The following is a 71,206-nucleotide window of genomic DNA, read 5'->3' on the forward strand; positions in this document are numbered from 1 at the left end:
TCTTTTCCAATTTGTATTCCTTTTATTTCTTTTTCTTCTCTGATTGACATGGCTAGGACTTCCAAAACTATGTTGAATAATAGTGGTGAGAGTGGACATCCTTGTCTCGTTCCTGATCTTAGAGAAATGCTTTCAGTTTTTCACCATTGAGAATGATGTTTGCTGTGTGTTTTTCGTACATGGCCTTTATTAAAACATTAGCTATTCTTATTTGCTACACTTACAACTAGAAACCTATTGGATTGAATCAGTAATTCTCAACCTTGGCTGCACAATAGACTCTCTGGTGGAATTTTATAAAGTACCAGCAACGTAGCCCCACACCCAAAGGTTCTTACTCAATAGGTCTGAGGTAAGGTCTGGACACCCACATTTTAAAAAAAGATCCCCACATAAATTTAATGCCCAAATATTGAGCACTACAGGTTTAGATTAGAGGCCAATAAACCAGAGGTGCAGGACAAATATAACCCCTTGCTTGTTTTTGAAAATAAAATTTTAATGGAACACAGCCATGCCTATTTGTTTATGTGTTATCTGTGGCTACTTTCACTCTACAAGAGCAGTTGAGTAGTTGTGACAAAGACCGTACGACTCTGAAAGTCTAAAATATTTAACTATTTACAATAAGTTTGCTGACTCGTAGTTTAGGATGAAGTTCCTGGGTAGCCTATACTACATGGGGGCAATATAGCTCCATTACAGCGTCAAGATTTTTGGGATTAATAAAACTTAAAAATTAACTCTGTAAAACTAAACACATCAGGAATGATAGAAATGGTTATATTTTTTCTATCTATAAGGTCCTGTCTCTAGTTTCCAATCATACATAAGTTTGTTCTGTCTTGGAAACATCTATGCCAAACACTGCTTCCTCCTCTATCTACCATTCATGACTAGCAAGTATAATTTTTACCCATGGTCTTTGTTTTTTCAGCACCCATCACTTCTTATGTCTCCAAATTCTAGCTTCAAAACTTACCTGTTCATTGAAACGTCACTCTCCAGGGTTGCCAGTGACCTCCTAACTGCATTTTCAGAGTTCTCTTCCTTCTTGTATTTCTATGGAAATCCTCCTTGAAACCATCTTCTCTGTGACATTTCACTTCCTTAGTTCTCTTGCTATCTCTCTGGCCACTCTCACAGTGAAGAAGCTCTTTGTTCTTCTCCTCTAACCTGTGCTCTCTTAATATGCTCTGTTTAGTATGGGTATAAGTCCAAGTCGGTGCCCTAATTTGCTTTTGTAAATTCCCTATAAAGTTTGGGAATCAGATTGCTAATTTACAAGGGGCATGGCCATGGTTTAGTATGAAATGCGACCGTTAAGAAGGAATTGATGTTAATACAGAGGTTTGATCAAGTATCATGTCCGAAGGGCAGCCTAGAACAAGTTGGGGGGTGTGTGGGGGGGTGGACACAACTTTGCTCAGCCTCATAAGCTCACACACACTTAATGACCCAGTCAACTTTGAGAGCCAGGTTCAAGTCTAACCTTAGAGACTTTTATACTGTATCCTCCATTAGGGAATTCCTGCTCTATTCCTTTCTTCTGAGTAACACTGGAGCCTTGTGCGATGCCAAAAAAAAAAAAAAGCATTGCTATCTGTAAACACTCTACTTGCGGTTTACTATAATTACCTCAGAGCTCTGTGAATTATGCTTAAAAATTCCTGAAGTCATTTCACCCTATAGCTACTGCCTCACCACTGCTACCATACCAGAAAATATTTCCACTAGACTCCCCTTTGGTATTTCTCTTTCTTCCCACATATTGGAAGATGGAACACTGTTCCTGATTTATAAAAGTGTCTTAATAGGTCATTTTTGGGGGTATTGTACTTGGCAGACGTGGAACGAAATAACCATATTGGTCTATGTATGTGGTGGCCTCACCCATTAAAAAATGGCTAACAGCATCATCCATACATTGAGAAGAGGGGAGAGGTGGTTGGTTATCCATTAAGCCAACTAATTGTTTCTCTCTTTGGATGACAGAGTAGAATAAAGTGTCCTTATGGGCCCATTTTCAAGGAAAGCTTGCACTAGAACCAAGCCAAAGCAATTGAGAACCACAGGTTCAGATCAGGGCTCGGCACAGGTAGATGGGAAGTAGAAATTGTATCTATGCAACCTTGCAGAGAGCTAAGAATGGCAAGCTCTGCCTCGCAGTTAATGCTAAGATAAACTGAGCTACATGATATGGTTTTAAAGACCAAGTCTTGACCTACCTTCCATATGGAAAGGATAAGGAATTCCAACTGTGCATGTAGGAGCACTCTGAAATACTGGCCACGTTTCCCCCTCAACACTCAGACTCTTCTGGCTCAAAACCCACAACCACATTATTACCTAAAAGACCCAAACCTTCTACTTTACCTCACACAGCAACTTAACCATCTCTGTAAGTCAAAAACAACCTCCCTATCCTGCCATGTTATCAGAATCCTGGATAAATAAATCACATACCAGGAGGTGTTTTTTAACTTGAAGTAAAGGAAACTGATCCTGACTTCTTAAGTATTATTGAATATAGCTGGTTCTAAGGGATTACACTCCTGTCAAGTGGATAGGCTTGTATAGTATAGAGAAAGCTTATTTGGCAAGAAGGAATGAAGCAAACTCTCCAAGAAACACAGTGCATGAGATAGAGGGACAGTATTTCCTAGATTTCTAAGACTAGGTTTTCTATGTCCCTATTACAATTCCTCTTGAAATCCAAGTGCATTCCTTTCCTTGTTTTCATGAGACACCCCTGCGGTTTTAAATTACTCTGAGTTGGTTCTTTCTATTTGTAACTAAAGAATTTTAGCTAATCTCTTTGCTCTCTAAGCCTGAATCCTACTTGCACCAACTTGCAGTGTGGATTCAGCAAGTCACTGACTCCCCCTGGGGGAGGGAGGGCAGCACACTTTGTGAACAAGAAAAACATATCCATTTTTAAAAGACCGCTACAGCTTCAGCAGGATCACTCAACAGGATGATGGCTAACAAACAGATCACCAACATCGTGGGCCATTTCCATAGACCTGAGATTTGAATGAATTTCCATCTTTTGGCATTAGCCAAAAGAGTATGTTGGATTCTTCTGACGGATTCCCTTGTATTCTTCCTAGGACTAATGAATGGATTTTTCATGGCCTCCTAGAAAAAATAGTTTATCTGTCTAGATGACATTTTTATTTTTATGCCCATTTGACCTCTCATGATTCCCTGCTCTGGCCCACAGCACCTCTGAGATAACCTTGAGCAATTTACATTTGAGAGCCCAAAGGTAGAGTTCCTGGGCAACATCATATCCTTCCAAGATGTCTATATGAAGCTGGACAAGTTATCAGTGGTCCTGGAGTAGCAAGCCTCTGGATAATGAAGGCCGTCCAATAATTTCTAGAGAATACCGGATAAGAACAGCAGTTCAGCACTGATTCTTTGCCTAATGAACCCAAAGACCAATGGACAAGAAAGTGAAGGGATTTATCTGGTATTTGGTGTAACAGGGACTTTCTCATTCCTTGGCTCCAATCTTGACCTAACTTGACCTAGCTCAGCCTAACAAGACACTTCTAAAACAACGTAGGGCCATAAAATGATCTCTGAGCCTGCTTCTCCAATATCTTTGTGCCCAAGGCCAGAACCACAGGTCCTATCTCAGGAGCTGGAACACTGGAGGTCATCAGAGGTAGCTCCACCAAGAAAGAATTCTGTCTATTGCTTCTTGTTTTTTATATTTCAGTGAGTATATTTTTAGTTTTAGTTTTATAATTAGTTCTTTTTCATAGCTACTTGATCATAGCCTCTTTTGTTTTATAACATTTTATTCTAGCTTTAGAATAGCTTTATTACCTCTTTAAGGATCTTAAATATACTTATTTAAAGACTTTTTAAAAATTGTTCAATTGTTTACCTTTTCTCAGGAGTGAATTATTCTATTTGTTGAGCTTGTTGGCTATTTTTGGTCATATTCTTTGCACTTGGAGTTTGCAAGCTCATCTGAAGTAGCTTCCCTCTTTTCTTCTTTCAAACATTAGATTTTTATTAAATACCTGGAGACTACAGCCTAGCCAAGTTCATAATTAAATTAACCATTACCCCAATGACAAGACTTACTATAGGGTTATAGTAATCAAGACAGTGTGAAATTGGCAAAGTTATAGACACATAGATCAATGAAAAGAGAATGTCCTGAAATAGTCTCACACAAATGTAGCCAATTGATTTTTGACAAAGGTACAAAAGCAATTTCAGTGGGGAAAAGATAATCCTGTTAACAAAGATGTTAGAACAACTGAACATCAGTATGCAAAAAAATGAGCCTCCATTAAAACCTCACACCTTATATAAAAATTAACTTTAAAAGTATCTTATATAAATATAAAATATGAAACTATAAAATATTTGGAAGAAAACATGGGAGAAAACCTTTGAGACCTGGAGTTAGGCAAGGAGTTCTTAAACATGACACCAGAACCACAATCCATAAAACAAAAAAATCGATAAGTTGATCTTCATTAAAATGAAATATTTTGTCCTGCAAAAGACACTGTTAAAAGAACGAAAAGATGAGCTATACACTGGGAGAAAATATTTGCAAATCACATATCTGATAGAGGACTTGAAAAAAGTCTTTTAAAGAACTCTCGGGCCTCCCTGGTGGTGCAGTGGATAAGAATCTGCCTGCCAATGCAGGGGACACAGGTTTGATCCCTGGTCCGGGAAGATCCTGCATGCCGTGGAGCAACTAAGCCTGTGTGGCACAACTACTGAGCCTGCACTCTAGAGCCTGCGAGCCACAACTACTGAAGCCTGTATGCCTAGAGCCCATGCTCTGCAACAAGAGAAGCCACCACAATGGGAAACCTGCACACCACAACAAAGAATAGCCCCCGCTCGCCACAACTAGAGAAAGCCCACATGCAACAACGAAGACCCAACACAGCCAAAAATAAAATAAATAAAATAAAAATAAAAAGACATAACTTAAAAAAAAAAAAGGAACTCTCAAGACAACCCAATTTCTAAAATGGGCAAAAGAGCTAGACACTTCCACACACACACACACAAAATATACGGATGGCAGGTAAGCACATGAAAAGGTGTTCAAAAGATACTGTCAAAGAAAAGCAATTTAAAATCACAATAAATACAATTATACAACTATTCGAATGGCTAAAATTTAAAATACTGACAATACCAAGTATTGACAAGGATGCAGAGCAACTGGAACTCTCATACATTGCTAGAAATGGCACAGTTTACCATCAATTTAGTTCCTTATAAACTTAAAAATATACTTACCATATTATCCAGAAGTCATACTACTGGATATTTACTCAGGAGAAGTTAAAAATCCATGTTAACAAAAAGGGCTGTACATGAATGTTTCTAGTAGCCCTATTCATAATTGCCAAAAGCTGGAAAAGATCCAAATGACCTTTAATAGGTGAGTGGATAAATAAACTGTGATAATATATAAAATAGAATATTATTCAATGCTAATGAGGAAACTTGTTTTACATGCAAAAACTTGGATGAATCCCAAATGCAGTATGCTGAATGAAAGAAGTCAGTCTCAAAAAGTTAGATATTGATACTATATGATTCAATTTCTATGGAATGCTCAAAAAAACACAAAACTATTGTAATGGAGAACAGATAGGAATTTGTTTAAGATTAGTATTTCTTCCTTAAATGTTTAGAAGAATTCATCAATGAAGCTATCTGGATCTTTACTTTTGTCTGTGTGGAAATTAGTTAATAACAAACTCAATTTCTTTAATAGATATAGAACTAATCAGATTTACTACATCTTCTTGTATTAATTTTTGTAAGTGGTTTTTCAAGGGTTTGTCCATTTCATCTAAAATATTGCCAAGTTTATGGCTTATTACCTTGTTAGTATCTTAATATTTGTGGAGATTTGTTTGTGCTCTTTTTTCTTGATCAGAGGTTTATCAATTTTATTACTTTTTCTAAGGTACCGACTTTTGGCTTGGTTAATTTTCTCTATTGCATTTTTTTTCTGTTTCATTTATTTCTGACTCTACATTACAGGACATGTAAAGACACAGTGTGTGTGTGAAAGTACAGTGTTATGGGAACAGAAGTGCTAGACATGGAATGGTGGGAGATGAGGCTTATAGTGTGTGTTCAGTAAGAAAAGCACAGGGACAAAGATGACAGTCCAGGAAAACAATCATGCAAGGGATGGATGGAGGGAGAAGGGACTAAAAAGGAAATAGAGAAAGTATGAGAACCAGAAGAGTGCCATCTCATCAAAGTGAAGGGAGTCTGAGCATTCCAGGAAAGAGGAGGCTGCCAACAGTGTCAAGGATCAGTGAATGCATACTAGTTAAAACTCTTTGAAAATAACATCAGCCAGAGAGGAAGTAGCGAAGATGGAGGAGTAGGAAGACCCTGAGCTCACCTCCTCCCACAGACATACCTAAATTACAACTATTTACAGAGCAACTATAAATGAGAATGACCTGAAGACTAGGAGAAAAGATTTTCCAAAACTAAAGATATAAAGAAGGGACCACAACAAGAAGGGTAGGAGGGGCAGAGACATGGTATAATAAAAATCCACACCCTCTCAGATAGGTGATGACAAATGAGGGGATAATCACAATTGCAGAAGTCCTCCCCAAGATGTGAGAAGCCTGAGCCGCACATCAGGCTTCCCAGCACTGGAAAGCCTCCAGAAATGTCTGTTTTTAAGGGCAGCAGGGCTTGCATACAGGAGAACAGGAGGGCTGTAGGAAACAGAGACTCTGCTCTTAAAGGGTGCACATGAAATCTCACATGCTCTGAGACCCAGCACAGAGGCAGTAATTTAAAAAGAGTATGTATCAGAGCTACTTGATGATCACAGCCTGCAAGAGAGGCAGGAGGCAAGCGGGCAGCAGCTACTTTTGGGAGCTCATTCTACCCTGAGGACACTGGTGCTGGCAAGCATCACTCGGAGTCCTCCCTCTAGTGTATTAGTGCCAGGACCTGGCCCCTCCCACCAGCCAGTTGGCACCAGTCCTTGGAGCCCCCCTGGTTGAGCAACCAGTCACATGGATATTTGGCCCTGCTCACCAATGGACTGGCACCAGCCCTAGGTCCCCCAGACCCCATTTCCAGCTGCCCTGGGACCCCCTAGGAATGCATCCAGCCCTGGGACTCTGAAGGTCACGGTCCTATTTATTAGCAGGCTGGCGCCAGCCCCAGCCCCTTTCACCTGAAGCCAGTTGCCCTCAGACCCAGCTTCCCCCACCAGTGGCCAGCAGTGTCTGCACAAGGCTGAGCCTGGCAGCCAACTGGGCTGGGGAATACAGTGTTATGGGAACACACCCAGCACACCCACAGAAGTCAGCCCCACAGTAGTCAGCCTACCAGCACACCCACAGTAGTCAGCCCTGCCACAATAGAAGGGCCCACTCAGCCCATATAGGGGACATCCCTAGATCATATAGCTCAGGTGACCATAGAGTGTGCTGCTGGGCCCAATAAGACATCTTCTAAATAAGACCACTTCTCCAAGATCAGGAAATGTAACTAACCTACCTAATATATACAGATAAACACAGAGAATTAGGCAAAATGAGATGATAAAGGAATATGTTCCAAATGAAGGAACAAGACAAAACACCAGAAGACAAACAAATTGAAGTGATAACCAAACAGAACTGAAGAATATAAGAACTGATATTAGAAATATACTGGAAGGAACCAACAGTAGCTTAGATGATACAGAGGAACAGATCAGTGAGTAGTGGAAATCACCCAAGCTGAAGAGAAAAAAGAATTTCTTTAAAAAGTGAGAATAGTGTAAGAGACCGCTGGGACAATATCAAGCATACTAGCATTCACATTATAGGGATTCCAGAAGGAGAAGAAAGAGAGAAAGGGGTAGAGAATTATTGAAGAAATAATAACTGAAAACTTCTCTAAAATAAGATAGGAAACAAATATCTGGGTCCAGGAAGCACTGAGAGCCCTGAGCAAATTCAATCCAAAGATATCCACAGCAAGACATATTGTAATTTAAATGGAAAAAAATTAGAGAATATTAAAAGCAATGAGGGAAAAGCAATTCATTACATACAAGGGAACTCCTGTAAGACTGTCATTAACTTCTCAGTAGTAACTTTGCAGGCCAGAAGGGAGTAGCACAATATATTTAAAGTGTTGAAAGGAAAAAAAATCTTACAACCAAGAATACTCTACCCAACAATTCTATTATTCAGATATGATGGAGAAATAGTTTTATAAACAAGGAAAAGCTAAAAGAGTTCAACACCACTAAATGGTTTTATAAGAAATAGTAAATAATATACTTGAACTTAAGAGATCATCAACTTAAAATAATTATGTATGTATATAGGTTGCCATATATAAATATCATGGTAAGCACAAACCAAAAATCTATAATAGACACACACACACATACACAAAAGAAAGAGAGAAAGGAATCCAAACATAGCAGTAAACATAGTCATCAAGTCACAAGGAAAGAAAGCAAAAGAAGAAGAAAGGAACAAAAAAGAACTACAAAAACAACCCCAAAACAATGAATAAAATGGCAATAAATACATACCTATCATTAACTACATGAAATGTAAATAATTTAAATGTAGATACCAATCAAAAGACAGAGTGGATAAATGGGTTAAAAAAACAAGACCATAGGCTGCCTACAAGAGGTTCACTTCAGATCTAAAGAATCACAGACTGAAAGTGAGGGGATGGAAAAAGGTTTTCCATGCAAATGGACATGAAAAGAAAGCTGCAGTAGCAATACCTATGTCAGGCAAAATAGACTTTAAATCAAAGACTGTAAAAAGAGACAAAGAAGGACATTCATAGTGATAAAGGGATCAATCCAAGGAGAAGATATAACTATTGTAAATATATATGCACCCAAAATAAGAGCACCTAAATACATAAAGCAAATATTAAGAGACATAAAGTGAGAAATTGGCAGTAACACAATAATAGTAGGGGTTTTTAACACCACCATTACATCAATGGACATTTCATCCAGACAAAATCTATAAGGAAACACTGGCCTTAAATGACAACTCATAGGGACGGTGGGAGGGAGACACAAGAGGGAGGGGCTATGGAGATATATGTATACATATAGCTGATTCACTTTGTTATACAGCAGAAACTAACACACCATTGTAAAGTAATTATACTCCAATAAAGATGTTTTTTAAAAATGACCCTTTAGACCAGATGAACTTAATAGAAATTTATAGAACATTCCATCCAAAAGCAGCATAATACACATTCTTTTCAAGTGCACATGGAACATTCTCAGGATAACTCACACATTTGGCCACAAAACAAGTCCCAGTAAACTTAAGAGAACTGAAATCATATCAAGCATCTTTTTCAACCACAATGCTATGAGAAAAAAACTATAAGAAGGGATATAGATGGCCAATAGACACATGAAAAGATGCTCAATATTACTTATCTTCAGGGAAATGCAAATCAAAACCACCTCACACCATCAGAAAGGCTATTATCAAAAAGACAACAAATATCAAGTTGCACTGTTGGTAGGAATGTAAATCAATACAGCCACTATGGAAAACAGTATGGAGGTTCCTTAAAAAAATTGAAAGTATAACTACAATATGACCCAGAAATTCCACTTCGGGGTATTTTTCCAAGAAAACAAAACCATTAATTTGAAAAGATATGCACCTTTATGTTCACTGCAGCATTATTCACAATAGCCAAGATATGGAAGCAATCTAAATGCCCACTGATAGATGAATGGATAAAGAAGATGCGGTACATATATACAATGGAATATTACTCAGCCACAAAAGAGAATGAAACCTTGCTGTTTGTGACAACATGAGTGGACTAGAGGTTGTTATGCTAAATAAAATATGTCATACAGAGAAAGACAAATATGATATTATTTTACTTATATGTGGAATCTAAAAAATAAAACAAATGAAGAAACATAACAAAACAAAAACAGAATCATAGATATAGAGAATAAATTAGGTGGTTGCCAGAAGGAGGTTGGGGGGCGAGTGAAGTAGGTGAAGGAAATTTAGAGGTACTAACTTCCAGTTACAAACTAGAAAAAGAGACCAGGTTTGTGATTAACAGAGGCGGAGGGTTGGGGAGAGTGAGAATTGGATGAAGGTGGTTAAAAAGGTACAAATTACCAGTTGTATGATAAATAAGTACTAGGGATGTAATGTACAATATGATAAATATAATTAACACTGGTGTGTTATACATGAAAATTTTAAAGAGTAAGTAAATCCTGAGTTCTCATCACAAGGAAAAACATTTTTTCTTTTCCTTTTATTTTGTATCAATATGAGATGATGGGTGTTCACTAAATTTACTGGGGTAATCATTTCATGATGTAGGTAAGTCAAATCATTATGCTGTACACCTTAATCTTATACAATGCTGTATGTCAATTATATCTCAATAAAACTGGAAGTAAAAAGAAAATAACATTAGCTAACTCAAACTAGCCCCAAACAAAATGGGAAATTTATGTATTATAAGTAATACAGTGGTTAAAAGGGTGGGCTCTTGTGTCTCCTTGGTTCACATGTTTGCTGTCCTACTTTACTGGCTGTGTGATTTGGGCATATTATTTTAATTTCTCTGTGTCTATTTCCTCATCTGTAAAATGGGGAAAACAGTAGTACATACTGATAGAGTTTTGGGAAAGCTCCAAGGAAATCTACATGTAACATGTAGATTTTCATAGGGATTCAAGCATAGGACTGCAGTATGTAATATAAAAACAACTAGAGCCAGGTTAGGTGTCCCTTTGGCTCTCATCACTGTGTCACCATTGACCAAGTTTACATCTTCATTTAAGCGACTAGTCCAGGGACTTCTCTGGTGGTCCAGAGGTTAAGAATCCATCTTGCAATGCAGGGGACACCGGTTTGATCCCTGGCCGGGGAAGTAAGATCCCACATGCCACGGGGCAACTAAGCCCATGCACCACAACTAAAGAGCCTGAACATCCCAACTAGAGAGAAGCCCATGCACCGCAATGAAACAAAGAGCCCCCACACTGCAATGAAAAATAAATAAATAAATAAACACATAATTAAATGAGACTAGTCCAGTATGAACTAAAATGTTTTGTCTTGAGACCAAATTTGCAGAGCATCTGATTGGTCCAGCTTTGGTAGTGTGTCTAACTCTGAAACAATCAGTTGTGAGCCAGGAATCATCTCTATGGGTTCAGAGCCATTAAGAATGTAATTGTGAGCTGGGCAAAATTCCCAAAAGCTATCTATTGCTGAGGGCCATTAAGACAGTGTAGCAAGTGACTACTGGGTTTGGCAAACATGAGGGTCTTTGGTGTTCTAAGAGCTATTTCAGTGAAATGGTGTGTAAGGGTAAGGGAGCAGAGGGTTGAGGTGGCAGGGGGTAGAGGCGGATTGAACAGGAGATGAAATCTATTCCTTGATAAGTTTGGATAAGAAGTGAAAGAGAGGCAGTAATAGTAGCTAGAGGAAATATGGAGCCAGGAGAAAGATTTATTTTACTTTATTTAGAATTAGAATGAATTGAGTATAATTATAGGTCGGAAGTAGAAGCAAATGTGAGGTAGAGGTGGAAGACACAGGAGATACTATAACTGATGAAACAAGGTCCTAGAAGAGACAGAAACAGATGAGATCAGAAGCAGAGCTGCAAAGAGGTTTTATCAAGAAAGTATTCCTCATCCTTTAAGACCAGAGGCAAATAGGTATAAATAAAGTATGGAGTTGGAGAATGCTAGGAATATGAGAGTATTCCTGATGGTTTCCATTTCGTTGGTGAAGAATGAGGCAAGGACATCCATGTTACTACAAAGTTGTTATGTCTCCTCTGTTCCTCTGTACCACAGTGTTAGGTTTCTAACTTGATCTCCTTCCCAATATTTTATCTTTCTTTCCTATGTCTGTTTTTTTTTTATGAGGAGTGATTTCCCCCAATATTCCTGGCCTCTCTCCTCAACTCTTATACCTCCCAACTGATGTACCTAACTAGTGAGTTTGAGAGGAGGAACTGAGTATGGTAGCCTCTTTCTTGGGAGCCAGGCTGGTTCTAGGAGGTATGCACCTTACCCCAGTGCTTCAAGTTTTACAGAGGGAGTCCATACATAGGGACTAGATAAGTCTATCTAATTCTGGTGCTAAATATTAGGAGGCCCATATTTGTTACACACTGAAGCCACATTCCTCATTGTAAAATTTACCAGGTATTAAGTTAATATTTGTTCTCTGCATGTTATCTATTACAGCAAAACAAATCATCCCAAACTTAGTAATTTAAAACAATTATTTTTTTCTTTGAGTCAGAAATTCAGAGCACTCAGTTGGGTCATTCTTCTGATCCCCATAGCATCAGCTGGTGTTACTTACTCGACTGAATTTAGGTGGTACCTAGGCTGGGCTGGAAGGTCTCAGAATGCATCACCCACATATCTGGTGCCTCAGGGATCTTCCAGGTGACAGGCTTCTCTCTGTCTCTGTCTCTCTGTCTTTCTCTTTCTCTCTTATCCTTCAGTATTCTAGCCCCACCTCCTTGAGAGCTCAGCAGCTGGCTAGGCCTGGAACTGGCATAATACCATTTGTGTCATATTCATAGTGGTCAAGGTATGTGACAAGGTCACCCCAGATTCAAGAGAAAGGGATATAGAATCCACTACACTGTGGGGAGAACAGCATTCAGGGAGAGAAAGAATCGATATCAGCCTTCTTTAGAGACTGTCTACCCAGTCTCTATCTTACCAGATCTTCTCTATCATTTACTTGGTTATAAACTTAGGCAGAAAGAGAGATGTCACTATTGGACCCCACAACATCTCCCCAACAACCTGGTAAGCCATTCCTCTTCCAGGATAAGGTCTTACCCCAAATCCCCAAACAAATGTTTCTATTAGGTTTATTAAATTGCCAACCTTGTAGGTCAAAAATCATTTAATATAACATGTTCATATGATTTAGTCTAACCCATTCTCTAATGTAATCTGCTCTTTCACAGGCTTAATTATTTTCTGCTTTTCACAGTTCTTCCTAACTTTGTTGATTTTTCCTTTCTGACCCTTTATAGAACATGCCATAGACATAATTAGGAAGTCTACTTGATTTACAAGTCCTTCCGTGTCTTGTATATTTGAACTGTATAACAAACTCAAACTTTCAACCCAGTTTAAAAAGGGAGACTTTATTGGTTCATGCTCTCAAACTATGGAAAGTCTATGGGTACAACTGGTCCTCGGGATAACTAAGAACATAAACACTCCAGTACTATCAGGTGTCCATCTCTCTATCCATTCCATCTCCAAGTTCCTCTCCATCTATATTTCTAGTCTTTGATTTTTGACACATTGACAATATTCTCTCTGGCTGAAGACAGGTTTTTCCCACAAGACCAGTGATGTGGGTTCCAGGCAGCTCTAGAATTACCTTCCTACAGCCTCATGGCCAGAAAAAAGGTGTTCCAGTCCCAGTGAGAAAAATACTGGGAAAGAACTCTGATTAGCCAAGCTTAGGTCATACACCTATCCCTAAAACCAATTGCTTTGACCAGAGAATAACTGGTCTAGCCTGAGTCATGTGCACACCCATCTCTGTAGCTGGAGTGCAGAGGGGGAAGATGAAGTCTGTTACCAGAAGAGAGGTGAAGTGTAAACATGACCACTGGAGGAATCATAAGTCAAATAGTCATTCTAATTTTGTCTACCCTTCTCTGTTTATGCTACCTCTTCCTCACACTACATGATGAGAGGAATGTCATCTTATCTGAGATTTATTCAACAAGCATTCATTGAGCACTTACTAAGGCCTAAGTAGTATTCCAGGTGTTCTGTATATACTGGTGAACTAGCCAGACTACATCCCTGCTCATTTTAATATACTGTCTAGTGGAGGGAGACAAATGATATCCGAGATGCTAGATATCCACTCCCTACTCTACTCTCTACCTCAGAAGACAGTAATGGTCCACATTAACAGGTCCCCTTGCCCTCTGGCTTCTGGTTATGTTTGCCTAATAGGAATCTGGATGAGATTAGAAGGAGAAGAATAAGGTTTGGGTATGTATTATCCAGGCTCCTTCTCTGCAGAATCTCCTCTGTCTGGCTATGTCTCTCTGCCCAAAGCTATATCCCTCTCTCCAAAACTCTCTCCTTTGAGATTCTAATAAGTGCTCCCTTCCTTCCTCCTTTTGGGCTTAGGGATAATAACAGTTCTGTTACTAGACCCCTCCCCCCTTCCCCCGGTTCTGTATTATCCTTTGTGATTTCTCCACTCTGCTTTTATTTTTGTAAATATGTAACCAAGCAGGACCCTATGAGGCCTTCCCAGAATACACCCCCACCCATGTCCTCCACCTGCCTTTTGTCTGTAGAAAAACTTTAGTCAAAGAATAAATTTAATCAGAGAAGTGAGAAAATACAGAAAGAAAGGAAAACAGTCAAGCAAGACAAAAAATAATATATACTTTAGCCATTAAACAAAGTCAAAGACATTTAGTTTTTCCTCAAGGACTATAGATAATATTCTGAGCCATGTCCTTTGAACTGTTTTTCAGATATTAAAACCCCCACAAGGTGGAAGAAGTTAACTATATGCTGCCCACAAGCACATAGACCCCAGGCTGGTTGGAACCAGAAGGTTTATGATGCTGACTCCCAATTACCTCACCACCAACCAATAAGAAGAATGTCCACAAACTGATCACACCTGGCTCCTTGAACACTATAAGACTCCCCAGTAACCCCTCCAGGGCAGGACACACAGTTTTGAAGGCATTACCCTGCTGTGGCCCCCTTTGCCTGGCAAAGCATTAAAGCTATTCTTTCTTACTTCACCCGAAACTCTGTCTCCGTGTTTCTATTTGGCACCAGTGAACAAGTGCCAAGTTTTGGCAACAAAAGTGTGCTTTTATTAAACCCCTATCTAATTCCTATGCCAGCTAAAAATTGGCACTTGCCATCTGCCTCTACAAGGATTAAGTCCCTAGCCACTGCAGTCACTGACCTTCAACACACCCTGAAAGGAGTTCAGGGTGGAGATCAGGAATGACTCACTCCATGCTCTGGGAAAAACTGGAAGAACAGGTCTTCAGATACTTAGATATTTTCAGGAGAAGACTGTATGAGCCCAAATTCTTGCATCTTCTCATATCAAGAAAAGCACTAAAATCATTAATGGAGACATCTGCTCCTTCTGACCAGGAGTAACCTTCTCATGACTAGCAGCAAGCCTCTGCCACAATGTGTGATTGACTGCACGCATACCCCTTCAATAAAATCATACATAATACTGACCTCTGCCCCCCTACCTCTTTGGAGCAGTTCCTCAGAGCTATCTGAGATGCTGTCTCCTGGGCTCTAGTCCTCATTTTGCCCAAATAAAACCTTACTCACAACTCTCATGTAGGGCATTTTTCTTAGTCAACAACTATCTAATTAAATCTGCACTAATACCATAACCATATATAGCTACTGAGCATTTGAAACGAAGCTAGTCAAAATTGAGATGTAAGTAAAATACACATCTGATTTCAAAGAGTTAATACTAAAAAGAATATCTGAACGATGTTTTATATTGATTACATGTTGATATATATATATATATATATATATATATATATCAATACATATATATATATATATATATATATATCAATACATATATATATATATATTTTTTGAAATACGCAGGCCTTTCACTGTTGTGGCCTCTCCCGTTGCGGAGCACAGGATCCGGTCGCACAGGCTCAGCGGCCATGGCTCACGGGCCTAGTCGCTCCACGGCATGTGGGATCTTCCCGGACCGGGGCACGAACCCGTGTCCCCTGCATCGGCAGGTGGACTCTCAACCACTGCGCCACCAGGGAAGCCGCATGTTGATATATTTTTAATACACTGGATTAAGTAAATGTATTATTAAATGTTCACCTTTTACTTTTTTTTTTACATCTTTATTGGAGTATAATTGCTTTACAACGGTGTGTTAGTTTCTGCTTTATAACAAAGTGAATCAGTTATACATATACTTATGTTCCCATATCTCTTCCCTCTTGCATCTCCCTCCCTCCCACCCTCCCTATCCCACCCCTCTAGGTGGTCACAAAGCACCGAGCTGATCTCCCTGTGCTATGCGGCTGCTTCCCACTAGCTATCTATTTTACGTTTGCTAGTGTATACATGTCCATGCCACTCTCTCACCCCGTCACAGCTCACCCCTCCCCCATCCCCAAGTCCATTCTCGAGTAGGTCTGTGTCTTTATTCCCGTCTTACCCCTAGGTTCTACATGACATTGTGTTTTTTTTTTTTAGATTCCATATATATGTGTTAGCATACGGTATTTGTCTTTCTCTTTCTGACTTACTTCACTCTGTATGACAAACTCTAGGTCCCTCCACATCACTACAAATAACTCAATTTCGTTTCTTTTTATGGCTGAGTAATATTCCATTGTATATATGTGCCACATTTTCTTTATCCATTCATCCGATGATGGACACTTAGGTTGTTTCCATCTCCTGGCTATTGTAAATAGAGCTGCAATGAACATTTTGGTACATGACTCTTTTTGAATTATGGTTTTCTCGGGGTATATGCCCAGTAGTGGGATTGCTGGGTCATATGGTAGTTCTATTTGTAGTTTTTTAAGGAACCTCCATACTGTTCTCCATAGTGGCTGTACCAATTCACATTCCCACCAGCAGTGCAAGAGTATTCCCTTTTCTGCACACCCTCTCCAGCATTTATTGTTTCTAGATTTTTTGATGATGGCCATTCTGACCGGTGTGAGATGATATCTCATTGTAGTTTTGATTTGCATTGCTCTAATGATTAATGATGTTGAGCATTCTTTCATGTGTTTGTTGGCAATCTGTATATCTTCTTTGGAGAAATGTCTGTTTAGGTCTTCTGCCCATTTTTGGATTGGGTTGTTTCTTTCTTTGTTATTGAGATGCATGAGCTGCTTGTAAATTTTGGAGATTAATCCTTTATCAGTTGCTTCATTTGCAAATATTTTCTCCCATTCTGAGGGTTGTCTTTTTTTGTTTGTTTGTTTGTTTTTTTTGCGGTACGCGGGCCTCTCACTGTTGTGGCCTCTCCCGCTGCGGAGCACAGGCTCCAGACGCACAGGCTCAGCGGCCATGGCTGACGGGCCCAGCCGCTCCACGGCATGTGGGATCTTCCCGGACCGGGGCACAAACCCGTGTCCCCTGCACCGGCAGGCGGACTCTCAACCACTGCGCCACCAGGGAAGTCCCTGAGGGTTGTCTTTTGGTCTTGTTTATGGTTTCCTTTGCTGTGCTTTAAAAGCTTTGAAGTTTCATTAGGTCCCATTTGTTTATTTTTGTTTTTATTTCCATTTCTCTAGGAAGTGGGTCAAAAAGGATCTTGCTGTGATTTATGTCATAGAGTGTTCTGCCTATGTTTTCCTCCAAGAGTTTGATAGTTTCTGGCCTTATATTTAGGCCTTTAATCCATTTTGAGCTTATTTTTGTGTATGGTGTTAGGGAGCATTCTAATCTCATACTTTTACATGTAGCTGTCCAGTTTTCCCAGCACCACTTAATGAAGAGGCTGTCCTTTCTCCACTGTACATTCCTGCCTCCTTTATCAAAGATAAGGTGACCATATGTGCGTGGGTTTATCTCTGGGCTTTCTATCCTGTTCCATTGATCTATATTTCTGTTTTTGTGCCTGTACCATACTGTCTTGATTACTGTAGCTTTGTAGTATAGTGTGAAGTCAGGGAACCTGATTCCTCCAGCTCCGTTTTTCGTTCTCAAGATTGCTTTGGCTATTTGGGGTCTTTTGTCTTTCCATACAAATTGTGAAATTTTTTGTTCTAGTTCTGTGAAAAACTCCAGTGGTAGTTTGATAGGGATTGCATTGAATCTGTATGTTGCTTTGGGTAGTAGAGTCATTTTCACAATGTTGATTCTTCCAATCCAAGAACATGGTATATCTCTCCATCTATTTGTATCATCTTTAATTTCTTTCATCAGTGTCTTATAATTTTCTGCATACAGGTCTTTTGTATCCTTAGGTAGGTTTATTCCTAGATATTTTATTCTTTTTGTTGCAATGGTAAATGGGAATTTTTTTTGATTTCACTTTCAGATTTTTCACCATTAGTGTATAGGAATGCCAGAGATTTCTGTGCATTAATTTTGTATCCTGCTACTTTACCAAATTCATTGATTAGCTCTAGTAGTTTTCTGGTAGCATCTTTAGGATTCTCTATGTATAGTATCATGTCATCTGCAAACAGTGACAGCTTTACTTCTTCTTTTCTGATTTGGATTCCTTTTATTTCCTTTTCTTCTCTGATTGCTGTGGCTAAAACTTCCAAAACTAAGTTGAATAAGAGTGGTGAGAGTGGGCAACCTTGTCTTGTTCCTGATCTTAGTGGAAATGGTTTCAGTTTTTCACCATTGAGGACGATGTTGGCTGTGGGTTTGTCATATATGGCCTTTATTATGTTGAGGAAAGTTCCCTCTATGGCGACTTTCTGCAGGGTTTCTATATAAATGGGTGTTGAATTTTGTCGAAAGCTTTCTCTGCATCTATTGAGATGATCATATGGTTTTTCTCCTTCAATTTGTTAATATGGTGTATCACGTTGATTGATTTGTGTATATTGAAGATTCTTTACATTCCTGGGATAAACCCCACTTGACCATGGTGTATGATCCTTTTAATGTGCTGTTGGATTCTGTTTGTTATTATTTTGTTGAGGATTTTTGCATGTATGTCATCAGTGATATTGGCCTGTAGTTTTCTTTCTTTGTGATATCCTTGTCTGGTTTTGGTATCAGGGTGATGGTGGCCTCGTAGAATGAGTTTGGGAGTGTTCCTTCTCTGCTACATTTTGGAAGAGTTTGAGAAGGATAGGTGTTAGCTCTTCTCTAAACGTTTGATAGAATTCGCCTGTGAAGCCATCTGGTCCTGGGCTTTTGTTTGATGGAAGATTTTTAATCACAGTCTCAATTTCAGTGCTTGTGATTGGTCTGTTCATATTTTCTATTTCTTCCTGCTTCAGTCTTGGCAGGTTGTGCATTTCTAAGAATTTGTCCATTTTTTCCAGGTTGTCCATTTTATTGGCATAGAGTTGCTTGTAGTAATCTCTCATGATCTTTTGTATTTCTGCAGTGTCAGTTGTTACTTCTCCTTTTTCATTTCTAATTCTATTGATTTGAGTCTTCTCCCTTTTTTTCTTGATGAGTCTGGCTAATGGTTTACCAATTTTGTTTATCTTCTCAAAGAACCAGCTTTTAGTTTTATTGATCTTTGCTATCGTTTCCTTCATTTCTTTTTCATTTATTTCTGATCTGATCTTTATGATTTCTTTCCTTCTGCTAATTTTGTGGTTTTCTTGTTCTTCTTTCTCTAATTGCTTTAGGTGCAAGGTTAGGTTGTTTATTCGAGATGTTTCCTGTTTCTTAAGGTAGGATTGTATGGCTATAAGCTTCCCTCTTAGAATTGCTTTTGCTGCATCCCATAGGTTTTGGGTTGTCGTGTCTCCATTGTCATTTGTTTCTAGGTATTTTTGATTTCCACTTTGATTTCCTCAGTGATCACTTCGTTATTAAGTAGTGTATTGTTTAGCCTCCATGTGTTTGTAGTTTTTACAGATCTTTTCCTGTAATTGATATCTAGTCTCATAGCGTTGTGGTCGGAAAAGATACTTGATACAATTTCAATTTTCTTAAATTTACCAAGGCTTGATTTGTGACCCAAGATATGATCTATCCTAGAGAATGTTCCATGAGCACTTGAGAAAAATGTGTATTCTGTTGTTTTTGGATGGTATGTCCTATAAATATCAATTAAGTCCATCTTGCTTAATGTATCATTTAAAGCTTGTGTTTCCTTATTTATTTTCATTTTGGATGATCTGTCCATTGGTGAAAGTGGGGTGTTACAGTCCCCTACTATGAATGTGTTACTGTCGATTTCTGCTTTTATGGCTGTTAGTATTTGCCTTATGTATTGCGGTGCTCCTATGTTGGGTGCATAAATATTTACAATTGTTATATCTTTTTCTTGGATCAATCCCTTGATCATTATGTAGTGTCCTTCTTTGTCTCTTGTAATAGTCTTTATTTTAAAGTCTATTTTGTCTGATATGAGAATTGCTACTCCAGCTTTCTTTTGGTTTCCATTTGCATGGAATATGTTTTTCCATCACCTCACTTTCAGTCTGTATGTGTCCCTAGGTCTCAAGTCGGTCTCTTGTAGACAGCATATATATGGGTCTTGTTTTTGTGTCCATTCAGCCAGTCTGTGTCTTTTGGTGGGAGTACTTAATCCATTTACATTTAAGGTAATTATCGATATGTATGTTCCTATTCCCATTTTCTTAATTGTTTTGGGTTTGTTATTGTAGGTCTTTTCCTTCTCTTGTGTTTCTTGCCTAGAGAAGTTCCTTTAGCATTTGTTGTATAGCTGGTTTGGTGGTGCTGAACTCTCTCAGCTTTTGCTTGTCTGTAAACGTTTTAATTTCTCCAACAAATCTGAATGAGATCCTTGCTGGGTAGATCTTGGTTGTAGATTTTTCTCCTTCATCACTTTAAATATGTCCTGCCAGTCCCTTCTGGCTTGCAGAGTTTCTGCTGAAATATCAGCTGTTAACCTTATGGGGATTCCCTTGTGTGTTATTTGTTGTTTTTCCCTTGCTTCTTTTAATATGTTTTCTTTGTATTTAATTTTTGACAGTTTGATTAATATGTGTCTTGGCGTGTTTCTCCTTGGATTTATCCTGTATGGGACTCTCTGTGCTTCTGGGACTTCGTTAACTATTTCCTTTCCCACATTAGGGAAGTTTTCAACTATAATCTCTTCAAATATTTTCTCAGTCCCTTTTTCTCTTCTTCTTCTGGAACCCCTATAATTCAAATGTTGGTGCGTTTAATGTTGTCCCAGAGGTCTCTGAGACTGTCCTCAGTTCTTTTAATTCTTTTTTCTTTATTCTGCTCTGCAGTAGTTATTTCCATTATTTTATCTTCCATGTCACTTATCCGTTCTTCTGCCTCAGTTATTCTGCTATTGATCCCTTCTAGGGTATTTTTAGTTTCATTTATTTTGTTGTTCATCATTGCTTGTTTCCTCTTTAGTTCTTCTAGGTCCTTGTTAAATGTTTCTTGCATTTTCTCTATTCTATTTCCAAGATTTTGGATCATCTTTACTATCATTATTCTGAGTTCTTTTTCAGGTAGACTGCCTATTTCCTCTTCATTTGTTAGGTCTGGTGGGTTTTTATCTTGCTCCTTCATCTGCTGTGTGTTTTTCTGTCTTCTCATTTTGCTTACTTACTGTGTTTGGGGTCTCCTTTTTGCAGGCTGCAGGTTCGTAGTTCCCGTTGTTTTTGGTGTCTGTCCCCAGTGGCTAAAGTTGGTTCAGTGGGTTGTGTAGGCTTCCTGGTGGATGAGGCTGCATCTTGTCTTTCTGGTGGGCAGGTCCATGTCTGCTGGTGTGTTTTGGGGTGTCTGTGGACTTATTATGATTTTAGGCAGCCTCTCTTCTAATGGGTGGGGTTGTGTTCCTGTCTTGCTAGTTGTTTGGCATAGGGTGTCCAGCACTGTAGCTTGCTGGTCGTTGAGTGAAGCTGGGTGCTGGTGTTGAGATGGAAATCTCTGGGAGATTTTCGCCATTTGATATTATGTGGAGCTGGGAGATCTCTTGTGGACCAGTGTCCTGAAGTTGGCTCTCCCACCTCAGAGGCACAGCACTGACTCCTGGCTGCAGCACCAAGAGCCTTTCATCCGCACGGCTCAGAATAAAAGGGAGAAAAAGTAGAAAGAAAGAAAGAAAGAAAGAAAGAAAGAAAGGGAAAGAAAGAAACAAACAAAGAGAAGGAAAGAAAGAAAGAAAAGAAAGAGGATAAAATAAAATAAAGTTATTAAAATAAAAAATAATTATTAAGAAAAAAAAATTTTTTTAAGAAAACAAACAAACAAAAAAAAACGGACGGATAGAACCCTAGGACAAATGGGGAAAGCAAAGCTATACAGACAAAATTTCACAGAGAAGCATACACATACACACTCACAAAAAGAGGAAAAGGGCAAAAAATAATATATCGTGCTCTCAAAGTCCACCTCCTCAATTTGAGATGATTCGTTGTGTATTCATATATTCCATAGATGCAGGGTACATCAAGTTTACTGTGGAGCTTTAATCCGCTGTTTCTGAGGCTGCTGGGAGAGATTTCCCTTTCTCTTCTTTGTTCGCACAACTCCCAGGGCTCAGCTTTGGAGTTGGCCTCTGAGTGTAGGTCGCCGGAGGGCGTCTGTTCTTCACTCAGACAGGACGGGGTTAAAGGAGCAGCTGCTTCGGGGTCTCTGGCTCACTCAGGCCGGCGGGAGGGAGGGGTGCGGATGCGGGGCGAGCCTGCAGCGGGAGAGGCTGGCTGGACGTTGCACCAGCCTGAGGCTCGCCTTGCATTCTTCTAGAGAAGTTGTCCCTGGATCCCGGGACCCTGGCAGTGGCAGGCGGCACAGGCTCCTGGCGTGCTAAAAGATTACCTCTCCCAGCGTTCCTTGCAACTAGATGTGGTCATATGATAAAATGATGACCAAAGAAACATAACTAGAAGGGTCATGTGGGACTTCTGGAAGGCTCTGTAAAAGTGAGAGGCAGACAACATTTTTCTTTTCTTCTCCTTTCTCTTGCTGATGGCCTGGAATATGGACTTGATGAATGGGGCTCCAGCAACTATCTTGGAATATGAAGTGACCGTAAGGATAACCAGGAAAAGAAAATGAGCCTAGGTCTCTGATGACACAGTGGAGCTGCCATACCAGTTTGACTTCCTTCCTTTCAGACTGCTTTTAAATGAGAAAACATATATATCTTGTTTAAGTGCAAATAATTGGGATTTTTCAATTATTTGTAGTTGAAACTAATGCTACTTGCTCCATAAGCCTTCTAGCATTATCTGATGTTTTTAAATTTTGTATATGTTTGACTAAAAAATAAATTTTAATTAAAAAATAAGCTTTTATACCAAAATTTGGCAAAAACAGTTCAAGAAAAACCTCACAGACGGATATCACTCATAAACATAGATACAAAAATTCTTGACAAAATTTTCGCCAATTGAATCCAGCAATGTAAAAATAATGCACCATGACCAAATGCGGTTTCCAGGGAATGAACTCAGCATTTAAAAAACAATCACTGTACTTGACCACATTAACAGAATAAAGGATTAAAAATGAAGTAATCAGGGGCTTACCTGGTGGTGCAGTGGTTGAGAGACTGCCTGCCGATGCAGGGGACATGGGTTCGTGCCCCGGTCTGGGAAGATCCCACGTGCCGTGGAGCGGCTGGGCCCGTGAACCTTAGCTGCTGAGCCTGCGCGTCTGGAGCCTGTGCTCCACAACGGGAGAGGCCACAACAGTGAGAGGCCTGTGTACCGGAAAAAAAAAAAAAAATCAAGTAATCAGCTCAATAGATGAAGAAAAAGCATTTGAAAAAAAATCAATCATCCTTCACGATAAAAATGCCCAGAAAACTGAGAATAGAAGTGAACTTCTTAAACCTGACAAAGGGCAATTCTGAAATAAAACTACAGCTAACAACATACTTTATGGTGAAAGATTGAATGATTTCCCCTGAGAGAGGGAACAATGAAAAGATAACTACTCTTAACCCATCTGTTAAATGAGGACTGTGTGTGTGTGTGTATGATTGTGATAAAATTCACCACTGTAATTTTAGAGTGTTCAATTCAGTGGCATTCAGTACATTCACAATACTGTGTAAACATCACCACTATCTAGTTCAAGAATTTTTCATCACCACAAAAGGAAATCCTGTACTCCCCATTCTCTGCTCCCTCCAGCCCTAGGCAACCACTCATCTGATATCTGTCTCTATGGATTTGCCTCTTCTGGGTATTTCCTATAAATAGAATCATACAATATGTGGCTTCTTTCACTGAGTATAATGTTTTCAAAGTTCATCCACGTTGTAACATATATCAGTACTTCATTCCTTTTTATGGCTGAATAATATTCCACTGTACGGAGAGACCACATTTTGCTTATCCAGTCATCTGTTGAGGGACAGTTGTGTGTATTTTAACAGAAAGATAGCCTTTACCCTCAAGGAATGAATCTCTATGGTGGGATTTCAAGCATAACATCAAACTGGAGAAAAGAGAGTTGGGAGCAAGGGCCTTTCTCAGAACTTTCAAGTCACAATTTAGAGATCACGTATTCTGTGACTAGCTCTTTGAGAGTGACAATGAGGCAGGATGTCTAATGGTGTCAAGGCTTCCAAACTTCTGCCTGGTAGGGAGGTTAATACAGGACAGCATCTGGCAGGCTCTTGGAATCAAAGCTTACATCTCAGGCTACTCACCCCCCATTTCACTGGGGGAGGACATGTCATAAGAACAACTAGGTTTCCACAAACAGGCTGTTTGCACAAGCATAAAGGAAGGGAGGATCTGAGTGATCCCCTGGAAAATTTAATCCCCACATCAGCCCAATTGCTGTCTTGGGTTCTCTCCATAACATATATACACAAATTAAAATTAATTATACAACTTCTCATAATGCATCAAATAGGTCTTCTTAAATGTAGTTAAATCAGTCCAGTTTGAAAACATTTGGCTGGGCCAAGCTTTCTTTGTGAAGCTAAGTACTGTAGTGGTTCAGAACAAAGGCTTTAGAATCAGGTAGACCTACATTCAAAGAGTGCCTCTGCTACCATTAGCTCTGGGAATTTAAACAGGAGATACAACCACAATTTCTTCACCTATAAGCTGGGAACAGTAGTTAACAGTACCAAACTCAGTGGATTGTTACCACCATATGTGGTAACTCCTAGCACGGTGCCTAGGAGAAGCAAATTTTAATGTTTTTATTAAAAATCACCATCGTCCACGTTTACTGAGATTTTATGAAAGGACAGACTAAGGACCGCCACTGCCAACTCTGCCTTATTCGATACAATTAAACCATGAGCTTAAACGGTTCAAATTGATCCCATCATCTTACATTCCTATAGATTTCATCCAGTAGCTGAATTTGGGGGAGGAAAAGAAAAAGGACCCACACAAAACTTTCCCACTTGAAGACATTTTTATTTTGGTAACGCACCTGAGTCCCTGGCAGGATGGGCCTGTCCTCCGCGGGGGCAATGGGGTGTTTGGCAGAGGATGGGGGGCCCTGCCCTGAGGGGGCAGCTGGGGGATGAGGCAAAGGGCTTTGTGACAGTGATAGGTCACAAAGGGCTTTGTGACACTGATAGGTCACAAAGGGCATCAGAGGATAAATAGGCTGTGCCAGGGGGTTAGGCTGACAAAGTGGTTACTTCTCTCACTAGGACGGAAGTTCACCACAGCCTCTTGGGGAGATAAAAACCCAGAAGCAGAAGTGAGGTGAGGCGGAGGGGGAGCCTACCGTACCTCTCGACACACTTGAAGAGATTCGGCCTGGGCTCCAGGCACCCTACAGCGTCCCCGCTGTGATCATCTGTGCCCCTACCCACACCCCTGCTGCCTCTGGGAGACCCTGAGGCAAACGTGGGGGCCTGTGGGGCGGGCTTGGAAGACCTGCCACAGGGCCGCCTGTGTGACGCAGGCGCATCGCAGCTCGCTCTTCTGCCAGTGAGGCCGAGGGAGGGAAGAGCCAGGGAGCCGCCTTAACCGCGCTGCCTGTCGTGATCAAAGACAGCCATGAGCGGGGACTCTCTGCTCCCGTATCACACGGCCCGGAGCAGCACCTGGGTGGACCTGTTCACCACCACCACGGGGAAGCTGCAGCAGCAACTGCACAAGGGCGAATACGACCATTTCAAGTACGCGCCGATATTCGAGAGCGACTTCATCCAGGTCACGAAGAGGGGAGAAGCGATTGACGTGCACAACTGGGGCGGCATGGTGACCATGGGCCTCACATCCACCAGCCCCGTCCTCCCGCTCCCAGACATCATGCTGCTGGCCCGACGGGCCACCGGCTGTGAAAAGCACGCCGAGCGCAGCCAGGCCACCAAGGGGAAGAGCCACAAGGCTGCAAAGACCTTAGAGCTCACCAGGCTCCTTCCCTTGGAGTTCGTGAGGATCTCCACTCACAATCGTGAGAAACAACAGCTGCGCGTGAAGCTTGCCACTGGCCGCTGCTTCTACCTGCAGCTGTGTCCCCCTCTGGACGCGCGGGAAGACCTCTTCGCCGAGTGGGAACAGCTGATTTACCTCCTGCGACCACCAGTGGACAGTGAAAGCAACACCTATGCCGTTCCCGTCTGGGACATGACCTGCCTGCCTGTGTTCGAGGAGGAGCAGGACGGGAGGAGCCCGGCCGTGGAGGATTTCCAAGGAAAGGGGCATCAGGACCAGGTGAGCGTCAGCAGCCTCCACACGTGCCCTGAGGTGGCCGGGGCCACGCCTGCAGCTTTTGCTGGGGGGCACGGAATCCAACTGGACTCCCACAAGCCCGATACCATGCCCGATGTGGCCACTGCGAAAGCAAAACCTACTACAGGGCTTGACAAAGCGTCCGCATCGCGGGCAACGACAAAGGTGGAGACAGCAGGGGTGGCAGGAGGCACCGCGGCGGGTGCTTTGAGCACGGCAGTGATCGAGTCTCCTGCCGCTCAAGAGCGGAGCACGGCCATAGCAGCCACAGCCAGCGACGGGCCTGGAGGAAGCAAAACCAACATAGCCACTGGGGACACTGCCACAACATCCCTGAGGAGCGGGAAAACGGCCTTGGCAGGTGCTGAGAACAATTCAGAGTATGCTTCCAGCACGTCCACCAGCCTCTCCCCAGGGGCCGGCATGACTGTGGTCGGAGCAGAACCTACCAGCAAGACTGTCAAAGGAAGAGCCGACAAGGACGATGAGGGGACCCTCGTCTCAAGCTTGCCACAGGAAGGCAAAGTGAGCAAACAGGGTGGCAGCTCACAGAGAGTGTCCCAGGCCCGCAAGGGAAGAAGGGAGAGGAGGGAGCACTGGGGAGAGGACAGAGCTCTGACGAGCCCCTCGCTCTGCAGTTCCGTGGAAAGCCACCGCAAGGCAGCGGGGAGCAAGACAATCCCCAAAGCAGCTGGCCCGTGCTCAGGCGGCCGCAGAGCCACTAGACATGACCAAAAGGCCAAAGGCCACGGCAGCCCGGGGGGCAGCGAGCAGGGCACTGCTCCCAAAGGCATCAGCCGTGCTCCCATCACCAGTGACTCCAAGACCTCGCACAAATCGGGCAGGAGCTTATCTCCAGCGCGTTCAGGTCCCACCACCAACATACTCAGCAGGATCAGCTCTTTCTTCAGGAATGTGAGAGCCAGACTTACAAAAAAGACAGTGGCCTCATCACGAAATAAACATGGGAGCATCCTGGCGGAGCCAGTGGAAGGGACCTGAATGGAGGCCATCACAGAGACAGCAGAGAGTGGCCAGGGGCTGGAAATCACCGGTGTGACATCTGAGACCATGGAGCCAGTGACCGTTGAAGCCCATCAATAGGACCTAGAGCTGGGAGCTGCAAAGGGGACCAGGGCTCTGGGAAATACCCCTGGAGAGCCCATTTCAGCTTCCTTACTGCAATTTAAATAAAAAAACATACAGTCTGAGAACGCATGCAGTGTTTTGTCTGAATTTCTAGGTCCCGAAGCCCAGCCGTAGCCTCACAGTGGATTCCGTGACGTCAGCTGTGCCACAGTCTGAGACCCAGTGTCCAGGCAAGGGCAGCCCCACCTCACACACATGCTCAGCGCCAACAGCACTGCTCCATCTGGCTTCCACTCCTTTCTGGCTTTGCCCCTCAGGGCCATGGCTCAAAGTCAGACTATGGGCTGGGAAGCTCTCCTTCACTATCCCCCTATTCTTTTTTTTTTTTTTTTTTTTTTTTTTTTGCGGTACGCGGGCCACTCACTGTTGTGGCCTCTCCCGTCACGGAGCACAGCCTCCGGACGCGCAGGCCCAGCGGCCATGGCTCACGGGCCCAGCCGCTCCGCGGCATGTGGGTTCTTCCAGGACCGGGGCACGAACTCATGTTCCCTGCATCCTCAGGTGGACTCTCAACCACTGCGCCACCAGGGAATCCCCCCCCCCATTCTTTTTATAAACGCTTATTCCCCCTGAAGGTCTGTAAACAGAGCCAGAACAGGACTCATGTCCCCTCGGGCTATTCAGTGGACAGAAATAAGGGCGGCAGTATTAGCTAGCAATCAGAACTCCAAGCACCTTATCTAGACTGAGCCGAACCCTGCCCAGGTATATACCCTGGCGAAACACACATGTTCTAAGAAACAACTCTGAGAATGTTTAGAGCAAAAATACCTTAACAGCAAAACACGGGAAACAGCCCAAATTTCCATCAGCAGAATTCATACAGCAGGATAGGATGAGATTGGAATATTCAATAGTGAAAAATAAATGAGCTACACACATTAGCAGAGATCAACTTCTCATGATTTTTAAAAACATCAAAAGAATGGGATACAGTTCCACTCACGGAACCATTCTGAAACAAGCTCAAACAACGGACTGCATAGGGTACATGTTTAAAAAAACGGTAGCTAAAACTGAGGGAAGAGTAAACACAAAATTGAGGACAGTTTTCTCTAGGGTGGAAAGGCTAGGTCAAGGAGGTTGACACAAGGCTGTTAGTGCTGCTGGGAATTGTTCTGTCTCTTAAGCAAGATGGTAGGTACACAGGTGTTGTAGTTTTCACATTTTACTAAAACTCTCAAATCAGGATGGTCCCACAATCACCGTGGCAGTTGTGATGAAGTTATTGCCAATGCCTTTCTCTTTTAATCACTTGTATTCATGCACAAAAATGATGTCAGAAAGGCTTGGCCTCTTTAAAGGACATTTATTTAAGGTAAAGTACAAGAACACTTGTTTGGTTATTAGGAAAAGAAGGAACGATATGCCTATTTTACAGATGAGAACACTGAGGCTCAGAGAAGGTAACCTGCTCCAGTCGCACAATGGGATCTTTGCAGAACAGTGATCCACCAGCCCACTTCTCTATGCAAAGCCCTGTCTGTAGTATGCGAAGGAAGCAAGCAAACAAGCCTGAGCTGGGGCCAGCACAAGAACCCGAGGCACCACCGTTCTTACCATCATGTTCCAAAACTACAGAGATGAGCATCAATTTTACTAGATTGAGGGGAGGGAGGGGTGGGGGCTGGGAGCCGGTTTTCGAACTTCAGTGGGCTCACAGCTCTTAGCTGGCCTTATCTCGAGAGCATCCAGTCCACCCTTGAGCTGTGTCTGGCTCCCAGGCTTCTACCTCTAGCCTCTGGCGTGACCCGGGCTGCGGCCAGAAACAGGCTCCCACCTGGAATTCCAGCGTTCACTCCTGGAACGTCCAGCATCCAGTCCTCCTCCAGCCACTAATTCAACTTTTGAATGCCCTGCTCACAAGGGTTTCTCCACACCAAATCTGCAGGAACTTTTTTCTTCTGGGGCTCCAAAACCAAATCCTTAAACCTCACATGAGGGAGAGTATTTGTTAGGTCAGAGCATCCTTGTTGATTGGACCTCCAGTTTGTGACTTGCACAGACCTCATCACGGGAGGGTGGGGAGAGGTCTCTTCTGTTGGTGGACGGAATGGTGGGCACTTGGTGGGGAGCACTGATGAGAAAGGGAGCCAGCCCAAGACCTACACATATGCACTGTTTCCCCTGGCCAAACAAGGTTCCTGACCCCAGGATTAACCCAGAGTTTCCCAGAAGACTAGGAGCTGCAGGGAGCCGCAATTAATGCTTTACTCTCCACCCGCTTTTCCTTGGACCCGAGGAGGAGAAATTACAAAAAGATCACATCACACTCCTTTGAGCTTACGATTTCCACACAGGCAAGTGCAGGGAAACACTAGTCTGGAGGAAGAAAATGCATTAAAAACACGTGCACAGGGACTTCCCTGGTGGCGCAGTGGTTAAGAATCTGCCTGCCGACGCAGGGGACCCGGGTTCGAGCCCTGGTCCAGGAAGATCCCACATGCCACGGAGCAACGAAGCCCGTGCGCCACAACTACTGAGCCTGTGCTCTGGAGCCCGCGAGCCACAACTACCAAAGCCCGCACGCCTAGAGCCCGTGCTCCCCAACAAGAGAAGCCAAAAATAAATAATAAAATAAATTTACAGGAAAAAAAACACGTGCATAGCCCTTAGCTGTTTATAAAGTTCTTGAATGTGTGTGCCCCCTTCCGATTCTCACGTCTTTCCATTTTGCGCATAAACAAACGGAAGTTCAGAGCATTTGAAGGACTTGCTCAAGGTGGCAGGTGATGGTGCAGAGAGGGAGCTACCTCGGTGCAACAACTTTCAGACAGTGTGCCACCCCGGTCCCGCACAGAGGTACACAGATGGTGGAGGAGACAGGACAGCACGAGTAATGATCACAACTCTGAGTGACAAATACCATGAGAGACGTGTGTTTGGGGACTGGATCTATTCAGAGGAGGGGGTCTGGGGCATGGGAAGGAGTTCTGGGTTAGGGAAGGCTTCACAGGGGAATTGGCACTCACCATCGTCCACGTTTACTGAGATTTTATGAAAGGACAGACTAAGGACCGCCACTGCCAACTCTGCCTTATTCGATACAATTAAACCATGAGCTTAAACGGTTCAAATTGATCCCATCATCTTACATTCCTATAGATTTCATCCAGTAGCTGAATTTGGGGGAGGAAAAGAAAAAGGACCCACACAAAACTTTCCCACTTGAAGACATTTTTATTTTGGTAACGCACCTGAGTCCCTGGCAGGATGGGCCTGTCCTCCGCGGGGGCAATGGGGTGTTTGGCAGAGGATGGGGGGCCCTGCCCTGAGGGGGCAGCTGGGGGATGAGGCAAAGGGCTTTGTGACAGTGATAGGTCACAAAGGGCTTTGTGACACTGATAGGTCACAAAGGGCATCAGAGGATAAATAGGCTGTGCCAGGGGGTTAGGCTGACAAAGTGGTTACTTCTCTCACTAGGACGGAAGTTCACCACAGCCTCTTGGGGAGATAAAAACCCAGAAGCAGAAGTGAGGTGAGGCGGAGGGGGAGCCTACCGTACCTCTCGACACACTTGAAGAGATTCGGCCTGGGCTCCAGGCACCCTACAGCGTCCCCGCTGTGATCATCTGTGCCCCTACCCACACCCCTGCTGCCTCTGGGAGACCCTGAGGCAAACGTGGGGGCCTGTGGGGCGGGCTTGGAAGACCTGCCACAGGGCCGCCTGTGTGACGCAGGCGCATCGCAGCTCGCTCTTCTGCCAGTGAGGCCGAGGGAGGGAAGAGCCAGGGAGCCGCCTTAACCGCGCTGCCTGTCGTGATCAAAGACAGCCATGAGCGGGGACTCTCTGCTCCCGTATCACACGGCCCGGAGCAGCACCTGGGTGGACCTGTTCACCACCACCACGGGGAAGCTGCAGCAGCAACTGCACAAGGGCGAATACGACCATTTCAAGTACGCGCCGATATTCGAGAGCGACTTCATCCAGGTCACGAAGAGGGGAGAAGCGATTGACGTGCACAACTGGGGCGGCATGGTGACCATGGGCCTCACATCCACCAGCCCCGTCCTCCCGCTCCCAGACATCATGCTGCTGGCCCGACGGGCCACCGGCTGTGAAAAGCACGCCGAGCGCAGCCAGGCCACCAAGGGGAAGAGCCACAAGGCTGCAAAGACCTTAGAGCTCACCAGGCTCCTTCCCTTGGAGTTCGTGAGGATCTCCACTCACAATCGTGAGAAACAACAGCTGCGCGTGAAGCTTGCCACTGGCCGCTGCTTCTACCTGCAGCTGTGTCCCCCTCTGGACGCGCGGGAAGACCTCTTCGCCGAGTGGGAACAGCTGATTTACCTCCTGCGACCACCAGTGGACAGTGAAAGCAACACCTATGCCGTTCCCGTCTGGGACATGACCTGCCTGCCTGTGTTCGAGGAGGAGCAGGACGGGAGGAGCCCGGCCGTGGAGGATTTCCAAGGAAAGGGGCATCAGGACCAGGTGAGCGTCAGCAGCCTCCACACGTGCCCTGAGGTGGCCGGGGCCACGCCTGCAGCTTTTGCTGGGGGGCACGGAATCCAACTGGACTCCCACAAGCCCGATACCATGCCCGATGTGGCCACTGCGAAAGCAAAACCTACTACAGGGCTTGACAAAGCGTCCGCATCGCGGGCAACGACAAAGGTGGAGACAGCAGGGGTGGCAGGAGGCACCGCGGCGGGTGCTTTGAGCACGGCAGTGATCGAGTCTCCTGCCGCTCAAGAGCGGAGCACGGCCATAGCAGCCACAGCCAGCGACGGGCCTGGAGGAAGCAAAACCAACATAGCCACTGGGGACACTGCCACAACATCCCTGAGGAGCGGGAAAACGGCCTTGGCAGGTGCTGAGAACAATTCAGAGTATGCTTCCAGCACGTCCACCAGCCTCTCCCCAGGGGCCGGCATGACTGTGGTCGGAGCAGAACCTACCAGCAAGACTGTCAAAGGAAGAGCCGACAAGGACGATGAGGGGACCCTCGTCTCAAGCTTGCCACAGGAAGGCAAAGTGAGCAAACAGGGTGGCAGCTCACAGAGAGTGTCCCAGGCCCGCAAGGGAAGAAGGGAGAGGAGGGAGCACTGGGGAGAGGACAGAGCTCTGACGAGCCCCTCGCTCTGCAGTTCCGTGGAAAGCCACCGCAAGGCAGCGGGGAGCAAGACAATCCCCAAAGCAGCTGGCCCGTGCTCAGGCGGCCGCAGAGCCACTAGACATGACCAAAAGGCCAAAGGCCACGGCAGCCCGGGGGGCAGCGAGCAGGGCACTGCTCCCAAAGGCATCAGCCGTGCTCCCATCACCAGTGACTCCAAGACCTCGCACAAATCGGGCAGGAGCTTATCTCCAGCGCGTTCAGGTCCCACCACCAACATACTCAGCAGGATCAGCTCTTTCTTCAGGAATGTGAGAGCCAGACTTACAAAAAAGACAGTGGCCTCATCACGAAATAAACATGGGAGCATCCTGGCGGAGCCAGTGGAAGGGACCTGAATGGAGGCCATCACAGAGACAGCAGAGAGTGGCCAGGGGCTGGAAATCACCGGTGTGACATCTGAGACCATGGAGCCAGTGACCGTTGAAGCCCATCAATAGGACCTAGAGCTGGGAGCTGCAAAGGGGACCAGGGCTCTGGGAAATACCCCTGGAGAGCCCATTTCAGCTTCCTTACTGCAATTTAAATAAAAAAACATACAGTCTGAGAACGCATGCAGTGTTTTGTCTGAATTTCTAGGTCCCGAAGCCCAGCCGTAGCCTCACAGTGGATTCCGTGACGTCAGCTGTGCCACAGTCTGAGACCCAGTGTCCAGGCAAGGGCAGCCCCACCTCACACACATGCTCAGCGCCAACAGCACTGCTCCATCTGGCTTCCACTCCTTTCTGGCTTTGCCCCTCAGGGCCATGGCTCAAAGTCAGACTATGGGCTGGGAAGCTCTCCTTCACTATCCCCCTATTCTTTTTTTTTTTTTTTTTTTTTTTTTTTTGCGGTACGCGGGCCACTCACTGTTGTGGCCTCTCCCGTCACGGAGCACAGCCTCCGGACGCGCAGGCCCAGCGGCCATGGCTCACGGGCCCAGCCGCTCCGCGGCATGTGGGTTCTTCCAGGACCGGGGCACGAACTCATGTTCCCTGCATCCTCAGGTGGACTCTCAACCACTGCGCCACCAGGGAATCCCCCCCCCCATTCTTTTTATAAACGCTTATTCCCCCTGAAGGTCTGTAAACAGAGCCAGAACAGGACTCATGTCCCCTCGGGCTATTCAGTGGACAGAAATAAGGGCGGCAGTATTAGCTAGCAATCAGAACTCCAAGCACCTTATCTAGACTGAGCCGAACCCTGCCCAGGTATATACCCTGGCGAAACACACATGTTCTAAGAAACAACTCTGAGAATGTTTAGAGCAAAAATACCTTAACAGCAAAACACGGGAAACAGCCCAAATTTCCATCAGCAGAATTCATACAGCAGGATAGGATGAGATTGGAATATTCAATAGTGAAAAATAAATGAGCTACACACATTAGCAGAGATCAACTTCTCATGATTTTTAAAAACATCAAAAGAATGGGATACAGTTCCACTCACGGAACCATTCTGAAACAAGCTCAAACAACGGACTGCATAGGGTACATGTTTAAAAAAACGGTAGCTAAAACTGAGGGAAGAGTAAACACAAAATTGAGGACAGTTTTCTCTAGGGTGGAAAGGCTAGGTCAAGGAGGTTGACACAAGGCTGTTAGTGCTGCTGGGAATTGTTCTGTCTCTTAAGCAAGATGGTAGGTACACAGGTGTTGTAGTTTTCACATTTTACTAAAACTCTCAAATCAGGATGGTCCCACAATCACCGTGGCAGTTGTGATGAAGTTATTGCCAATGCCTTTCTCTTTTAATCACTTGTATTCATGCACAAAAATGATGTCAGAAAGGCTTGGCCTCTTTAAAGGACATTTATTTAAGGTAAAGTACAAGAACACTTGTTTGGTTATTAGGAAAAGAAGGAACGATATGCCTATTTTACAGATGAGAACACTGAGGCTCAGAGAAGGTAACCTGCTCCAGTCGCACAATGGGATCTTTGCAGAACAGTGATCCACCAGCCCACTTCTCTATGCAAAGCCCTGTCTGTAGTATGCGAAGGAAGCAAGCAAACAAGCCTGAGCTGGGGCCAGCACAAGAACCCGAGGCACCACCGTTCTTACCATCATGTTCCAAAACTACAGAGATGAGCATCAATTTTACTAGATTGAGGGGAGGGAGGGGTGGGGGCTGGGAGCCGGTTTTCGAACTTCAGTGGGCTCACAGCTCTTAGCTGGCCTTATCTCGAGAGCATCCAGTCCACCCTTGAGCTGTGTCTGGCTCCCAGGCTTCTACCTCTAGCCTCTGGCGTGACCCGGGCTGCGGCCAGAAACAGGCTCCCACCTGGAATTCCAGCGTTCACTCCTGGAACGTCCAGCATCCAGTCCTCCTCCAGCCACTAATTCAACTTTTGAATGCCCTGCTCACAAGGGTTTCTCCACACCAAATCTGCAGGAACTTTTTTCTTCTGGGGCTCCAAAACCAAATCCTTAAACCTCACATGAGGGAGAGTATTTGTTAGGTCAGAGCATCCTTGTTGATTGGACCTCCAGTTTGTGACTTGCACAGACCTCATCACGGGAGGGTGGGGAGAGGTCTCTTCTGTTGGTGGACGGAATGGTGGGCACTTGGTGGGGAGCACTGATGAGAAAGGGAGCCAGCCCAAGACCTACACATATGCACTGTTTCCCCTGGCCAAACAAGGTTCCTGACCCCAGGATTAACCCAGAGTTTCCCAGAAGACTAGGAGCTGCAGGGAGCCGCAATTAATGCTTTACTCTCCACCCGCTTTTCCTTGGACCCGAGGAGGAGAAATTACAAAAAGATCACATCACACTCCTTTGAGCTTACGATTTCCACACAGGCAAGTGCAGGGAAACACTAGTCTGGAGGAAGAAAATGCATTAAAAACACGTGCACAGGGACTTCCCTGGTGGCGCAGTGGTTAAGAATCTGCCTGCCGACGCAGGGGACCCGGGTTCGAGCCCTGGTCCAGGAAGATCCCACATGCCACGGAGCAACGAAGCCCGTGCGCCACAACTACTGAGCCTGTGCTCTGGAGCCCGCGAGCCACAACTACCAAAGCCCGCACGCCTAGAGCCCGTGCTCCCCAACAAGAGAAGCCAAAAATAAATAATAAAATAAATTTACAGGAAAAAAAACACGTGCATAGCCCTTAGCTGTTTATAAAGTTCTTGAATGTGTGTGCCCCCTTCCGATTCTCACGTCTTTCCATTTTGCGCATAAACAAACGGAAGTTCAGAGCATTTGAAGGACTTGCTCAAGGTGGCAGGTGATGGTGCAGAGAGGGAGCTACCTCGGTGCAACAACTTTCAGACAGTGTGCCACCCCGGTCCCGCACAGAGGTACACAGATGGTGGAGGAGACAGGACAGCACGAGTAATGATCACAACTCTGAGTGACAAATACCATGAGAGACGTGTGTTTGGGGACTGGATCTATTCAGAGGAGGGGGTCTGGGGCATGGGAAGGAGTTCTGGGTTAGGGAAGGCTTCACAGGGGAATTGGCACTCACCATCGTCCACGTTTACTGAGATTTTATGAAAGGACAGACTAAGGACCGCCACTGCCAACTCTGCCTTATTCGATACAATTAAACCATGAGCTTAAACGGTTCAAATTGATCCCATCATCTTACATTCCTATAGATTTCATCCAGTAGCTGAATTTGGGGGAGGAAAAGAAAAAGGACCCACACAAAACTTTCCCACTTGAAGACATTTTTATTTTGGTAACGCACCTGAGTCCCTGGCAGGATGGGCCTGTCCTCCGCGGGGGCAATGGGGTGTTTGGCAGAGGATGGGGGGCCCTGCCCTGAGGGGGCAGCTGGGGGATGAGGCAAAGGGCTTTGTGACAGTGATAGGTCACAAAGGGCTTTGTGACACTGATAGGTCACAAAGGGCATCAGAGGATAAATAGGCTGTGCCAGGGGGTTAGGCTGACAAAGTGGTTACTTCTCTCACTAGGACGGAAGTTCACCACAGCCTCTTGGGGAGATAAAAACCCAGAAGCAGAAGTGAGGTGAGGCGGAGGGGGAGCCTACCGTACCTCTCGACACACTTGAAGAGATTCGGCCTGGGCTCCAGGCACCCTACAGCGTCCCCGCTGTGATCATCTGTGCCCCTACCCACACCCCTGCTGCCTCTGGGAGACCCTGAGGCAAACGTGGGGGCCTGTGGGGCGGGCTTGGAAGACCTGCCACAGGGCCGCCTGTGTGACGCAGGCGCATCGCAGCTCGCTCTTCTGCCAGTGAGGCCGAGGGAGGGAAGAGCCAGGGAGCCGCCTTAACCGCGCTGCCTGTCGTGATCAAAGACAGCCATGAGCGGGGACTCTCTGCTCCCGTATCACACGGCCCGGAGCAGCACCTGGGTGGACCTGTTCACCACCACCACGGGGAAGCTGCAGCAGCAACTGCACAAGGGCGAATACGACCATTTCAAGTACGCGCCGATATTCGAGAGCGACTTCATCCAGGTCACGAAGAGGGGAGAAGCGATTGACGTGCACAACTGGGGCGGCATGGTGACCATGGGCCTCACATCCACCAGCCCCGTCCTCCCGCTCCCAGACATCATGCTGCTGGCCCGACGGGCCACCGGCTGTGAAAAGCACGCCGAGCGCAGCCAGGCCACCAAGGGGAAGAGCCACAAGGCTGCAAAGACCTTAGAGCTCACCAGGCTCCTTCCCTTGGAGTTCGTGAGGATCTCCACTCACAATCGTGAGAAACAACAGCTGCGCGTGAAGCTTGCCACTGGCCGCTGCTTCTACCTGCAGCTGTGTCCCCCTCTGGACGCGCGGGAAGACCTCTTCGCCGAGTGGGAACAGCTGATTTACCTCCTGCGACCACCAGTGGACAGTGAAAGCAACACCTATGCCGTTCCCGTCTGGGACATGACCTGCCTGCCTGTGTTCGAGGAGGAGCAGGACGGGAGGAGCCCGGCCGTGGAGGATTTCCAAGGAAAGGGGCATCAGGACCAGGTGAGCGTCAGCAGCCTCCACACGTGCCCTGAGGTGGCCGGGGCCACGCCTGCAGCTTTTGCTGGGGGGCACGGAATCCAACTGGACTCCCACAAGCCCGATACCATGCCCGATGTGGCCACTGCGAAAGCAAAACCTACTACAGGGCTTGACAAAGCGTCCGCATCGCGGGCAACGACAAAGGTGGAGACAGCAGGGGTGGCAGGAGGCACCGCGGCGGGTGCTTTGAGCACGGCAGTGATCGAGTCTCCTGCCGCTCAAGAGCGGAGCACGGCCATAGCAGCCACAGCCAGCGACGGGCCTGGAGGAAGCAAAACCAACATAGCCACTGGGGACACTGCCACAACATCCCTGAGGAGCGGGAAAACGGCCTTGGCAGGTGCTGAGAACAATTCAGAGTATGCTTCCAGCACGTCCACCAGCCTCTCCCCAGGGGCCGGCATGACTGTGGTCGGAGCAGAACCTACCAGCAAGACTGTCAAAGGAAGAGCCGACAAGGACGATGAGGGGACCCTCGTCTCAAGCTTGCCACAGGAAGGCAAAGTGAGCAAACAGGGTGGCAGCTCACAGAGAGTGTCCCAGGCCCGCAAGGGAAGAAGGGAGAGGAGGGAGCACTGGGGAGAGGACAGAGCTCTGACGAGCCCCTCGCTCTGCAGTTCCGTGGAAAGCCACCGCAAGGCAGCGGGGAGCAAGACAATCCCCAAAGCAGCTGGCCCGTGCTCAGGCGGCCGCAGAGCCACTAGACATGACCAAAAGGCCAAAGGCCACGGCAGCCCGGGGGGCAGCGAGCAGGGCACTGCTCCCAAAGGCATCAGCCGTGCTCCCATCACCAGTGACTCCAAGACCTCGCACAAATCGGGCAGGAGCTTATCTCCAGCGCGTTCAGGTCCCACCACCAACATACTCAGCAGGATCAGCTCTTTCTTCAGGAATGTGAGAGCCAGACTTACAAAAAAGACAGTGGCCTCATCACGAAATAAACATGGGAGCATCCTGGCGGAGCCAGTGGAAGGGACCTGAATGGAGGCCATCACAGAGACAGCAGAGAGTGGCCAGGGGCTGGAAATCACCGGTGTGACATCTGAGACCATGGAGCCAGTGACCGTTGAAGCCCATCAATAGGACCTAGAGCTGGGAGCTGCAAAGGGGACCAGGGCTCTGGGAAATACCCCTGGAGAGCCCATTTCAGCTTCCTTACTGCAATTTAAATAAAAAAACATACAGTCTGAGAACGCATGCAGTGTTTTGTCTGAATTTCTAGGTCCCGAAGCCCAGCCGTAGCCTCACAGTGGATTCCGTGACGTCAGCTGTGCCACAGTCTGAGACCCAGTGTCCAGGCAAGGGCAGCCCCACCTCACACACATGCTCAGCGCCAACAGCACTGCTCCATCTGGCTTCCACTCCTTTCTGGCTTTGCCCCTCAGGGCCATGGCTCAAAGTCAGACTATGGGCTGGGAAGCTCTCCTTCACTATCCCCCTATTCTTTTTTTTTTTTTTTTTTTTTTTTTTTTTGCGGTACGCGGGCCACTCACTGTTGTGGCCTCTCCCGTCACGGAGCACAGCCTCCGGACGCGCAGGCCCAGCGGCCATGGCTCACGGGCCCAGCCGCTCCGCGGCATGTGGGTTCTTCCAGGACCGGGGCACGAACTCATGTTCCCTGCATCCTCAGGTGGACTCTCAACCACTGCGCCACCAGGGAATCCCCCCCCCCATTCTTTTTATAAACGCTTATTCCCCCTGAAGGTCTGTAAACAGAGCCAGAACAGGACTCATGTCCCCTCGGGCTATTCAGTGGACAGAAATAAGGGCGGCAGTATTAGCTAGCAATCAGAACTCCAAGCACCTTATCTAGACTGAGCCGAACCCTGCCCAGGTATATACCCTGGCGAAACACACATGTTCTAAGAAACAACTCTGAGAATGTTTAGAGCAAAAATACCTTAACAGCAAAACACGGGAAACAGCCCAAATTTCCATCAGCAGAATTCATACAGCAGGATAGGATGAGATTGGAATATTCAATAGTGAAAAATAAATGAGCTACACACATTAGCAGAGATCAACTTCTCATGATTTTTAAAAACATCAAAAGAATGGGATACAGTTCCACTCACGGAACCATTCTGAAACAAGCTCAAACAACGGACTGCATAGGGTACATGTTTAAAAAAACGGTAGCTAAAACTGAGGGAAGAGTAAACACAAAATTGAGGACAGTTTTCTCTAGGGTGGAAAGGCTAGGTCAAGGAGGTTGACACAAGGCTGTTAGTGCTGCTGGGAATTGTTCTGTCTCTTAAGCAAGATGGTAGGTACACAGGTGTTGTAGTTTTCACATTTTACTAAAACTCTCAAATCAGGATGGTCCCACAATCACCGTGGCAGTTGTGATGAAGTTATTGCCAATGCCTTTCTCTTTTAATCACTTGTATTCATGCACAAAAATGATGTCAGAAAGGCTTGGCCTCTTTAAAGGACATTTATTTAAGGTAAAGTACAAGAACACTTGTTTGGTTATTAGGAAAAGAAGGAACGATATGCCTATTTTACAGATGAGAACACTGAGGCTCAGAGAAGGTAACCTGCTCCAGTCGCACAATGGGATCTTTGCAGAACAGTGATCCACCAGCCCACTTCTCTATGCAAAGCCCTGTCTGTAGTATGCGAAGGAAGCAAGCAAACAAGCCTGAGCTGGGGCCAGCACAAGAACCCGAGGCACCACCGTTCTTACCATCATGTTCCAAAACTACAGAGATGAGCATCAATTTTACTAGATTGAGGGGAGGGAGGGGTGGGGGCTGGGAGCCGGTTTTCGAACTTCAGTGGGCTCACAGCTCTTAGCTGGCCTTATCTCGAGAGCATCCAGTCCACCCTTGAGCTGTGTCTGGCTCCCAGGCTTCTACCTCTAGCCTCTGGCGTGACCCGGGCTGCGGCCAGAAACAGGCTCCCACCTGGAATTCCAGCGTTCACTCCTGGAACGTCCAGCATCCAGTCCTCCTCCAGCCACTAATTCAACTTTTGAATGCCCTGCTCACAAGGGTTTCTCCACACCAAATCTGCAGGAACTTTTTTCTTCTGGGGCTCCAAAACCAAATCCTTAAACCTCACATGAGGGAGAGTATTTGTTAGGTCAGAGCATCCTTGTTGATTGGACCTCCAGTTTGTGACTTGCACAGACCTCATCACGGGAGGGTGGGGAGAGGTCTCTTCTGTTGGTGGACGGAATGGTGGGCACTTGGTGGGGAGCACTGATGAGAAAGGGAGCCAGCCCAAGACCTACACATATGCACTGTTTCCCCTGGCCAAACAAGGTTCCTGACCCCAGGATTAACCCAGAGTTTCCCAGAAGACTAGGAGCTGCAGGGAGCCGCAATTAATGCTTTACTCTCCACCCGCTTTTCCTTGGACCCGAGGAGGAGAAATTACAAAAAGATCACATCACACTCCTTTGAGCTTACGATTTCCACACAGGCAAGTGCAGGGAAACACTAGTCTGGAGGAAGAAAATGCATTAAAAACACGTGCACAGGGACTTCCCTGGTGGCGCAGTGGTTAAGAATCTGCCTGCCGACGCAGGGGACCCGGGTTCGAGCCCTGGTCCAGGAAGATCCCACATGCCACGGAGCAACGAAGCCCGTGCGCCACAACTACTGAGCCTGTGCTCTGGAGCCCGCGAGCCACAACTACCAAAGCCCGCACGCCTAGAGCCCGTGCTCCCCAACAAGAGAAGCCAAAAATAAATAATAAAATAAATTTACAGGAAAAAAAACACGTGCATAGCCCTTAGCTGTTTATAAAGTTCTTGAATGTGTGTGCCCCCTTCCGATTCTCACGTCTTTCCATTTTGCGCATAAACAAACGGAAGTTCAGAGCATTTGAAGGACTTGCTCAAGGTGGCAGGTGATGGTGCAGAGAGGGAGCTACCTCGGTGCAACAACTTTCAGACAGTGTGCCACCCCGGTCCCGCACAGAGGTACACAGATGGTGGAGGAGACAGGACAGCACGAGTAATGATCACAACTCTGAGTGACAAATACCATGAGAGACGTGTGTTTGGGGACTGGATCTATTCAGAGGAGGGGGTCTGGGGCATGGGAAGGAGTTCTGGGTTAGGGAAGGCTTCACAGGGGAATTGGCACTCACCATCGTCCACGTTTACTGAGATTTTATGAAAGGACAGACTAAGGACCGCCACTGCCAACTCTGCCTTATTCGATACAATTAAACCATGAGCTTAAACGGTTCAAATTGATCCCATCATCTTACATTCCTATAGATTTCATCCAGTAGCTGAATTTGGGGGAGGAAAAGAAAAAGGACCCACACAAAACTTTCCCACTTGAAGACATTTTTATTTTGGTAACGCACCTGAGTCCCTGGCAGGATGGGCCTGTCCTCCGCGGGGGCAATGGGGTGTTTGGCAGAGGATGGGGGGCCCTGCCCTGAGGGGGCAGCTGGGGGATGAGGCAAAGGGCTTTGTGACAGTGATAGGTCACAAAGGGCTTTGTGACACTGATAGGTCACAAAGGGCATCAGAGGATAAATAGGCTGTGCCAGGGGGTTAGGCTGACAAAGTGGTTACTTCTCTCACTAGGACGGAAGTTCACCACAGCCTCTTGGGGAGATAAAAACCCAGAAGCAGAAGTGAGGTGAGGCGGAGGGGGAGCCTACCGTACCTCTCGACACACTTGAAGAGATTCGGCCTGGGCTCCAGGCACCCTACAGCGTCCCCGCTGTGATCATCTGTGCCCCTACCCACACCCCTGCTGCCTCTGGGAGACCCTGAGGCAAACGTGGGGGCCTGTGGGGCGGGCTTGGAAGACCTGCCACAGGGCCGCCTGTGTGACGCAGGCGCATCGCAGCTCGCTCTTCTGCCAGTGAGGCCGAGGGAGGGAAGAGCCAGGGAGCCGCCTTAACCGCGCTGCCTGTCGTGATCAAAGACAGCCATGAGCGGGGACTCTCTGCTCCCGTATCACACGGCCCGGAGCAGCACCTGGGTGGACCTGTTCACCACCACCACGGGGAAGCTGCAGCAGCAACTGCACAAGGGCGAATACGACCATTTCAAGTACGCGCCGATATTCGAGAGCGACTTCATCCAGGTCACGAAGAGGGGAGAAGCGATTGACGTGCACAACTGGGGCGGCATGGTGACCATGGGCCTCACATCCACCAGCCCCGTCCTCCCGCTCCCAGACATCATGCTGCTGGCCCGACGGGCCACCGGCTGTGAAAAGCACGCCGAGCGCAGCCAGGCCACCAAGGGGAAGAGCCACAAGGCTGCAAAGACCTTAGAGCTCACCAGGCTCCTTCCCTTGGAGTTCGTGAGGATCTCCACTCACAATCGTGAGAAACAACAGCTGCGCGTGAAGCTTGCCACTGGCCGCTGCTTCTACCTGCAGCTGTGTCCCCCTCTGGACGCGCGGGAAGACCTCTTCGCCGAGTGGGAACAGCTGATTTACCTCCTGCGACCACCAGTGGACAGTGAAAGCAACACCTATGCCGTTCCCGTCTGGGACATGACCTGCCTGCCTGTGTTCGAGGAGGAGCAGGACGGGAGGAGCCCGGCCGTGGAGGATTTCCAAGGAAAGGGGCATCAGGACCAGGTGAGCGTCAGCAGCCTCCACACGTGCCCTGAGGTGGCCGGGGCCACGCCTGCAGCTTTTGCTGGGGGGCACGGAATCCAACTGGACTCCCACAAGCCCGATACCATGCCCGATGTGGCCACTGCGAAAGCAAAACCTACTACAGGGCTTGACAAAGCGTCCGCATCGCGGGCAACGACAAAGGTGGAGACAGCAGGGGTGGCAGGAGGCACCGCGGCGGGTGCTTTGAGCACGGCAGTGATCGAGTCTCCTGCCGCTCAAGAGCGGAGCACGGCCATAGCAGCCACAGCCAGCGACGGGCCTGGAGGAAGCAAAACCAACATAGCCACTGGGGACACTGCCACAACATCCCTGAGGAGCGGGAAAACGGCCTTGGCAGGTGCTGAGAACAATTCAGAGTATGCTTCCAGCACGTCCACCAGCCTCTCCCCAGGGGCCGGCATGACTGTGGTCGGAGCAGAACCTACCAGCAAGACTGTCAAAGGAAGAGCCGACAAGGACGATGAGGGGACCCTCGTCTCAAGCTTGCCACAGGAAGGCAAAGTGAGCAAACAGGGTGGCAGCTCACAGAGAGTGTCCCAGGCCCGCAAGGGAAGAAGGGAGAGGAGGGAGCACTGGGGAGAGGACAGAGCTCTGACGAGCCCCTCGCTCTGCAGTTCCGTGGAAAGCCACCGCAAGGCAGCGGGGAGCAAGACAATCCCCAAAGCAGCTGGCCCGTGCTCAGGCGGCCGCAGAGCCACTAGACATGACCAAAAGGCCAAAGGCCACGGCAGCCCGGGGGGCAGCGAGCAGGGCACTGCTCCCAAAGGCATCAGCCGTGCTCCCATCACCAGTGACTCCAAGACCTCGCACAAATCGGGCAGGAGCTTATCTCCAGCGCGTTCAGGTCCCACCACCAACATACTCAGCAGGATCAGCTCTTTCTTCAGGAATGTGAGAGCCAGACTTACAAAAAAGACAGTGGCCTCATCACGAAATAAACATGGGAGCATCCTGGCGGAGCCAGTGGAAGGGACCTGAATGGAGGCCATCACAGAGACAGCAGAGAGTGGCCAGGGGCTGGAAATCACCGGTGTGACATCTGAGACCATGGAGCCAGTGACCGTTGAAGCCCATCAATAGGACCTAGAGCTGGGAGCTGCAAAGGGGACCAGGGCTCTGGGAAATACCCCTGGAGAGCCCATTTCAGCTTCCTTACTGCAATTTAAATAAAAAAACATACAGTCTGAGAACGCATGCAGTGTTTTGTCTGAATTTCTAGGTCCCGAAGCCCAGCCGTAGCCTCACAGTGGATTCCGTGACGTCAGCTGTGCCACAGTCTGAGACCCAGTGTCCAGGCAAGGGCAGCCCCACCTCACACACATGCTCAGCGCCAACAGCACTGCTCCATCTGGCTTCCACTCCTTTCTGGCTTTGCCCCTCAGGGCCATGGCTCAAAGTCAGACTATGGGCTGGGAAGCTCTCCTTCACTATCCCCCTATTCTTTTTTTTTTTTTTTTTTTTTTTTTTTTTGCGGTACGCGGGCCACTCACTGTTGTGGCCTCTCCCGTCACGGAGCACAGCCTCCGGACGCGCAGGCCCAGCGGCCATGGCTCACGGGCCCAGCCGCTCCGCGGCATGTGGGTTCTTCCAGGACCGGGGCACGAACTCATGTTCCCTGCATCCTCAGGTGGACTCTCAACCACTGCGCCACCAGGGAATCCCCCCCCCCATTCTTTTTATAAACGCTTATTCCCCCTGAAGGTCTGTAAACAGAGCCAGAACAGGACTCATGTCCCCTCGGGCTATTCAGTGGACAGAAATAAGGGCGGCAGTATTAGCTAGCAATCAGAACTCCAAGCACCTTATCTAGACTGAGCCGAACCCTGCCCAGGTATATACCCTGGCGAAACACACATGTTCTAAGAAACAACTCTGAGAATGTTTAGAGCAAAAATACCTTAACAGCAAAACACGGGAAACAGCCCAAATTTCCATCAGCAGAATTCATACAGCAGGATAGGATGAGATTGGAATATTCAATAGTGAAAAATAAATGAGCTACACACATTAGCAGAGATCAACTTCTCATGATTTTTAAAAACATCAAAAGAATGGGATACAGTTCCACTCACGGAACCATTCTGAAACAAGCTCAAACAACGGACTGCATAGGGTACATGTTTAAAAAAACGGTAGCTAAAACTGAGGGAAGAGTAAACACAAAATTGAGGACAGTTTTCTCTAGGGTGGAAAGGCTAGGTCAAGGAGGTTGACACAAGGCTGTTAGTGCTGCTGGGAATTGTTCTGTCTCTTAAGCAAGATGGTAGGTACACAGGTGTTGTAGTTTTCACATTTTACTAAAACTCTCAAATCAGGATGGTCCCACAATCACCGTGGCAGTTGTGATGAAGTTATTGCCAATGCCTTTCTCTTTTAATCACTTGTATTCATGCACAAAAATGATGTCAGAAAGGCTTGGCCTCTTTAAAGGACATTTATTTAAGGTAAAGTACAAGAACACTTGTTTGGTTATTAGGAAAAGAAGGAACGATATGCCTATTTTACAGATGAGAACACTGAGGCTCAGAGAAGGTAACCTGCTCCAGTCGCACAATGGGATCTTTGCAGAACAGTGATCCACCAGCCCACTTCTCTATGCAAAGCCCTGTCTGTAGTATGCGAAGGAAGCAAGCAAACAAGCCTGAGCTGGGGCCAGCACAAGAACCCGAGGCACCACCGTTCTTACCATCATGTTCCAAAACTACAGAGATGAGCATCAATTTTACTAGATTGAGGGGAGGGAGGGGTGGGGGCTGGGAGCCGGTTTTCGAACTTCAGTGGGCTCACAGCTCTTAGCTGGCCTTATCTCGAGAGCATCCAGTCCACCCTTGAGCTGTGTCTGGCTCCCAGGCTTCTACCTCTAGCCTCTGGCGTGACCCGGGCTGCGGCCAGAAACAGGCTCCCACCTGGAATTCCAGCGTTCACTCCTGGAACGTCCAGCATCCAGTCCTCCTCCAGCCACTAATTCAACTTTTGAATGCCCTGCTCACAAGGGTTTCTCCACACCAAATCTGCAGGAACTTTTTTCTTCTGGGGCTCCAAAACCAAATCCTTAAACCTCACATGAGGGAGAGTATTTGTTAGGTCAGAGCATCCTTGTTGATTGGACCTCCAGTTTGTGACTTGCACAGACCTCATCACGGGAGGGTGGGGAGAGGTCTCTTCTGTTGGTGGACGGAATGGTGGGCACTTGGTGGGGAGCACTGATGAGAAAGGGAGCCAGCCCAAGACCTACACATATGCACTGTTTCCCCTGGCCAAACAAGGTTCCTGACCCCAGGATTAACCCAGAGTTTCCCAGAAGACTAGGAGCTGCAGGGAGCCGCAATTAATGCTTTACTCTCCACCCGCTTTTCCTTGGACCCGAGGAGGAGAAATTACAAAAAGATCACATCACACTCCTTTGAGCTTACGATTTCCACACAGGCAAGTGCAGGGAAACACTAGTCTGGAGGAAGAAAATGCATTAAAAACACGTGCACAGGGACTTCCCTGGTGGCGCAGTGGTTAAGAATCTGCCTGCCGACGCAGGGGACCCGGGTTCGAGCCCTGGTCCAGGAAGATCCCACATGCCACGGAGCAACGAAGCCCGTGCGCCACAACTACTGAGCCTGTGCTCTGGAGCCCGCGAGCCACAACTACCAAAGCCCGCACGCCTAGAGCCCGTGCTCCCCAACAAGAGAAGCCAAAAATAAATAATAAAATAAATTTACAGGAAAAAAAACACGTGCATAGCCCTTAGCTGTTTATAAAGTTCTTGAATGTGTGTGCCCCCTTCCGATTCTCACGTCTTTCCATTTTGCGCATAAACAAACGGAAGTTCAGAGCATTTGAAGGACTTGCTCAAGGTGGCAGGTGATGGTGCAGAGAGGGAGCTACCTCGGTGCAACAACTTTCAGACAGTGTGCCACCCCGGTCCCGCACAGAGGTACACAGATGGTGGAGGAGACAGGACAGCACGAGTAATGATCACAACTCTGAGTGACAAATACCATGAGAGACGTGTGTTTGGGGACTGGATCTATTCAGAGGAGGGGGTCTGGGGCATGGGAAGGAGTTCTGGGTTAGGGAAGGCTTCACAGGGGAATTGGCACTCACCATCGTCCACGTTTACTGAGATTTTATGAAAGGACAGACTAAGGACCGCCACTGCCAACTCTGCCTTATTCGATACAATTAAACCATGAGCTTAAACGGTTCAAATTGATCCCATCATCTTACATTCCTATAGATTTCATCCAGTAGCTGAATTTGGGGGAGGAAAAGAAAAAGGACCCACACAAAACTTTCCCACTTGAAGACATTTTTATTTTGGTAACGCACCTGAGTCCCTGGCAGGATGGGCCTGTCCTCCGCGGGGGCAATGGGGTGTTTGGCAGAGGATGGGGGGCCCTGCCCTGAGGGGGCAGCTGGGGGATGAGGCAAAGGGCTTTGTGACAGTGATAGGTCACAAAGGGCTTTGTGACACTGATAGGTCACAAAGGGCATCAGAGGATAAATAGGCTGTGCCAGGGGGTTAGGCTGACAAAGTGGTTACTTCTCTCACTAGGACGGAAGTTCACCACAGCCTCTTGGGGAGATAAAAACCCAGAAGCAGAAGTGAGGTGAGGCGGAGGGGGAGCCTACCGTACCTCTCGACACACTTGAAGAGATTCGGCCTGGGCTCCAGGCACCCTACAGCGTCCCCGCTGTGATCATCTGTGCCCCTACCCACACCCCTGCTGCCTCTGGGAGACCCTGAGGCAAACGTGGGGGCCTGTGGGGCGGGCTTGGAAGACCTGCCACAGGGCCGCCTGTGTGACGCAGGCGCATCGCAGCTCGCTCTTCTGCCAGTGAGGCCGAGGGAGGGAAGAGCCAGGGAGCCGCCTTAACCGCGCTGCCTGTCGTGATCAAAGACAGCCATGAGCGGGGACTCTCTGCTCCCGTATCACACGGCCCGGAGCAGCACCTGGGTGGACCTGTTCACCACCACCACGGGGAAGCTGCAGCAGCAACTGCACAAGGGCGAATACGACCATTTCAAGTACGCGCCGATATTCGAGAGCGACTTCATCCAGGTCACGAAGAGGGGAGAAGCGATTGACGTGCACAACTGGGGCGGCATGGTGACCATGGGCCTCACATCCACCAGCCCCGTCCTCCCGCTCCCAGACATCATGCTGCTGGCCCGACGGGCCACCGGCTGTGAAAAGCACGCCGAGCGCAGCCAGGCCACCAAGGGGAAGAGCCACAAGGCTGCAAAGACCTTAGAGCTCACCAGGCTCCTTCCCTTGGAGTTCGTGAGGATCTCCACTCACAATCGTGAGAAACAACAGCTGCGCGTGAAGCTTGCCACTGGCCGCTGCTTCTACCTGCAGCTGTGTCCCCCTCTGGACGCGCGGGAAGACCTCTTCGCCGAGTGGGAACAGCTGATTTACCTCCTGCGACCACCAGTGGACAGTGAAAGCAACACCTATGCCGTTCCCGTCTGGGACATGACCTGCCTGCCTGTGTTCGAGGAGGAGCAGGACGGGAGGAGCCCGGCCGTGGAGGATTTCCAAGGAAAGGGGCATCAGGACCAGGTGAGCGTCAGCAGCCTCCACACGTGCCCTGAGGTGGCCGGGGCCACGCCTGCAGCTTTTGCTGGGGGGCACGGAATCCAACTGGACTCCCACAAGCCCGATACCATGCCCGATGTGGCCACTGCGAAAGCAAAACCTACTACAGGGCTTGACAAAGCGTCCGCATCGCGGGCAACGACAAAGGTGGAGACAGCAGGGGTGGCAGGAGGCACCGCGGCGGGTGCTTTGAGCACGGCAGTGATCGAGTCTCCTGCCGCTCAAGAGCGGAGCACGGCCATAGCAGCCACAGCCAGCGACGGGCCTGGAGGAAGCAAAACCAACATAGCCACTGGGGACACTGCCACAACATCCCTGAGGAGCGGGAAAACGGCCTTGGCAGGTGCTGAGAACAATTCAGAGTATGCTTCCAGCACGTCCACCAGCCTCTCCCCAGGGGCCGGCATGACTGTGGTCGGAGCAGAACCTACCAGCAAGACTGTCAAAGGAAGAGCCGACAAGGACGATGAGGGGACCCTCGTCTCAAGCTTGCCACAGGAAGGCAAAGTGAGCAAACAGGGTGGCAGCTCACAGAGAGTGTCCCAGGCCCGCAAGGGAAGAAGGGAGAGGAGGGAGCACTGGGGAGAGGACAGAGCTCTGACGAGCCCCTCGCTCTGCAGTTCCGTGGAAAGCCACCGCAAGGCAGCGGGGAGCAAGACAATCCCCAAAGCAGCTGGCCCGTGCTCAGGCGGCCGCAGAGCCACTAGACATGACCAAAAGGCCAAAGGCCACGGCAGCCCGGGGGGCAGCGAGCAGGGCACTGCTCCCAAAGGCATCAGCCGTGCTCCCATCACCAGTGACTCCAAGACCTCGCACAAATCGGGCAGGAGCTTATCTCCAGCGCGTTCAGGTCCCACCACCAACATACTCAGCAGGATCAGCTCTTTCTTCAGGAATGTGAGAGCCAGACTTACAAAAAAGACAGTGGCCTCATCACGAAATAAACATGGGAGCATCCTGGCGGAGCCAGTGGAAGGGACCTGAATGGAGGCCATCACAGAGACAGCAGAGAGTGGCCAGGGGCTGGAAATCACCGGTGTGACATCTGAGACCATGGAGCCAGTGACCGTTGAAGCCCATCAATAGGACCTAGAGCTGGGAGCTGCAAAGGGGACCAGGGCTCTGGGAAATACCCCTGGAGAGCCCATTTCAGCTTCCTTACTGCAATTTAAATAAAAAAACATACAGTCTGAGAACGCATGCAGTGTTTTGTCTGAATTTCTAGGTCCCGAAGCCCAGCCGTAGCCTCACAGTGGATTCCGTGACGTCAGCTGTGCCACAGTCTGAGACCCAGTGTCCAGGCAAGGGCAGCCCCACCTCACACACATGCTCAGCGCCAACAGCACTGCTCCATCTGGCTTCCACTCCTTTCTGGCTTTGCCCCTCAGGGCCATGGCTCAAAGTCAGACTATGGGCTGGGAAGCTCTCCTTCACTATCCCCCTATTCTTTTTTTTTTTTTTTTTTTTTTTTTTTTTGCGGTACGCGGGCCACTCACTGTTGTGGCCTCTCCCGTCACGGAGCACAGCCTCCGGACGCGCAGGCCCAGCGGCCATGGCTCACGGGCCCAGCCGCTCCGCGGCATGTGGGTTCTTCCAGGACCGGGGCACGAACTCATGTTCCCTGCATCCTCAGGTGGACTCTCAACCACTGCGCCACCAGGGAATCCCCCCCCCCATTCTTTTTATAAACGCTTATTCCCCCTGAAGGTCTGTAAACAGAGCCAGAACAGGACTCATGTCCCCTCGGGCTATTCAGTGGACAGAAATAAGGGCGGCAGTATTAGCTAGCAATCAGAACTCCAAGCACCTTATCTAGACTGAGCCGAACCCTGCCCAGGTATATACCCTGGCGAAACACACATGTTCTAAGAAACAACTCTGAGAATGTTTAGAGCAAAAATACCTTAACAGCAAAACACGGGAAACAGCCCAAATTTCCATCAGCAGAATTCATACAGCAGGATAGGATGAGATTGGAATATTCAATAGTGAAAAATAAATGAGCTACACACATTAGCAGAGATCAACTTCTCATGATTTTTAAAAACATCAAAAGAATGGGATACAGTTCCACTCACGGAACCATTCTGAAACAAGCTCAAACAACGGACTGCATAGGGTACATGTTTAAAAAAACGGTAGCTAAAACTGAGGGAAGAGTAAACACAAAATTGAGGACAGTTTTCTCTAGGGTGGAAAGGCTAGGTCAAGGAGGTTGACACAAGGCTGTTAGTGCTGCTGGGAATTGTTCTGTCTCTTAAGCAAGATGGTAGGTACACAGGTGTTGTAGTTTTCACATTTTACTAAAACTCTCAAATCAGGATGGTCCCACAATCACCGTGGCAGTTGTGATGAAGTTATTGCCAATGCCTTTCTCTTTTAATCACTTGTATTCATGCACAAAAATGATGTCAGAAAGGCTTGGCCTCTTTAAAGGACATTTATTTAAGGTAAAGTACAAGAACACTTGTTTGGTTATTAGGAAAAGAAGGAACGATATGCCTATTTTACAGATGAGAACACTGAGGCTCAGAGAAGGTAACCTGCTCCAGTCGCACAATGGGATCTTTGCAGAACAGTGATCCACCAGCCCACTTCTCTATGCAAAGCCCTGTCTGTAGTATGCGAAGGAAGCAAGCAAACAAGCCTGAGCTGGGGCCAGCACAAGAACCCGAGGCACCACCGTTCTTACCATCATGTTCCAAAACTACAGAGATGAGCATCAATTTTACTAGATTGAGGGGAGGGAGGGGTGGGGGCTGGGAGCCGGTTTTCGAACTTCAGTGGGCTCACAGCTCTTAGCTGGCCTTATCTCGAGAGCATCCAGTCCACCCTTGAGCTGTGTCTGGCTCCCAGGCTTCTACCTCTAGCCTCTGGCGTGACCCGGGCTGCGGCCAGAAACAGGCTCCCACCTGGAATTCCAGCGTTCACTCCTGGAACGTCCAGCATCCAGTCCTCCTCCAGCCACTAATTCAACTTTTGAATGCCCTGCTCACAAGGGTTTCTCCACACCAAATCTGCAGGAACTTTTTTCTTCTGGGGCTCCAAAACCAAATCCTTAAACCTCACATGAGGGAGAGTATTTGTTAGGTCAGAGCATCCTTGTTGATTGGACCTCCAGTTTGTGACTTGCACAGACCTCATCACGGGAGGGTGGGGAGAGGTCTCTTCTGTTGGTGGACGGAATGGTGGGCACTTGGTGGGGAGCACTGATGAGAAAGGGAGCCAGCCCAAGACCTACACATATGCACTGTTTCCCCTGGCCAAACAAGGTTCCTGACCCCAGGATTAACCCAGAGTTTCCCAGAAGACTAGGAGCTGCAGGGAGCCGCAATTAATGCTTTACTCTCCACCCGCTTTTCCTTGGACCCGAGGAGGAGAAATTACAAAAAGATCACATCACACTCCTTTGATCTTATGATTTCCACACAGGCAAGTGCAGGGAAACACTAGTCTGGAGGAAGAAAATGCATTAAAATCACGTGCATAGGGACTTCCCTGGTGGCGCAGTGCATAAGAAGAGGAGGACAGAGGCACCGGGGCTTCTTCTCACGCAAGCAGATAGCTCACCTGGCCCAGCGCTGCTGCATCCCTGTGGGCATGCGGCAGCCCTGGCATCTGGTAGGGGACACTGCAGGATCCACACCTGACTGGGACTTTCCCAACCCCTGGGGACCCCTCAGCCTCTGTGGAGCCCCACTGAAGGGCCTGGGTCACCTCATGACACCATTTCTCAACCTGAAGTTCTACAGATTTTTCATAGATTTGTACAAATTGAATACAACACACACAAAAAATGAAGGCAATTCAAAGTAATGCTAATTTAGGATGAGTTAAAGGGCCAGGATTCCAAATTAATTATGACCTTAAAATTAAATAACAAATACATCTGGTTTTATTACACTCTGAAAAGCAGTGTCTTCTATAAATTTTTCATGTTGGGATATAGTAAAGCTATAAAATTTATGATTCGATTACCACAGCATCAGGATATTTTTAAATTAAAAAGCACAGGGAAGTTTGGCTGGGGTGTTAAAGAAAGAAGAATGATTATTAGGGGAAAAGGGAACATTGCTGTTCTCTGCCCACTTCCACTGTGCTGGTCTCATGATGGGCCGTGTTGCGTGTGGGCTGGAGGGACAGGGTCACTACTCCCACCTGTGCCACCAGACCTCCCACTCCTCACAGTGCCCAGGTGGGAGGGACCCACACTTTTCTCCCTGGAGCCCCAGAGCCTCCCCTTTCCTCTGCATTACTTTCACTGTTCAGGGGACCAGTCACTTGAACGCCGCCCAGCCAAATGCCCAGGTTAAGTCGCCCCTGTAGGACATGTCTCTCTGCTACCAGAACACACTTGGCAAAGAGCAGCAAACAGGCCCCAGTGCCCTGGGGATGTGAGCCCTGGGGATGTCAGGGCCCAAAGTCACTTCCGGGGTCTGAGTAGCCCCCTGGGTCCCACACACCGACCCCAGGGAGCCCACCTCCCCACTGACTCCAGTCCCTGCCTTTGTGTGGCAGGTTCTGGTCTGACACCTGTGAAGACCGTGACCTGGAGGCCTCAGCCTGAGACTCAGAGGGGATGGAGCTTGTACAGCGCCTGGCAGCTTAAATGAGACACGAGGCCAAGGAAGAAGGGCCGCCTCTCTGCTCCCCCTCCGCTCCTGAGTCAGCTAGTGAGTGCCGGTTACTTCCTGTCAGAGGTGTACAGATTTAGCATGAATTTTAGATATATGTTTTATTTTTAACACTGGAGGCTCTTACATCAAGCAAAATTGATCTCCTCCTTGGTTTATTTTTTAAACATTTCTATGTAAAATAACACACAAGTATAGAAAAGCACCCTCCGCAAAGGGAGGGCTCAGTGAGTCACAGTGGGTGCTCCACTCTGGGGAGCAGTAGTTTTTCCCTCTGTAAAAGCCCAGATGCTTCTGAGAAGCTCCTCTCAGCTTCCTTACTCTGGCCCCAGACCTCCACAGCGGAAATCCCAAAGGGACTGGATTCTCCCAGCCCTCCAGCGCCCTCCACTACTTTCTGACTGTGCTGCCACACTAATTTTGAGTTATTTGTGTGTAAATCACTGCACTTGGAATACACATGGAGTAACTGATTTCATTCTTATAACCGAATAAGTTAGCACTTATTCTTCTCCCCTTCTACAGGGGGCTGCCAGGGTGCTGGGGACGTCCTGCATATTGAACTGGGTGTTCTTAACAGATGTGTTTATATTTACAAGAAACCATAAAGCTCTACGCTTAAGATCTGTGCCCTGTACAATACACCAAGTAAACTTCAATTAGAAAGAGATGCAAAAAAAATTTCCCCGCAAAACAAACTTCAGGCCCAGGTGGCTTCCTCTGATTTCTACCAAACATTTAAGACAGAAATGATGCCTGTCTCCTACACACTCTTCCAGAGAACAGATGCAGAGGGAACACACCCACACTGCTTTCATCGGACCAGGAGAATACTGATGTCATACCAGCAGCAGATATTACAGGACAGGAGAAATTACAGGCTAAACACTTCTGAATGTCGATGTCAAAATCCAAAAGCAAATATTAGCAGTCTAAATCTAGAGGTGTTCAGAAAGGAAGGAAACTGGGATTTCATGGCGGTATTTCCAGTGGTTGATGTGGACAGGATCACTGGTTGTTTGGGCGCTGCCTGGGAACGTGGAGAGAAGGGACAATGCCATCCGGTTAGTGGAATGAACATTTGGTGACAGAGATTAGGAGGGCCTGGGTCATCCTCAGAGACAGTCCTGGGATGGGATCTCTAGGCTGTGGCTATGGAGGGGTCCCTCTAGGGAGACATGGGCCTCTCTCCTGTGCCACTGCAGGGTCTAGGGATGGATGAGGAGTTTGTAGGGGCTGGATTTTGATGAGGAAGGAGGAGCAGGGAAGGTGCGCCCTCAGAGCCAGTGCAGCCACGGCCCCTCCCCAGACAGGCCGTAGCCCAGGCTACTCAGACAGTTGCTCACATCAATAGTCAGGCGACAGTGGGGCACGCCAGCTTCACCCACTAAACCACCAAGCACAGCCCAGCAGGCCACTGTCCTCATTAATCAGCACTAACTGCATCCAGGGCTGGTTGTTGAAGACCCAGCTCATTTGTGAGAGACGTGCCATGTGGGCAGCTGGCTTGGAGAGACCGGGCCTCTGAGCCACGTGGAGACAAGCCGACCACTGGTCAGACCACCAGGAGGCTCACCCGGTGTGTGAAGATGCTGAGGGAGGAGGGACGTAGATGGGATTCCCTGATCCTTCAAGGGACCTTCTTTCGGGGATATTTAACAGCTGTGGGGTCAGGGATCAACATGTAAGGGAAGCAGCTGGATCAGGCATGGGCCCTCCTGTTGGCTCAGACCCCTCCTGCCCTTGGAGCAACCATGGGGCAGGCAGGAGGATTGGGGGGATGGAGGGAGGGGAGCCCTGGGCTCAGGAGTCCAGGGCACCATCTAGAGGATTCAGGGGGGTTCAGGGATTTCTGTCCCAGGGAACCAACTACATTCCTGTCCCACATCCATCTGTCATCAGCTTTGTGACTCTGGGAAAGTCACTTAAAATCTCAACATTTTAGTGCCATGTACCATAAAATATGGATCACAGCGCCTGCCGTGAGTTCCCCACGGGGCTGATGTGGGAATCACAGGAGATGATAACACATATTCTTCACAAGCTCTAAAGCATCACACCCATAACCTTCCCTGCTCCCCTGCCCTGTGGCATCCAGGTCCCCTCTCTGGAGGCAGCACTACCACATTTCTTGCTTATTCTTCCAGACATTTACTATTTGAACACTTAGGTAGCATTTATGAAGTACCCATCATTTTTCGTCAGGGTCTACCTGATTTGCTGTATTAAGCTTCATCATGTAATACTAATAAGTGGGCCCTATTAACATGTCCATTATCACAGAACAAGGAACTGAGGACAGAGGGTCTGCATAACTTTCCCAGGTTCACGTGGCTTCTGGTATGATTTGAATCCAGACCATTAGGCACCAGCCCCCACTCTGTCGGTCACTGTGCTGTGCTCCCTTTCTATATTACCTCACTAAATAAAGTCATGTCCCCGTGCAGTCAGCCTGCTGGCTATTTTAAGTGCACACCACATTGCAACACCCTCTTCTCAAGGCCAGCTTTGATTCACTTGACTCCCCTAAGAGGCTGGTGAACAAAGAGAACAGACGTGACCTGGGAATGAATTGACACCTCCGCATGGTCTTCTCCCACCAACATATCAATAGTTCTCTCAATTTTTGTTGTGTTTTCCAGGATCATGACTCGGGTACCAAGAAGAAAAGGAAGATTATAAAGGAATCAAACACAGGATGCACAAGAATATCATCTGCGATCAAGATAATCTGCCGGCCATCTGCAGCGGTGGTTCAGACACATCAGAATCAGCATCTGGCCAAACAACAGGGTAGGGACGCAAATAGCACCCCCACTAACCACTCCACCGAAGGTACTGTGGAAATAATACCAGTAAGTAGATTCAGGAGTAATGGCTGTAGTTTGTACAGCAGAGCCCGGATCTGGCTGAGGGAGGATTGGGCAGGGAAGGTGCCCACTCAGAGCCCGTGCAGCCACTGCCCGCTCTTAGCCAGGCCTTAGTCCAAGCTGCTCAGACGACTGGGCAGTTTCTAGTCAGTGAGACCCTGGGGGCCTGTAAACTTCATCTGTTAAGCCACCAAAACACCAGCCCAGTAGACCCTGTTCCCAGCTAATGAATATTAACTGCTCATCATCAAGGTTTGGTCAGTTGAAGATGATGCTGATTCTCTGTGCAACTGTCATGTGGGCAGTTGGTTTGGAATGTCCTGGGTTCTGAGTCAGTTAGGGAGTCAAGTAGACTACTGGTCATTCAGGGTGGTCACCTGACCACCAGGAAGTCTCACTGCAAATCAGCTGCTAGAATCCAGTGCTGAGGGGGAAGGGAGGGGAGATGCACACATATTTGGATACCCCAGTCCATCAGGGGGTCTTCATTTGGGGGAAGGGCATTGTATTTGGGGTCAGGGATTGAAACGCAGAGCCAGGAGGTGGGTCCCGGTTTGAGCCATTCTCTTGGGCCAGGCACCTCCTCCGAGTACCAGCTGTCTCCCTGCAGCATCCTTGGGGCAGGAGGATGTGGGAAAGGGAGTGAGGAGAGCTCTTGGTTTGTGTATCCAGGGCATGATCTCATGTCCATGTGTTCAGGAATCTCATTCCCCAGGGAATCAACTCCCTCCCCTGCCTCAGACCCATCACTCATTAGTGTTGTGACTCTGGGCAAGTTACTCAATCTCTCTAAATTTCAGTGCCCTGAACCATAAAATATGGGTCACAGCCCCTACTCTGCCCACCCCACAGTGAATCACAAGAAATAATATTCTTTCCATGAGCTCCAAAACTTCTTACTCATGTCATCAATGTGAAAAAGTAGGCGCTACCCTCCTGTTTGTAGCCTCCTAGCTGCCCTTTCTGGAGACAACCTGCTTATTCTTCCAGGCATTTAATACTTGAACATTTATGTAGGTAGCACTTATGAAGTACCCACCTTTTTTCTTCAGGCTTTGTATTTACTAATTTTTAGACTCAGAACATAATACAAATAAGCAGGACCTAATAATATTTCTGTATCAGGGCACTGCTCACAAAGAGATCAGCCGTGCTCCCATCACCAACGGGTCCAGGACCTCGCACAAAACAGGCAGGAGCTTATCTCCAGCGAGTTCGGGTCCCACCACCAAGAGACTCAGCGGGATCAGCTCTGTCTTCAGGAATATGAGAGCCAGACTTACAACAAAGACAGTGGCCTCTTCACACAAAAAATATGTGAGCATCCTGGCGAACCCAGTGGAAGGGACCCAAAAGGAGGCCATCATAGAGACAGCAGAGAGTGGCCAGGGGCTGGAAATCACTGGTGTGACATCTGAGACCATGGAGCCAGTGACCGTTGAAGCCCATCAATAGGACCTAGAGCTGGGAGCTGCAAAGGGGACCAGGGCTCTGGGAAATACCCCTGGAGAGCCCATTTCAGCTTCCTACAGCAATTTAAATTAAAAAACATACAATCTGAGAATGCATGCAGTGTTTTGTCTGAATTTCTAGGTCCCGAAGCCCAGCCGTAGCCTCACAGTGGATTCTGTGATGTCAGCTGTGCCACAGTCTGAGACCCAGTGTCCAGGCAAGGGCAGCCCCACCTCACACGCATGCTCAGCGCCAACAGCAGTGCTCCATCTGGCTTCCACTCCTTTCTGGCTTTGCCCCCCAGGGCCATGGCTCAAAGTCAGACTATGGGCTGGGAAGCTCTCCTTCACTAACCCCCTATTCTTTTTATAAACACTTATTCCCCCTGAAGGTCTGTAAACAAAGCCAGAACAGGACTCATGTCCCCTCGGGCTATTCAGTGGACAGAAATAAGGGCGGCAGTATGAGCTAGCGATCAGAACTCCAAGCACCTTATCTAGACTGAGCCGTTCCCTGCCCAGGTATATACCCTGGAGAAACACACACGTTCTAAGAAACAACTCTGAGAATGCTTATAGCAAAAATAACTTAACAGCAAAACACGGGAAACAGCCCAAATTTCCATCAGCAGAATTCATACAGCAGGATATGAGGAGACTGGAATATTCAATAGTGAAACATAAATGAGCTACACACATTAGCAGAGATCAACTTCTCATGATTTTTAAAAACATCAAAAGAATGGGATACAGTTCCACTCATGGAACCATTCTGAAACAAGCTCAAACAACAGACTGCATAGGGTACATGTTTTAAAAAAACGGTAGCTAAAAATGAGGGAAGAGTAAACACAAAATTGAGGACAGTTTCCTCTAGGGTGGAAAGGCTAGGTCAAGGAGGTTGACACTAGGCTGTTAGAGCTGCTGGGAATTCTTCTGTCTCTTAAGCAAGATGGTAGGTACACAGGTGTTGTAGTTTTCACATTTTACTAACTCCGAAATCAGGATGGTCCAACAATCACCATGGCAGTTGTGATGAAGTTATTGCCAATGCCTGTCTCTTTTTTTCACTTTTATTTATGCACAAAAGTGATGTCAGAAAGGCTTGGCATCTTTAAAGTACATTTATTTAATGTAAAGTACAAGAGCACTTGTTTGGTTATTAGGAAAAGAAGGAACGATATGCCTATTTTACAGATGAGAACACTGAGGCTCAGAGAAGGTAACCTGCTCCAGTCGCACAATGGGATCTTTGCAGAACAGCGATCCACCAGCCCACTTCTCTATGCAAAGCCCTGTCTGTAGTATGCGAAGGAAGCAAGCAAACAAGCCTGAGATAGGACCAGCACAAGAACCCGAGGCTTACCATCATGTTCCAAAACTACAGAGATGAGCATCAATTTTACTAGATTGAGGGGAGGGAGGGGTGGGGGCTGGGAGCCGGTTTTCGAACTTCAGTGGGCTCACAGCTCTTAGCTGGCCTTATCTCGAGAGCATCCAGTCCACCCTTGAGCTGTGTCTGGCTCCCAGGCTTCTACCTCTAGTCTCTGGCATTACCCGGGCCGCGGCCAGAAACAGGCTCCCACCTGGAATTCCAGCGTTCACTCCTGCAACGTCCAACGTCCAGTCCTCCTCCAACCACTAATTAGACTTTTGAATGCCCTGCTCAGAAGAGTTTCTCCATACCAAATCTGCAGGAACTTTTTCTTTGTGGGGCTCCAAAACCAAATCCTTAAACCTCACATGAGGGAGAGTATTTGTTAGGTCAGAGCATCCTTGTTGATTGGACCTCCAGTTTGTGACTTGCACAGACCTCATCACGGGAGGGTGGGGAGAGGTCTCTTCTGTTGGTGGACGGAATGGTGGGCACTTGGTGGGGAGCACTGATGAGAAAGGGAGCCAGCCCAAGACCTACACATATGCACTGTTTCCCCTGGCCAAACAAGGTTCCTGACCCCAGGATTAACCCAGAGCTTCCGAGAAGACTAGGAGCTGCAGGGAGAAACAATTAATGCTTTACACTCCACCAGCTTTTCCTTGGACCCAAGGAGGAGAAATTACCAAAAGATCACATCACATTCCTTTGATCTTACGATTTCCACACAGGCAAGTGCAGGGAAACACTAGTCTGAAGGAAGAAAATGCATTAGAAACACGTGCACAGGGACTTCCCTGGTGGCGCAGTGGTTAAGAATCCGCCTGCCGACGCAGGGGACCCGGGTTCGAGCCCTGGTCCAGGAAGATCCCACATGCCACGGAGCAACGAAGCCCGTGCGCCACAATTACTGAGCCTGCGCTCTAGAGCACGCGAGCCACAACTACTGAAGCCCGCACGCGTAGAGCCCGTGCTCCACAACAAGAGAAGCCACCGCAACAAGAGAAGCCCGCACACCACAACGAAGAGTAGCCCCTGCTCGCTGCAACTAGACAAAGCCACGCGCAGCAACGAAGACCTAACGAAGCCAAAAATAAATAATAAAATAAATACACACACAAAAAAAAACAAACACGTGCAAAGCCCTTAGCTGTTTATAAAGTTCTTAATGTGTGTGCCCCCTTCCGATTCTCACGTCTTTCCATTTTGCAGATAAGCGAACGGAAGTTCAGAGCATTTAAAGGACTTAATCAAGGTGGCAGGTGATGGTGCAGAGAGGGAGCTACCTCGGTGCAACAACTTTCAGACAGTGTGCCACCCCGGTCCCGCACAGAGGTACACAGAGGGTGGAGGAGACAGGACAGCACGAGTAATGATCACAACTCTGAGTGACAAATACAATGAGAGACGTGTGTTTGGGGACTGGATCTATTCAGAGGAGGGGGTCTGGGGCGTGGGAAGGAGTTGTTGGTTAGGGAAAGCTTCACAGGGGATTTGGCACTTTTAAGGATGAATAGGGCTCAGCCGGGTGAAGGAAGTATGAGGAGCAAGGGTAAAGGTGGGGGAGGGGTGGGAGATGATCAGACCACAGGAAAGAGCGTGTGCAAAGTACAAAGGCTTGACACACCACGCTGTGTTGAGCAACTACAAGTATTTCAGTACTACTGGTTGGAGGGCAAGAGAGGAGGGACGTGAGGCTGGAGAATCAGGCAGCTGGGTCTTGAGGAGCCTGGGGTACTATTTGAGTGTCTGGCACTTGGGGAACCACTGAAGGCCAGAGTCTGATGGGAGTAAGATCTCTCTGGCTCCAGGGTGGAGAGTTGATGGGCAGGGGGCTGTCTGCAGACACGGGGTCCTCCATGAAGCCACTGCATTAATCCTGGCAGAGCCGGGGAGCCCCGAACCTGGGTGGCCCTGGGGAGACAGAAGGGGGCGGAGTCGGGACGTGTTGAAGAGATGGAACAGGACAATTTTCCAGCCCACATCCTGAAAGACGGGGAGCTCGTGGTGTAGGTCTGGCCCTCATCTAAAGGAAGTGGAACTGACAAAAGTGGAGGTGACTTGCCCCTGTGGCGGCTGTTGGTCAGTAGAGTGGGGGGCCAGAAGAGAGGCTCACGGAAAGCAAGGAGTAATGTGTTAAGATAGAAACCAACAGCTCCTAGACAGCTAAGGGTAAAACATTAGGATAAGGCAGCCAAGGCGGGCAGTGGGGCTTCAGCACTTGGAGAGGGGCAGAACCCCTGAGCAGTTCCTTGTCTATCTGGGCAGCACTCTCCACAGCGCCCTCCTCCCCTGGGCAATGGGTCGCCCCAGAGAGCCCCTTGTGGCCACATGCTGGTACTGCAGGTTGGCACTTGAATGAGGGGAGTCAGCACTGAGGCTGCGTCACCGTGACCCTCTCCCTTTGTCACACCACAATTAGTCTAATGCCAACCCCAAAGGTGTGAGCTAGGGGAGGTGAGGGGGGTCTGGACAATGAGGATGTGTCTCATCCAGGCGGCATGGCTCCAGGCCCCTGGCAGTGGAGTGGCAGAGTTTGAAATGGCTGAAGGTCCCTGAGAGGCTGGGGATCCGGACCCAAGGGGACAATGAGTGACCACCAAGAACAGGGGTGGAGTTAGTGCCAGGGTCCCTCTGCAGCATGGAAGTCATTTGAGAAATAACTGTTGAGCACCTACTGTGGGCAAGATAGGAAATCAGGGACCATGAGGATGTTCACATACACACACACACACACACACACACACGCTTGTAACACAAATCACAGTGTGGTAGTGGCCTCAGTGTATAGAAAGAGGCTGCACAGAGAAGTGGAGCGCTTAGCACAGGGATGGCAGGCTGAGTGCTCTGGCAGAGGAAATGGTGTGATGGAGAGAGAGAAGGGCTTGGGAGATGTTCACAGATGGCAGACAAGTGCAGTGTGCCCAGGGCGTAATGTGCTCGGGAGACAGAGTGGGGTGTTCCGTGGGAAAGGAGGCGAGAAATAGAAGTAAGGCCACAGCATAGAGGAGGGACCCAGAATGCTGCACAACTCCCCTGAACCCCATGATCTTCATTACTGCAAATGGGACCTGTAACCCAGCGTGAGGCATGTGCAGAGCTGGTTTCTCCAAGAGCAGAAGGGCAAGGGAAGCCTAGACTCTTCCCCTCTGCCAGTTCGGAGAACGTGAAACGGATAATGGAGGCCCATGGCTTCCCACACTCTCTCTAAGAGGACATTATCCCACAGGTGTGCTGAGGTTGATATCCCGCATCCCGGGAGCACCTGGAGGACCAGGCCACTTGGCTTTGGCTGCCAGGAGCCCCATCTGGTACCCCAGTGTGTGCCATTCCAATGTTGTCATTTTCTGCACGTGCCACGGCCTGTGAAAGGCTGGGAAACATCTTTCTGGAGATGCACATGCCAGTACATGATACACTTTGCAGGTGAACTGTGAGTGCAGCAGCAAGGAGCCGCTGAGAAGTACCTTCCCTGCAGAGCTTGCCTGCTCCCCACAGCTTCGGCTGATGCTCACATCACCCCTCTTTTCTTTTCCCTCTGACACTTTCACAGTCCCAGGACCCTGCCATAATGCAATATACACTGGTTCAAGGGAAAAACAAGAACAAATATATTGCTTTTCATAAAACTAAATCAGTTTTTTAAAGATCTATCCTTGGCTTTGAGATCATGTCCTACCTCCTTGTTTCCTAACATTTTATTCTGAAGTGCAGTTGACCCTTAAACAACACGAGTTTGAACTGCTCGGGTCCACTTAAGCTTGGATTTTTTTTACTAAATACATACTACCGTACTACACATTCCATGGTTGGTTGCACCCGCAGATGTGGATCCGCGGATTCAGAGGGTCAACTGTAAAGTTATATACGGATTTTCACCTGGGGGCGGCGAGGTTCCTAACCCCTATGTTGTTCAATGGTCAATTTATAACATTCATGCAGGAAAGTGTGCCATCGTAAGCATACCACTCGATGACATTTCACAAGATAAGCAACCCCATGAAACTAGCACCTGACGGAGAATCAGAGCATCGCTGCACCTCTGGAAGTGCCCCCTTGCAGTCACTCAAGGGTAACTACTACCCTAGCTTCCAACACCACAGATGAATGGTGTTGGCTTTTCAACTTTACATAGTGGAATCACATAGTATGTACTCCTTGACTCTGGTTTCTTTCCCTTAACATTATATTTATGAGGTTTGTGCATGACTTTCCTGGCGATCGTCCATTTATTTTCACTGCTATACAGTATTCCACTGTGTGATGATACTACAACTTATTCTGTTATTGATTTAAGTTATTATCATTTTGAGGCTATTAAAAATAGTGCTATTATGAACATTTATATACAGATTTGTTGGTAAACATATACATAAACTTCTGTTCGGCATATACATAGGAATGGAATTGAATATATGCATATGTTCACCTTCTGATTATACTGCCAAGCTATTTTCCTTCCAAAATGACTGTGGAAATAATAATTCTCACCAGGAATGTATTAAAGTCCTGGTTGTTCCACATCCTTGCCAACATTTGATACTGTTTAGCCCTTTCCTTTTGGCCATTCAGGTGGGATATAGTGACTTTGCTCCCTTTTCCATGATAAAAATATACTTAAAAATATATAATTGTACTTCCCTGGTGGCGCAGTGGTTGAGAGTCCTCCTCCCCATGCTGGGGACACGGGTTCGTGCTCAGGTCCAGGAAGATCCCACATGCCGCGGAGTGGCTGGGCCCGTGAGCCATGGCCGCTGAGCCTGCGCATCCGGAGCCTGTGATCTGCAACAGGAGAGGCCACAACAGTGAGAGCCCTGTGTACCGCAAAAACAAACAAACAAACAAAAATATATATATATAGGTATATAAGTAATATGGTGAACTACAGAAAATGGTAGTTTTGTTGTAATGTCCTTAATAGGCAAAATTTAAAGTTGGTTTCCAAATTAATTTTGAAATTTCACACATCTCTGAAATCTTTAAAGTCTTGTTTATACATTTTTAAGGATTTTTCATTGCAAGGAAGCTTATATTTTTAAACATCCCCTACCATCCTGTGCCAGTACCTTTTGCTTTATAACAAACTACCCCAAAGCTTTGTGGCTTAAAACAACAGTCATTTTCTTATATTTTATAGATTCTTCTACATGAGAAATCTGGGTAGGACTCAGTGGGGTGAATCTTCTCCTCCTCGTGGTTATCAAGAGAGGTTGGTCAGTATTCTGGCCTGGAGAGTCAAAAGTAGCTTTATCCACGTGTCTGGTGCCTTGAGGCAAATGGCTGGAAGGTGGGCCTCAGCTGGGACGGTCAACGGGAATGCCTACATGTGGCCTCTCCAGCATGATGGTCTCAGGTAGTCATATGGCTTCCCTCAGATCGAGTGACCCAAGATGACCAAGTGGAAGCTGCTTCTGACTGAGCCTCAGAAGTCACCCAGCGTAACTTCTACCACGTTCTGTGGTTACAAGCAAGTCATAAGGCCAGGCCAGATTTGAAGGGAGCGGAACTAGACTCCACCTCTTGACAGGGAAATGGCAAGATCACGATGCAAAAGAACATGGCGGGTGGCAATATCATTGTGGCCCTCTATGGAAAATACAGTTTGCTACTTCCCAACCCTACCCCCACCCTAACAAAGTAAACCTGGCCCGGATGTGCCCGAGGAGCCCTGAGGTAACTGTGGTGGCCCCCTTAGCCCCCAGGCTTATGCCCTTCCCTCTTCCCCATTTTCACTTTATTTTTCCACTCCTCTCTCTTCCTCTCCCCTCTCAGTTAGCTAAACTCACAAGGACTCCCACTGAACCTTTCTTAGCCCCTTCCTCCCCATCTCTCCCCACATACCTTCAGGCTCTTTGTCCTCTCTGAGCGATAGATTACTGGAACACCTAGAGCCATATCAGGTCAGGCCCAGAAGGATCTTGACTAATCCCACGTGCACTTTACAGATGAGGAAGTTGAGGCCTAGAGAGGAAAGGGACTTTCCCAAGGTCCTACTTCAAGTAAGTAGCAGAGTTCTGGCTAGCGCAGCACAAAATACAGCCTCCAATGGGTCTTAAAGAATGTCAACACTTGCTTTCCACTTTGGACTTCCTGAAACTAAAGCCACTCGTTTCTGTTTCATGTTCATTGCCTCACCACCACAATGTCCTTTTGGCCTCTTGGTTCAGGAGCGAAATCAATGCTGGCAGGTTTCTGTGCCCAGAGAGGCCTGTCCCAGCCCTGGCCTGGGTCTCAGCCTTCAGAGATGGATGGGGGGAGGGGGGAACACAGATACGGCAAGTTGGGATCCATATAACCAGCCCCCCTCCAACCACCTCCTTGTACCCCAGACACAAGTAGCTTCTTTTGATCCCAAAGTCCAGGAATTCTCTGAATTCAAGAATAAATTCGCAGCCAGTTTTGAAATTTTCTGGGCATCCAGGATTTAACAGGGTGGTGATGACTGAAGTCAGGCTGAGGATAAACTGGAGGTGATGTAAAACAAGAAGACACAACTCTTAAGGCCAGGTCCAAGAGACAACAACTCTGTTACATTAAAGTCTATTTCCTCCGTTCACTTCAAACAAGTGAACTATGGGGCCCAGAGTAGGGATCCCAGGCTGGGCTATCAGACATCCCATAGCATCAGCAGCTGGATCTTCTTTTTTTTGGGCCGTGCCTCGAGGCATGTGGAATCCTAGTTCCCCAGCTGGGGACTGAACCCTTGCCCCCTGCAGTGGAAGCACGGAGTCCCAACCACTGGACCGCCAGGGAACTCCCAGCAGCTTGATCTTGAGGGAAGAGCAAGGGCTGGAGAAAAAGCAGGCAGCTGGCACGTTGCTCTGGGATCTGAGTGGCAATGATGTGGAGCACAGCCTGCTAAGAAGCCTCTCAGAACTCTTTGTAATCCACCAGTCCAGTGCTTTCTGCCACAGAGAGCAGTTCTGCAAGTCGGTGATAAGCTGAGAGTGGGACACAGGTGTGCTGTCAGGCAAGTCACCTTAGGCCAACAGTGAGAGTCCCCAAGGCTGTCTGAGTGCCCGGGACAGAGGGAGAAGTCGCATCTGTGGAGGACTCTGTTGAGAAGAAGGGATTGAAGTCATTCTTTTCAATTGGTACAACCTGTAACCCCCTTTAGGGGAGTGGCCATGTCTTATTGTTTCTGAGTCCCCAGGTGCAGCACACATATTAGAGGCTCCATAAATGTTTGTTATAAAGACCTACAGTCACCAGTCCATCCCTCATTCTCCTGCATCCAGGCACAACGGTGACCTTCCACAGTCCCTGCTCCCCTCCTTCCAGCAGCCCTCTGCCAGTGCTAAGTGATGGGAGGCCCAGGACATGGAGAGAGACCATTAATAATGTTCAGTCCCTTCTTGCTCGCAATGCCAGGCCCTCCCCAAGGGCCTTCTATTGGGAGTGGTAGAAAAAAGTCACGAAGGGTCCCATGCCTTTCTTTCTTGCTGGGGTCCCTTTCTCCAGCCAAACGAATACAGGAGGCATTTCTTTTCCTTCATACTCCCCTGCTGGAGGGAGAAAAAAAAAAGGAACCATCATCAGCTAACGGTGTTATTTCCTAGCCTGTGGTTGGCCAGAGCCCATGCCTGGCCCTTGTCCACACGGTCTGCTGCTGTGGCTGCATCAGCTTGAGTAGAAATTGTATGAGCAGCTGCCACGCTGGGCACAGGGCCAAGAAATGAGCAGCCCACCCCGTGTTTCTCTCCAAGTTCTGCAATCTTTTCCACTGCATCTTATTTGGGGCTGCCGCATGTGATAATGTTTGTATCGATTGAGTGCTTCCTCTCAGACAGTTGCTGTTCTAAGAACTCTATAGGGATTATTGTGTTTAGTTCTTTCTCCACAGCTCTATGAAGTAGGCAATGTTATTCCCATTTTACAGATGAAGAAGCTGAGGCACAGATGAGTTCACATACCTTACCCAAGATCCCCAGTGGCGGAGCCAGGATTAAATCCCAAGGGGTCTGACACCGAAGTCCACACTCCTGACCCCACCAGGGGCTGACTCCACGGAGTGCATGGCCTTAGAAGGTACTAGACCCTGCACTATGGAGAGTGGCCAGCCTACAGCCAGCAGTCAATAAACTCCGTGGCTTAGAGACATGTGTGGTACTTAGGACAGCGGGTACTGCACCAGGTGCCAGCCTCGCCCGGCTGTGAGGGCCACTCCACCTCCCTCTGCTCCTCTGCCAGGCAGCACCCTTCATTCAGCTTCAAGAGTGTCATGGCCACCGGGGAAATGAGTGGTATTTGCGGACGGCGTACCTTGCTCCTTCTTCTGGAAAAACAACCCAAAGTCCTGTCCTGCTGTCATCTGTCTCATCTGGAACCACTTTAATATCTGTCATCTGCACTTTCAGGCTGTGACACCTCAGAGACCCAAGGGATGACTTTCCAGACCCCAGCAAGAGACCCCAGTCTAACACCCGCCTGGCGAGAGAGGATGGAAATGGCTCCTGGGAAACCCGCCTGGCCACACGCTCTCTAGGACCGTTAGCTTGCTAGCTAACAAATGTCCACCGTGTGCCATCCTAACTGGCCATGCAGTGCTCGCCACCAACTTGCCTCTACTTACCCACCCACTCTTGCTCCTTCTTCCCTCTTCCCTTTGTCCCCGCCCCATGGGCTGTCTCCATCTCCACTGAAACGCTCGGTCTCACTGGGACCTTCCACATCTGCTCCCACCCCTTCCCCCAGCTTAGCTCCCTTCTGACCTTTACTCAGATCTGAGGATGCCTCCTCCCACCGGCCCACGCTGAGGACCTGCAGGCCAAGGGGACCACGGAGCCTCCTGCCTACAAGTCAGGGCTGCCGCGCTCTCTCTGGGGATGACGCTGCCTCCCTCATCACCTCCCTGGGGCACAAAAGCTGAGTCCTTTTGTGTTAATTCACTGGGTTGCTTTCGGCGGCATGCTAATTTATGCAAATGGAACGCAAATGAGTACAGAAAGCTATGTGACCCTGGATTTAGTGGAAATCAGCAGCTCCCCTGACAGGAAGAGCCCATCCGTCATTCTCCTGCATCCAGGCACAACGGTGATTCCTCTGCTGCTTTTCTTTTTCTGCATATTTTTTCTCTTCCTCTACCTGGGCTTTCTTTTGAGCTCTTCTCTGTTTATTACGTAGCTTCTTTAGCTCTTTGTCAGACATGTTTGCTCTATCACCTTCATGTTCTTTATTCTCATCTGTAAGGGGGTTGTCGTGAAGCTTCAAATAGATCTCTATAGCAATTCTTGCTGCCTTGAAGTAAAATGGATGCTGTTGAAGTACATCTTCTAGTTTTAATAAGTCCACATATGATCTAAGGGTAATCTTCCTCATACAGTATGTATGAAAGTCAAATTGGTCATCAGTGATTTCTATAAAATGTCTCTCAATCTCATGACATTTCTTAGTGCTTCACCAAATTTATTCACTGCCTTATAAGCTTGGGCACATTCTGTCTGGAACCACATGCATTGCATTTCATTTAAATTCTCAACCGCTCATGTTCCTTCCCTTGTAAACTTCGAGCACATTTCTCCAGCCTCTTTTATCAGATTGGCTTTTAGCATGTATTTTGCACACCTGGAGTTGATAAATCTGTCTGCTGTGTCCAAGGCCTGGGCCTCATCCAGGGAAATTCTGGAATCTACTTCCCAAGAGAAATTTAAAAATAGAGTGGCCTCCAGTCAGGGTTTGGGGAGGGATGTGGCTGGAAGTCATTCGCAGAAAGCAGCACAGTCTGGGTTCCCTGTCATTAGTAAGTGACCCAGCAAAAGTCAGAGGAAGAGAAAGCATCTGGCTGCCAAGCCTTCCCCCCTTCTCCTCTCCTGGCTCTGAGCTCTGGTTCAGCCCCGTGCCCTGCCAAAACCTCCCAACGGGGCACACAGTGGAGGGCAGAGCACCCCGGGCATGACTGCGTCTCTGAAACAAGGCATCATTTATGTCCCAGTCCCCATGACAACACGCTGCTATTCTCCTCTCTTCTTGCATCTCCTACATTGACCCCCTTCTACTTGTCCTCATTGGGTAAGGCTGGTCAAGTGAACAGAATGTTCTGCAACCTGGCCAGAGTGGTTAGGCAGCAGTCTGGATGTTCCAATAAAGAAGACCTCAGAGGATAGCTCTGGGGTAGGTCAACTCAGGCACGAAGCCTTAGGCACCTCATTTGCAGGAGGGCCATTCCAAGAAAGGACAGGAGAGAAGAAGGTGGCCCCAGAAGCAACAGCTCCCGTTCTTCTGCCCCTAGGCTGGGAGGTGCGGAGTAATTCCAAAAGGTAGAAACTGACGTTTGCTTAAAGATTTCAAGAGAAGAAAATATTTTTTCCAGAATCTTTCCAACAGGCTACTAAACGTCATCAGAATGTTTTTACTTATATTAACATAACTGCTTGGTGCTGCCATGGAAGTCATTTTCTTCTGGTTCTTTCCTCCAGGTAACTAGAGTACAGATGCTTCTGGTTTTTAAGGTAATACTCCAGCAAACCCCTAACACATGTCATGAAAAGACATTAAGACAAACTCCCCCAAGATTCAGGGACCGCCTCACTGCTTCGCTGAAAGGAGATGATCCAAACTGAACCCTCCACTCCAGGGGACAGGAGCTGTGTTCTCATCTGTGTTCCCCTAACTTGGTAGAAAGTTTGTTGAAGGCCAAAACTTTCAACTAGTCAGTATTTGGGGCTACTCAGAGGAAAGAAAACATGCTCTTCCATATATTTAAAAGGGAAGGGCACACTGTGTATCAAGCATGTTATATATATTATATCTTTTAAGTCTTACAACTATCCCAATACATGTGTATCATTCCCATTGTACAGATGAAGAAACTAAGGCTAAGAGTTAAAGGCATTTGCCCAAGGTCACAGAGCTGATGAATGGGTCTGGCAGAACCTTCTACTGCTCATTAGTATCCATTTTCTCCTTTTCTTTCTAGGCACGTCTTAAACTATATTTCCTGGTCCTCTTGCTATTAGGCTGACCGCATTACTGAATTCTGCCCGTGAAATAGGGACAGAAGTGATTTTGCCACTTCCGGTCCTAGTGCGTAAAAACCTTGGTCCATCATGCCCTTTCCCATCGCTATCTGGATGACCCAGGGCACCGGGAAGCCATAAAGATGGGAGGAGCTTGCTCCCTCAGTGACTACATGGAACACATCACCCTTCACCTTGTCCTCTGCTACCTGCACTGGACTGTGACTTGGATGACGTAAACCTTCACCGTGTTAATCCACTAAGAGTTTACTTTGTCCTGACAGCAATGGTGAAGGCAAGATCTAAAACCAAATCCATCAGACTCTAAAGACCATCGTCTCTCATTAAGACATATTGCCACAAATACGGCAGAAATATAAAAGCCCATCTATAAAATATTATCTAATCTCACAGTTCACCTCTCTCCCACCATGCCTTTCCCACAAACAAGAATTAGATTCCTAAAGCTTTCAGAGGAAATTGGGTAAACAAAAACATAAAATCAAGCAAGCAATCGACAAATATTTGTTGACTGCACACTACCTGCCAAGCATAGACAAATCTGCTTTTGTTGTCACCTTGAGGTCATGAACTCTGCCCTTTGCTCTCCCGGATGGGAGGGGAGCAGAGGACAAGGTGGGAGGCAAGCCTATGCCTGTTCTTTTCAGCAATGAGATTCTCCTTGGTTCTCCCAGTGTGTTAATGAGCTACCTGGGGAGTGTCTGATTTTATGCCTGTTCTTTTCAGCAATGAGATTCTCCTTGGTTCTCCCAGTGTGTTAATGAGCTACCTGGGGAGTGTCTGATTTTATGTTTGAGAAGAAGAATAGACTTTCGATCTGAAAAATATTTTTTAAATTTAACATACATTGGGACTTCCCTGACGGTCCAGTGGTTAAGACTCCGCACTTCCACTGCAGGGGGCGCAGGTTTGATCCCTGGTCAGGGAACTAAGATCCCACAAGCGTGAACACAATAAAAACACTGAGCATTACAAAAAGGAATGCAACTATATATTCAAAGGAGATTTTTTAATTCTTTTAAAAATAAAATACATTATTTTCCTGAAGTTTCACATTTTACAGATGGGCAGATTGAGACTCAGAGAAGCTTAG

At 47.5% G+C, this 71,206-nt stretch overlaps 5 protein-coding genes across 5 annotated transcripts; all 5 read left to right on the forward strand.

Moving 5' to 3' along the window:
• The first annotated feature begins 25,388 nt into the window (after nt 1-25,388).
• Nucleotides 25,389-28,146, forward strand: LOC309800035 (Golgi-associated RAB2 interactor protein 4-like). Its single transcript, XM_082613845.1, has one exon. The coding sequence runs from the start codon at nt 25,702-25,704 to the stop codon at nt 27,379-27,381; it is 1,680 nt and encodes a 559-aa protein (XP_082469971.1). The 5' UTR covers nt 25,389-25,701; the 3' UTR covers nt 27,382-28,146.
• A 2,769-nt stretch (nt 28,147-30,915) lies between these two features.
• LOC309800320 (Golgi-associated RAB2 interactor protein 4-like) lies at nt 30,916-33,748 on the forward strand. Its single transcript, XM_082614384.1, has one exon. It carries the CDS (start codon nt 31,304-31,306, stop codon nt 32,981-32,983), a length of 1,680 nt encoding a protein of 559 aa, XP_082470510.1. The 5' UTR covers nt 30,916-31,303; the 3' UTR covers nt 32,984-33,748.
• A 2,769-nt stretch (nt 33,749-36,517) lies between these two features.
• Nucleotides 36,518-39,351, forward strand: LOC309800473 (Golgi-associated RAB2 interactor protein 4-like). The gene has a single exon (XM_082614600.1). The coding sequence runs from the start codon at nt 36,906-36,908 to the stop codon at nt 38,583-38,585; it is 1,680 nt and encodes a 559-aa protein (XP_082470726.1). The 5' UTR covers nt 36,518-36,905; the 3' UTR covers nt 38,586-39,351.
• A 2,769-nt stretch (nt 39,352-42,120) lies between these two features.
• Nucleotides 42,121-44,954, forward strand: LOC309800611 (Golgi-associated RAB2 interactor protein 4-like). Its single transcript, XM_082614780.1, has one exon. The coding sequence runs from the start codon at nt 42,509-42,511 to the stop codon at nt 44,186-44,188; it is 1,680 nt and encodes a 559-aa protein (XP_082470906.1). The 5' UTR covers nt 42,121-42,508; the 3' UTR covers nt 44,189-44,954.
• Nucleotides 44,955-47,817: 2,863 nt separating this feature from the next.
• Nucleotides 47,818-50,557, forward strand: LOC309800935 (Golgi-associated RAB2 interactor protein 4-like). The gene has a single exon (XM_082615245.1). It carries the CDS (start codon nt 48,112-48,114, stop codon nt 49,789-49,791), a length of 1,680 nt encoding a protein of 559 aa, XP_082471371.1. The 5' UTR covers nt 47,818-48,111; the 3' UTR covers nt 49,792-50,557.
• The last annotated feature ends 20,649 nt before the right edge of the window (nt 50,558-71,206 follow it).

The sequence above is a fragment of the Mesoplodon mirus genome, assembly GCF_964341445.2.
Source record: "Mesoplodon mirus genome assembly, chromosome: 3".
Taxonomy (NCBI): Eukaryota; Metazoa; Chordata; class Mammalia; order Artiodactyla; family Ziphiidae; genus Mesoplodon; species Mesoplodon mirus.

Coding starts and splice junctions, on each gene's coding strand:
- LOC309800035 (XM_082613845.1), top strand. CDS start 25,702: ATGAGCGGGGACTCTCTGCTCCCGTATCACACGGCCCGGAGCAGCACC.
- LOC309800320 (XM_082614384.1), top strand. CDS start 31,304: ATGAGCGGGGACTCTCTGCTCCCGTATCACACGGCCCGGAGCAGCACC.
- LOC309800473 (XM_082614600.1), top strand. CDS start 36,906: ATGAGCGGGGACTCTCTGCTCCCGTATCACACGGCCCGGAGCAGCACC.
- LOC309800611 (XM_082614780.1), top strand. CDS start 42,509: ATGAGCGGGGACTCTCTGCTCCCGTATCACACGGCCCGGAGCAGCACC.
- LOC309800935 (XM_082615245.1), top strand. CDS start 48,112: ATGAGCGGGGACTCTCTGCTCCCGTATCACACGGCCCGGAGCAGCACC.